This window comes from Bos grunniens, chromosome 13, assembly GCF_055505025.1.
Source record: "Bos grunniens cultivar Pamir isolate PY7600 chromosome 13, Bosgru_T2T1.0, whole genome shotgun sequence".
Taxonomy (NCBI): Eukaryota; Metazoa; Chordata; class Mammalia; order Artiodactyla; family Bovidae; genus Bos; species Bos grunniens.
Window position 1 is genome coordinate 68,356,190 of NC_141177.1, and position 72,089 is coordinate 68,428,278.

Below are 72,089 nucleotides of genomic sequence, written 5' to 3' on the forward strand. Positions count from 1 at the left end.
TTCATGGTTCAGGCTCATGTCCTCCCCAAAATTCTGACTCCATAACTAAAACTGAAATGGCTTATCCTCTTTCTTGAACAATACTCGATGAACCAAAGGAAGCAAGTCAGACTACTCTGTTGGAGGCATCCAAGGTCACAGCACCAATTTCTATCTTTTGATGACTGGAAGACGGCAAACACTAAGAATAAGTCATGTTTCTGAAATATGGGCTGCACCAGAATTCAAAATAGCCTCCAAAGATTTCGAGGATAAAATGAGATTTTATTATGTAAATGCCTATGCAGGTTCTGGCTCCTATTAAAATCAAAACAAACAAAATAATTGAGGATTTTGGAAAAGAGCCATAAAAACAATTTAAGTTTACTGAGTAAGTAAATAGTAGTTTAAGATTCTCTTTGGGGATTGTTGAGAAAGTGACTCCAAGAAATAGAGATAGAAGAGTTTTTTAAAAAAATACAGCTTTCCAGGGGAAGTTCTTTCTTTCTGGATTAAAAGGTCAAATAACAATAGCACTAATGATAAATTCTACACTCCCAGTGCCTTCTCTTAACCTTTTAGTAGCCTTGTGAAGAGTGAAGATTGGTAGCATTCATGTTCAATATGATTCCTATTGGAATTACGACTTCCTCCAAGCCACCTGTATTTACTGTGAGGATCCAAGAATGTAGATTATGACACTTGAACTAGAAGGAGTCTTTGTTGCTGTTGCTGTTAAGTTGCTAAGTCATGTCTGATTCTCTGCGACCCCATGGACTGCAGCATGCCAGGCTTCCCTGTCCTTCACTATCTCTGGTGTTTGCTCAGATTCATGTCCACTGAGTCCATAAGGCTACCTAACCACTTCATCCTGTGCCACCTCCTTCTCCTTTTGCCTTCAATCTTTTCCAGCATCAGGAACATTTGGATAATTCACTTTTTAATCTTTCAATAATAATTATGTTAAGCCATGTACATAGCCACGAGATTCTTATTTTTATTTACGTTACTGCCTGCCTTTCATCTCTCTCCCATTGTACCAGGACAAAATAAAACCAACTTTCTTTTTCACTCTCTTAGTATGGCGGCTTTGTTTCTCTCGGGTGCTTGGACTTCTGTGTACATGCAAGGCTTATTTTTCAACAGAACAGTCAGGGTTTACAGAGTAAAGGAATTTTCATTTCCATTACTGTTAGGTTGCTGCTGAAATGACTGTAAAATGGGTTGAGGGGGGAATGCATTAGTTATAGCAGATGAAGTTGCTTCCTGCCTGTCCAAACAGAAAGATGCTGGCCCCCGGCAATGACTGAGTTCAGGGGACTTGGGCATCTCCACGTCATTTAATTATCTTAAGGCCCAAGTCACTTATCCCACCTCTTTCTGGGCTTCCCCTCATGGGGACTTTCTACGGTTCTTGGCTAACACACAGGAATCTAATGTTTAGAAAGTCACTTTCCTGTCCTTATAAACAATTCCACCATCATAACCTGACTTCTGGCAGCAGAGGTTCATTTAAATTTTGCTCAGCTTGGTTTACAATTAAGATTTAATTAGTAAACTCATTACAAAGACAGGAAATTGCTGACTTTCCCCTAATTCTCTTTCAGGCCCCAGCAAGGACCCAGCCTGTCCCTTTGGCTTCAGACGTTTGCAGAAAGTTTTCTCCAAACATTGTTATTTATGTTAACTTTAATTTCAAGATAAAATATTGTTCTTTGCTTTGGGAAATAGCTGGAAGTAAGCTAGGCATTTAGAATTCAGGGTTTCAAGTTCTCTATTTAGAAAATACGCCCTGTGCGTATTTTTAAACTTTTTGGACTCTGAGAGTCTGTTTAGATTCTCTGAGCTTTTCCCAAACAGTAGAAATAAAGACTACTGTTGGGAAGTGGGAGAGGAAAGGCCCATAGGGATGATGTAAGACCAGAAAATAATCACAGCATGGTGACACCCTCAAAATAATACATAACACTGTGAATCTCACGGCAACTCCAAGAGCACAGAAGGAGGGGTGGCTGAACTCTGTAAGCTAAGGTGAAGCATTCGTATTTTGCTAAAACCAAAAAGCAGTAGGGAAGCGTTTGCCAAAAAGCTATGAAAAATGAGGGATAAATGGGTACTCAGCGGAGACAGAGCTTTCCAATGTTAGAAGCTTGGGAGGAAAACATTTTAGCTGATAATACTTCTATTGGACAAAAGCTATTAATATATAAATTTATCCTGAGAAAATGAGGTCCCTTTGGGAGACCAAGGGAAACTTTTGTATCAGAGCTTAAGTGTTATTGATATACTTAAGGCACTAAGATTCACATGAAGACACTTACTTTGACCACACAATGATGATTCCAGAACATTTAAAAGAAATTTCTCTTCCTTTCAAATTATTCCTATTTTGTTTTGTGTGACCTTAGACCTTTAAGGAGAGTTTTATATATTTAGATGAGTGACTGAGTTTTGGAAATTCAGTCTTTCAAAACTTACTCTTTTAGAAGTAACTATAAGTTGTCTCTGATATTAGATGTATTTTTGAAGTAATGAATTAAAGTTTTTTTTTTAAAAATTGGCTCAGTGATTATGATGGAGCTTTATTCTTTAGTGAGTTCTCTATTCATGCTAATTATTTTTTGTTCTGACAGAAGAAGAAAATATGAACCAGAAAGGTTAAGTGACTTTCCTGAGGTCACACAGCAAACTTGTAGGCAAGGCAGAAATGAGGTCGGTTTGTTTATTTGTTTTAATTATGTGTGGAGTTCTGGGCAAACTCAAAGGTAAAAGTTATTAGAAGCTGTAAAAATCAGGACCCATAATGCTTAATGGGTGTTACTCTCAGGCAGTCTCCAACAGCTTTTATGAGGCTTTGGAATGTGTCAATAGATAGCACAGTGACCCTCTAGGAAGGGGCAAATCAAACCCTTTCCTCTGGGAAGCCTCAGCCAGTTACTCCTGGAGATTTTCATTCAGAGGAGGAAATGCCAACTTTGCTTTCAAAATGGCTCAGAAGAGTTTGGAGAATACACAACTCAATATTTGTAGGACATATATTAACTTTAAAAATGCATGCAAAATACTGTTTGATTTCATTTATACGCTGTACCTAGAATAGTCAAATTCATGGAGTCGGAAAGTACATTGGTAGATACCAGGGCCTGGGGAATAGGAGATGGGGACGCGTGACAGTTTAATAGGGACAGAGTTTCAGTTTAGGAAGGGGAAAAATTTGGGAGATGGATGATGGTGAGAGCTGCATAACAATGTGAAAGAAATGTACTTAGTGCCACTGAACTGTACAGTTACATATGGATAAAATGTTTTATATTATGCGACTTTTGCCACAATTAAAAAAATTAAGAAAAGAATGTATATGTATATGTGTAACTGAGTCATGTTGCTGTACAGAAGAAATGAACACAACATTGTAAACCAACTCTACTTCAATAAAACGGGAAAGAAAAAGGATACAGGCCAAATGACCGAGAAGTAGATCAAGCCATCAGACAGCTTAAAAGAAGGAGGGGTGGCTGAACTCTGCTTTGTCTCCTGTCTCATTGGCTCTGTTGGAAGGTTGGCAGCCAGTGCGGCAGGATCAGGCAGAGGCCAATGTAACAGGAGTTCAGGTCTTACCTGTGAGATGTCAGGTGCCAGACCTAATGGTAAGAAGGGCAGGGAAAATGAAGAGGGGGCAAAGATGTCTAAAAGGACAGTTAAACAAAGAAAGCAGGCTCCCCTCATAGCTCAGCTGGTAAAGTATCTGCCTGCGATGTAGGAGACCCCGGTTCGATTCCTGAGTCGGGAGGATCCCATGGAGAAAGGATAGGCTGCCCACCCCAGTATTCTTGGGCTTCCTTGTGGTCCAGCTGGTAAAAGAATCCGCCTGCAATGCGGAAGCCCTAGGTTCCATCCCTGGGTTGGGAAGATCCCCTGGAGAAGGGAAAGGCTACCCACTCCAGTATTCTGGCCAGGAGAATTCCATGGACTGTGTAGTCCATAGGGTTGCAAAGAGTCGGACACAACTGAGCCACTTTCACTTTCACTTCACTTCACTTTCAAAGAAAGCAGGTATACTGATAACACAAAGGGATATAAAACTCTCAGAAACTTCAGCACAGAGACTGGAGGTGACTGGTCTTCAGAGGTTACTGTTCTCAGTGAAGATTTCACTTAATGGAAATATAAGAACTGTAAACCACAGCAGATGTCTGTCCGAGCTGTGTGAGGAGTGGCTGAAGTCCACAGAAAGGGCTCTGAGAAGGGGTTCCCTAATTGCTCTGGTTAAGGAATTCTGTTTGGAAAGGTATGGGGGCGGGGGCTTTAGGAGTTATCAGAACCAAATGCGATGCTTGGACTTTGACTGAATCTTATTTGGAAAATAACAGCTATCAAAAATATTCTTGGTATAGGGGCTTCCCTGGTGGCTCAGTGATAAAGAATCCGCCTGCCAATGCAGAAGACATGGGTTCGATCCCTGATCCAGGAAGATCCCACATGCTGAGGATCACCTAAGCCCCCATGCACAACTAGTGAGCCTATGCTCTCGAGTCCAGGAATCACAAATACTGAACCCATGTGCCACGACTACTGAAGCCTGTGCACCCTAGGGCCCAAATCCACAGCAAGAGAAAGTGTGAAAGTGTTAGTCGCTCAGTCATGTCCGACTGTTTATGATCCTGTGGATTGTAGTCTGCCAGGCTCCTCTGTCCATGGAATTCTCCAGGCAAGAATACTGGAGTGGGGAGCCATTCCCTTCTCCAAGGGATCTTCCTGACCCAGGGACTGAACCTGGGTCTCCTGCATTGCAGGCAGACTCTTTACCATCTAAGCTACCAGAGAAGCCCTGCAACAAGAGAAGCCACCACAATGAGAAGCACGACAGTTAAAAAGTATCCCTCATTCTCTGCAACTAGAGAAAAGTCCATGCAGCAATGAAGACTCAGCACAGCCAAAAATCAAAAAAATTATTTTTTTAATTATTGGTATAATTGGGAACATTTAGATATGGATTAGATATTTTAATAGATTATATTATGAAATTAAGCTCCCTGCTGGCTCAGATGGAATAATTATGGAATTATTATAGATTTTCCTGGATGCAATTAGATTATTGTGGTTAAGCAATTTACCCATACTTTTAGACGATGTATTCTAAAGCTGTCAGAAACTTGGAAAAAGCTGTGTATGTGCATGCATGCACACACATATGTACATGGATGCGTGTGTGTGTTTGTGTACATACATATATTTATGCAGAAGATGGTTGAAAGAATCATGGAATCACTAGGCTTCTAGATAGTTAACTCCCCGGCAACTTGATATCATTAGTAGATTAAATATGAATGGCAAACTGAACCAGGGCAAGCAAATAAAATATTTTCAGTGTTAAAAAAGGAACAAGGCTAATCAGAAGTATCTTGGTATCTTAATGCTCAACTGAACATGCTTTAGAAAATGCTCTTAACAATTCAATCAACTTTAATGCAAAATGAAAGACATTTTCTACAATGCAACATTTGTCATTGTTGTGGGCTGAACTGTATCACCGTCCACCCACCCTCTGCCAATTCATGTGCTGAAGTCCTCACCCCTAGAACCTCAGAATGTGCCCATATTTGGAGACTGTGCTTACTCTTTGCAACCCCATGGACTGTAGTGCCTCTGTCCGTGGGATTCTCTAGGCAAGAATACTGGAGTGGGTTGCCATTTCCTTCTCCAGGAGGTCTTCCCAACCCAGGGATCAAACTTGAGTCTCCTGGGTCTCCTGCATTGGCAGGTGGATTCTTTACTACTGTGCCATCTGGGAAGGCCTGTATTTAGAGATACTTGGTATTTAAAGAGATTACAAAGTTAAACTGAAGTCTTTAGAGTGGGTCATTGTTATTTTAAAAACATGCAAGTTATCATAAAATACACAGAAAAAAAAGAATAGCAAACAGCAGGCCCTTTTCCAAGTGCTTTCTGTGTCTGACACATGTCCTCACTCCACTGTATCTAAGCCACAGACAGGTTTAACTCCCCAGCTGTCAGGTTGGGGAGAAGGAAGCCACCCAAGGTCACACAATATTCATGCTATCGGAGTTGAGATTCAAATCCAAGGGGTCTAACATCCAGAAATTTGTTTTTCTCTGCTTTATCATACTTCTACAGCTTTATACATACAAGCGACTAAAACGTAAATGTTATCGTGTTTGTTGGATTAAATTCTACAACTTCCCCTAGTCGGAATTTCAAGTTCAGAACCGGGGGGGATGCCTGTATCCATGATCCGTCCATAGAACAGAGTATAGTTTTTGTGGGTGTAAGTTACCATCTCCCTCAGGAGAAAAATTATGGACTAGATCCCCAAAGAGATGGACCAGTATTAATGTGTTTGTCAAAACACACATCCTCAATCAAGTCAGTGGACATAGTTTCACCAGTGCTGTACTCTTTGTGTAAGTTTCTCAAAAAATACCAAGAGAGATAGATAGACCCAGAAAGAGAAGCAATGGCCCAACAGGAAAAATTTATGGAGGTTTATAAGAATAAAATATAGCGTTAAATGCTTTAAAATCTGCCAGAAGCCCTGTATGGCACCCCTTGACTCTTCCCTTAGAACATGCCTGGTAAGTGGGCTGAGTGGGCCAGACAGACTGTCTCTGAGTTCTGTCCAGATGCGTACCTCACTGTAGTGATTTCTTTTGCCTTCTTGTATGTCCAGACACACAAAGCCCTCAACTCTTGACCTTTCTCTGTCTTTTTCTCCTCTTGTTAACATGTCTTGAATGCAGAGGAGACTCAGGAAGCTGTGCTGTCTTGTCTTTTGTTTGAGCCCCAAAGACAGAAGCTACTGAGATGAGGAGACTTGTCCTCAGACTTAAACTCCCAGGCTCAGAGCAAAATTTCCCCAAGGTCCTTCCTCCACCTTCCCAGGGACAGTTTCTAGGCACATGGAGGATTCCGAGGTCTCCACCCGACTCCTGGTGGTTTCTTTAGATGGACACCTGGAGTCCTGGAGGCAGCGCGTCCTGTCCCAGCCCAGGGGCACTCACTTGATTCCTGCTGACACTGGCATGCATGGGATGCTTTAACTTTCGGCTTTTAGACAAATGCTCGTTTCTCCATCCTCTGTGAGTCCATAAGCCTGTGGTAGGTCAATCATTGCTTCCTCCAGCTTTGAGCACACATCAGGTTCCCAGGTACAGTTGGGTGGGAGACGCACTGAGCTGAGGAAGGTGAGCTAGTCTGAGTCCCGCTCCTTCAGAGCATCTTACATGACCCACAATATATTTTCCCACCTTTGCACCACGTGTGTGTAGTGTGTGCAGTGTATGTGTGCAGTGTGTGTGCTTAGTCCCTAAGTTGTGTCAGACTCTGCAACTCCGTGGACTGTAGCTTCCCAGGCTCCTCTGTCCATGGGATTCTCCAGGCAAGAATACTGGAGTGGGTTGCCATGCCCTTCTCCAGGGGATCTTCCCGACCCAGGGACTGAACCCTTATCTCCTGTGTCTCCTGCACTGGCAGGTATGTTCTTTACCACTGAGCCATCTGGGAAGACCCACCGTTGCGTCAGAAGCATTCTTCTTTTTTGAAAAAATACTTTTCCTGTGTGGACCATTTAAAAAAATATTTATTGAATTTGTTACAAATTGCTTCTGTTTCATGTTTTGGTTTTTTGGTCATGAGGCATGTGAGATCTTAGCTCCCCAACCAGCTCCCCAGCCTGCACTCCCTGCATTGGAAGGTGAAATGTTAATCACCGGACCACCAAGGAAGCCCCTAGAAGCACTCTTTAAATGACATCTCACTTACCTCCAACTTTTGAAAGAATTTTGTCTGTCCAGTTAAATAAACATCACATTTTGCCCCATGCAACTCCAGAACTGAGTGATCTGAACTGCCGGCCTGGGTTAAGGGTAGGGCTTGGGGAAACCATCTTCCTCTCTTACGTCATCAACGGTGTTACCTCTAAAGCTTGGTGCTGCAGAACCAATTTCCCAGAGACCAGAAGACCATTCTTGGTTCAAGGATCTTGAAGTGGCTGAAAATTCATTTAAACTTTTAAAATTCATTTTCAGGAAGTTATGATTCATTTCCTCATTTTTATTATTCACAGCAAAAAAAATTGAAGGGGGCATAATGAGAGCAAACAGCAAATGATAAGAATAGCAAAGTGATTTATTTAGTAACATGGTGGTGGCTTGTGTTACATCACGTGTCTACTGCAGAAACAACCCCACTATTTCTAAGAGGTTCTTTGAACTGTTGAAGAGTTATCAAATTTCCATTAAAATTTTTGGGATTCAAAGAACCCAGTTAGGGAATCTCTGTGGTGTAATTAAAATAAATAAGACGCCCACACAAGGGTGTGGGGGGCGGGGGTGGGAACTACAGTTCTTTTGGTCTTTCAGTTTGTCACCAAAATCAATCATTTGTGCTTCCTCGTGGCCCATCATGAATTTGAATAGTTCAAAAGTATGGTTGGGCTTCCCAGGTGTTTCGGTGGTAAAAATCTGCCTGCCAGTGCAGGAGATACAGGAGATGTTGGCTTGATCCTTGGGTAGGGAAGATCCCCTGCAGAAGGGAATGGAAACCTATTCCAGTATGCTTGCTTGGAGAATGCCATGGACAGAGGAGCCTGGTAGGCTGTAGTCCATTGGGGTTGCAGAGTCGGGCATGACTGAGCACGCACACGCACAAACTAGGGTTAGAGTCCTAAAGATGACCCTACCAAGTGTCGGTGCCTTTGGAAAAGTAACAATCCAAGAAAGATTTCCCAACTCGAATTGGGTTGTGGGATATATGTAATGGTGTCATATAGGGATATTCCATTTGGAGATGGTTTGGAAAAGCCTTTATTCTTCACACATGATCTCTTATTTGAAAAGAATAGGACAAATATTGTTTTCATAGTGCAAAGAACACAGAAAACCTTCACAAAATTTGCTGTGAGGATTTGAAGAACTGGTTCCCATCTTGATGACATAATCTCAACAGAGGGGATTATTGGAATTTTAGCAGAAAGGTATGAGATTTTCATCTTTATAGAAAGGGGGAAGGAGTTTACCAAAAAAAAGAAAAAAAGCTAAGCAAAATGGATCTAAGGCATAACAAAGTTTCCCAACAGAATATTTAAGTCTTCTAAAAAAAAAAAAAACAAAGGAGTAGTCTGTCTTGCTTACTGGTAAGAGGAAGTGGCAGCAGGTCAGTTTTCAGTCTCCAGAAAAATAGCAATATCAAAGCCTGAACATTTTCTGAGAGTAGAGTAAATCATTATGACTGGCATACTCGGTCCGTTTGTGAGCAACTTTGAAGACACTGAATTCTTTCAAGAGCATAAGATTTACTTCATGGGCTGGTTGGAAAAAGTGTTTTTCTTCTTTTTAAAAAAAAATTTATTGAAGTGTAGTTGGTGTACACTACTATATGTTACAGGTGTACAATATAGTGATTCATAATTTGTAAAGGTTACACTTCTTTTATAGCCACTATAAAATACTAGCTATATTTCCCATGCTGTTCCATTTATATGAGGCACCTAGAACAGTCAAATTCACAGAGTCATAAAGTGCATTGGTAGATGCCAGGGGCCAGGGCTGGGGAGAGGGATGGGGTCAGTTAAGTCAGTTCTGTCTCATGTCTAACTGCAGTCATGTCTGACTCACTGTAGCCCCACGGACTGCAGCATGCCAAGCTTCCCTGTCCATCACCAATGCCTGGAGCTTGCTCAAACTCATGTACATTGAGTCAGTGATGCCATCCAACCATTTTATCCTCTGTTGTCCCCTTCTCCTCCTGCCTTCAATCTTTCTCAGCATCAGGGTCTTTTCCAACGAGTCAGTTCTTCGTATCAGGTGGCCAAAGTATTGAAGCTTCAACTTCAGCATCTGTCCTTCCGATGAATATTCAGGACTGATTTCCTTTAGGATTGACTGATTTGATGTCCTTGCAGTCCAAGGGACTCTCAAGAGTCTTCTCCAACACCACAGTTCAAAAGCATCAATTCTTCAGTGCTCAGCTTTCTTTAAGGTCCAACTCTCACATCCACACATGACTACTGGAAAAACCATAGCTTTGACTACATGGACCTTTGTCAGTAAAGTAATATCTCTGCTTTTTAATATGCTGTTTAGGGTGCTCATAACTTTTCTTCCAAAGAGCAAGCGTCTTTTAATTTCATGGCTGCAGTCACCATCTGCAGTGACTTTGGAGCCCAAAAATATAAAATCTGTCACTGTTTCTGCTGTTTCCCCATCTATTTGTCATGAAGTGATGGGACCAGATGCCATGATCCTACTTTTTTGAATGTTGAGTTTTAAGCCCACTTTTTCACTCTCCTCATTCACTTTCACCAACAGGCTCTTTAGTTCTTCTTCACTTTCTGCCATAGGGTGGTGTCATCTGTATATCTGAGGTTATTGATATTTCTCCCGGCAATCTTTATTGCAGCTTGTGCTTCCTCCAGCCCAGTGTTTCTCATGATGTACTCTGCATGCAAGTTAAATAAGCAGAGTGACAATATACAGCCTTGACATACTCCTTTCCCAATTTGGAACCAGTCTGTTGTTCCATGTCCGGTTCTAACTGTTGCTTCTTGACCTGCATACAGATTTCTCAGGAGGCATGTAGGGTGGTCTGATATTCCTCTTTAAGAATTTTCCAGTTTGTTGTGATGCACACAGTCAAAGGCTTTGACATAGTCAATAGAGCAGAAGTAGATGTTTTTCTGGAACTCTCTTGTTTTTTCAATGACACAGTGGATGTTGGCAATTTGATCTCTGGTTCCTCTGCCTTTTCTAAATCCAGCTTGAACATCTGAAAGTTCTCTGTCCATGTACTGTTGAAGCCTGGCTTGGACAGTTTTGAGCATTACTTTGTTAGCACGTGAGATCAGTGCAATTGTGCAATAGTTTGAACATTCTTTGGCATTGGAATGAAAACTGACCTTTTCAAGTGCTGTGGCCACTGCTGAATTTTCCAAATTTCCTGGCATTGAGTGCAGCACTTTAACAGCATCATCTTTTAGGACTTGAAATAACTCAACTGGAAGTCCTTCACCTCCACTAGATTTGTTTATAATGATGCTTCCTAAGGCCCACTTGACTTCACATTCCAGGATGCCTGGCTCTAGGTGAGTGATCATACCCTCATGATTATCCGGGTCATGAAGATCTTTTTTGAATAGTTCTTCTGTGTATTCTTGCCACATCTTCTTAATATCTTCTGCTTCTGTTAGGTCCATACCAGTCTGTCCCTTATTGTGCCCATCTTTACATGAAATATTCCCTTGACATCGCTAATTTTCCTGAAGAGATCTCTAGTCTTTCCCATTCTGTTGTTTTCCTCAATAGAAAACAATAGAATGGAATGGGGAGTTAGTGTTTAATTGGGACACTGTTTCAGTTTCAGTTCAGTTCAGTCGCTCAGTCGTGTCCAACTCTTTGTGACCCCATGAATCGCTGCACGCCAGGCCTCCCTGTCCATCACCATCTCCCGGAGTTCACTCAGACTCACGACCATCGAGTCAGTGATGCCATCCAGCCATCTCATCCTCTGTCGTCCCCTTCTCCTCCTGCCCCCAATCCCTCCCAGCATCAGAGTCTTTTCCAATGAGCCAACTCTTCTCATGAGGTGGCCAAAGTACTCGAGTTTCGGTTTAGAAAGATGAAAAATTCAGAAGAGGATGATGGTGAGAGTTGCACAGCAGAAGTGTTTTTCAGATAAAGAATGTTTTGGCCTCTTCTTTGAATTCTGATTTTTTTTTTTTTTTTTTGGTGCAGTGCTTGCCAGTGATTCAAGTGTGTTCAACCTTAGGTGAAACTTCATTTTTCAGGTTGCACATGGTTGTGCCATGGAATGCTCTGGAAAGAACTTTCCCAGATCTCAAGTCCACACACATTGCGACTTGGCCCATGAGAGCTTTCTCTGTTTTATGCTTGGGCCTATAGTCTTCACTTTACATTTGCTTTCAGAAACAGGAAAGGTAGACTTTCAAAATCTGCTTCCTGCCTCAGTAGTTATCAACATTCAAAATATTTCAAGTGGAATGCCTTGGTGGAACAGAACTCTTCCCACACTGATTATTAATAACCCTCTGATCATAAAGTTTTGGTGTTACTCTCAGTTAAGATGGAATAGTATTCTGGCAAGGAGAAAGAAAGGGACTTCCTAGATGGCTCAGTGGTAAAGAATTAGCCTGCCAATGCAGGAGACGCAGGAGATGCAGGTTCTTTGGGAAGATCTCCTTAAGGAGGAACTTGCAACCCAGTATTTTTACCTGGAAAATTCCTTGGACAGAGAGCCTGGTGGTCTACAGTCCACGGGGTCACAAAGAGTCAGACACAACTGAGCACACATGCACAAGGAGAAAGAATGTATCATCTGAAATATTGGAGTGGGAGATGGGGATTGACATGTACGCGCTAGTGATACTGTGTATGAAATAGATAACTAACCACAGCCTATCGTATTACACAGGAAGCTCAGTGCTCCGTGGTGACCTAAATGGGAAGGAAATCCAAAAGAGAGGGCAGATATGCATGTATATAGCTGGTTCACTTTGCCGTACCTCAGAAACTAATACAGCATTGTAAAGCAGCTGTGCGTGCATGCATGGCGTGCCTGGTGTGTGTGCCTGGTGCGCGTGCTAAGTCACTTCAGTCGAACCCGACTCTTATGGACTGTAGCCAGTCAGGCTCCTCTGTCCATGGCATTCTCCAGGCAAGAATATTGGAGTGGGTTGCTATGCCCTCCCCCAGGGGATCTTCCCGATTAAGGAATCGAACCTGCGTCTCTTATGTCTCCTGCATTGGCAGGTGGATTCTTTACCACCTGCCCTATTCCAATAAAAATCAATAATAAAAAATAGTGGAGTAGGGCAAAATCTACATTTTTTAAAAAATGGTGAATGATAGAATGAGTATTTTAGGTCTTTGCCTCCTGCCCCCACCCAGGATGTGGAGGGAACCCTCAAGAAAAACAACTCCATGCTTGATGTTTCACAGCAAACAATACCTGTCCGGCCGTCTCCTGGTGACTTTTGTCTTCCTAAATCTAATCCAGAGATAAATCTTGTTTCCTACACTTGACGGGTCCCTCTTTCACTCATCCTGGATCCATCAGGCACATTGTGGTTGGCTCATTGTGAAGAAACAAAACTGACAGCTTCCTTCCTCCAAGTAAACAGCACTGCTACTTAGACACAGTTCAAGGAGTTTATCACCCCGATGTGGCCCTTCTTCTAGGCAGGCAAAGGAGAGTCAGCTCTAAGTTCCAGCTCCGCTGCTTCATCCCCTGCCAATATTTCCAATTTTCACCAACAGAAAAATGTTGCAATTACTCAATCAGTGGCCTGTTTTCACAGCCCTCACCTCCCTTTTTCTCCTGTTCACTAAGGTAACCATGAACCCCTCATCTTTGCTCCACTTGGTTGCCATTTATGGTCATGACACAAGTACAGGAATGGGGGACCCTATTGATGCCATGTCAGCATTGGATTTCTCTCTGCTTTAACCCTGGACAACTGAGGTGGAGTAGACTCAGCATGGGATCTCTTTGCCTGGCCTTCCCCCCAGTCTCGCAGTTTCCATCCTGTCGGTTCACTGGAGGAGAGGTCAAGAAATTCAGGGGCTTCCCCAGCAGGACACCGGGACAGAGGGGCTGTGATGTCATGCCGGGTACTTGCAGAGACCTGGTCAGGGAAACCACGTCCTGCCATCCAGCAGTATTCCCCGTTCTCATGCTCTCCAGAAGACAAATCATTCCCACTTCCCATTGTTTCTCCAGGCACTAGCTTCCTCTTGTTTGTCCCACTTCATAAACCAATGAGTCATGTCACGTGCTTGAGCGACTTCCCTCCTGAGGGTCATTCCAGGACCAGCCCCATCAGAGATCTGAACAGCAGCTGGGGCAGGAGTTTTGTTTGGGGTTTTGATCTATAGGTTGGGTTTTGTTTGTATCATTTCTTACAGAGGAGTGTCTGAAGGAAAGAGCTTCATGGGTCTTTTTTTTTTTTTTTTGGCTTTTTTGCTGGCAAAGAGCTCAGAAGTGCCGATCTGAATCCCCATGTTGTTCAGGACTCCAAGCAAGATGTCTGGGGATATTTAGTTTACACTGTGGGAGGAGAGGGGGGCAGTCCTCGCAAAACATCCATTGTGAAAAACAGCTTTTCAGCCTCCTTAGGTGAGTGCTGTCATCACCAAGGAAGGCAGTGGCATCCTCAGAGTGTGCTCTGGGGCCCCTGGGTGTCGCAGCTCCCTGCACACCTCCATTCCTGAGAGGCAGCAGGTTTGAACAAAGGCCCTGCTGACAGAATGGTTGAGGAGCTCCCTGAGATGGCATTGCTAGTGTCATACGACGGTGGGTTGGCCCAGGGCAGCTGGCATGGAGGTGACCAGAGCCTGCTGCTTGCCTGGATGCTCTGCAAGGGAGGTGCTTCTATAGGAAGTGGAGGTGGAAGGGAATGAGAAAATGGACATTTTAAAGGCATTGTGATATGTGTAAAGAGGAGACATGTCACTTTCAGAAAGGCATTTCCTTTGTTTGTTCTTAAGGGTGCAAGGGATTTACCAGTTTACATCTCATCCACCCAGGGTAACACAGGATTTCTAATGACCTTGTCTCCTTATGGGACTGGGCTTTGAGTTTGGCAGAGGGTGGAACCTGCTAGTTCTGTCTTGGGTCCTTCCATTTCAGTCCCTCCGCCCTTGTTTTTCCACATTTTATCCTCCCATCCCCATTCTACCAACACCAAGACCTCGTTAGGGCACAGATGTTTTGTCAAGGCCTCTCTGTTCTGTCACCAGGAAGCCTGGGTTTTGGACCTGGCTCAGGCACTAGCTCTGGGAATCCATTTACCCTCTCTCTGTGTGGGGCAACACTTCTGCTCCTGAAGCAGGAGAAAGATCTCTTGGGGGGACCTCAGAGGGTTCTTGGGAGGTGGAGGTGTGCTGTTTCAGCCAGCCCTGAAGGATGGCTGAGCGTTGGCCCTGGGAAATGGGGAGAGAAGGGGAATGGGCAAGGAGTGGGTGTTCCAGGAAGAAGGGCATGTATGCAATGGCTCTGAAGAGAAGAGCTGTAATGGGAAAAAGGAGAGGTCTTCATACCTAGACCTTGGGTGGGAACCTGTGGAGGGGCTGGAGAGCAGTAAGGCTGAAGCAGACAATGGAGACAGAAATCAGATCAAAGGTTGCTTGTATGAGTATTTTCAGGATTTTCATATTAGTGTTAGTCAATTAGTCATGTTAGACTCTTTGTGACCCCATGGACTATAGCTTGCCGGGCTCCTCTGTCCATGGGATTCTCCAGGCAAGAATACTGAAGTTTACAGCCATTCCCTTCTCCAGGGGATCTTCCTGACCTGGGGATGGAACCCAAGTCTCCTACATTGCAAGAGGGTTCTTTACTGATATTAACCCAACAACAATGAGAAGCTGATTCTTCAGCAGAAAATCTGGCTAAACAATAGTGAGGCAAGACCCCCTCCTCAAATTACTGACATCAGAAGGGAGTGGAGGCATAGACTGTGGACTTCAAGGACCTAATCCAAAATAGTGGGGATAAATACAATATTGTCATTTAAAAGATTTTCCCCAAAAAGGACATTAACAAAAACAACAACAAAATAGTCTGTCATCATCACCATTATCACCTCCACCACAGCCACTATCATCCTTTAATTTTAAAAAAGGAGACACTTTAGCAAAAAAGAAGAAAAAAAAAAGAAGGATAACCTTAGAATAAGGGAAATTACTTAGATTTAATCATTTTGTCTTTATGAAGAAAATCTACATTGCTGTGACTATTATTATCACTATTATTATTTTGACCTGGACCCGTGAAAACTTTTTCATAGTCTTGCACTCACCAACGTAGTGGCATTTGGAAATCATTGGTGAAGGCCAGCAGTTCTTGGGATGGTGAAGAAGACACAAGGCTGATGTGAATGAGTTTATGGGAGATGAAATATCAGGCTGGATTGGAGGTCAGTTCGGGATACAGGGGAGGGTGATGGGTATAAAAGCCTCTAAGATCTTTTCTCCAAGGTGGTGGAGTAGAAGGATGTGCGCTCATCTTCTCCCTTGAGAACTCCAAAATTATAACTCGCTGCTGAACAACCGTTGACAGGAGAATGTAGGATCCCACCAAAAAAATATATCTGACGTCCAGGGGCAAAGGAGAAGCCCCAGCAAGATGGTAGAAGGGACAAAATCATGTTTAGAATCAAACCCCATACCCGCCAGAGACACTCAGAGGGCTCCAACAAACCTTGTGTGCACCAGGACCCAGAGACCCACAGAGACTGAGGCAGAACTGTGTTTGAGCATCTCCTGTGGAGGTACAGGTCTGCAGTGGACTGCCGCAGGGCCAGGGGCTCTGGGTGCAGTAGACCTGGGTATGGCATAAGCCCTCTTGGAGGAGGTCACCATTAACCCCACCATAGAGCCAGCAGAACTTACACAGGACTGGAGAAACAGACTCTTGGAGGGCAGGAACAAAACCTTGTGTGCACCAGGACCTGGGAGAAAGCAGCAATGACCCCACAAGAGACTGAGCCAGACTTGCCCATGAGTGTCCAGGAGTCTCCAGTGGAGGCGTGGGATGGAGGTGGCCTGCTGCAGGGTGGGGGGCACTGAGTGCAGCAGGGCCTGTTGAAGGAGGTCTTCATTATCTTCATTACCTCCACTATAGTTTGGTCTTAGGTCAAACAACAGAGAGAGAACACAGCTCCACCCATCAACAGAAAATTGGATTAAAGATTTACTGAGCATGGCCCCGCCCATCAGAACAAGACCCGGTTTCCTCCTCAGTCAATCTCTCCCATCAGGAAGCTTCCAAAAGCCTCTTATCCTTCTCCATCAGAGGGCAGAGAGACTGAAAACCACAACCACAGAAAACTAACCAATCTGATCACATGGACCACAGCCTTGTCTAACTCAATGAAACTATGAGCCATGCCATATAGGGCCACCCAAGATGGACGGGTCATGGTGGAGAGTTCTGACAAAATGTGGTCCACTGGAGAAGGGAATGACAAACCACTTCAGTATTCTTGCCTTGAGAACCCCATAAACAGTATGAAAAGGCAAAAAGATAGGACACTGAAAGATGAACTCCCCAGGTCGGTAGGTGCCCAATATGCTACTGGAGATCAGTGGAGAAATAACTCCAGAAAGAATGAAGAGATGGAGCCAAAGCAAAAACAATACCCAGTTGTGGATGGGACTGATGATGGACATAAAGTCCGATGCTGTAAAGAGCAATATTGCATAGGAACCTGGAATGTTAGGTCCATGAATCAAGGTCAACAGGAGATGACAAGAGTGAACATTGACATTTTAGGAATCAGTGAACTAAGATGGACTGGAATGGATGAATTTAACTCAGATGACCATTATATCTACTATTGTGGGCAGCAAGCCCTTAGAAGAAATGGAGTAGCCATCATAGTCAACAAAAGAGTCCAAAATGCAGTACTCGGATACAATCTCAAAAATGACAGAATGATCTCTGTTCATTTCCAAGGCTAACCATTCAATATCACAGTATTCCAAGTCTATGTCACGATCAGTAATGCTGAAGAAACTGAAGTTGAACAGTTCTACGAAGATCTCCAAGGCCTTCTAGAACTAACACCCCAAAAAGATGTCCTTTTCATTATAGGGGACTGGAATGCAAAAGCAAGAAGTCAAGAGATACCTGGAGTAACAGGCAAATTTGGCCTTGAAGTAAAAAATGAAGCAGGGCAAAGGCTAACAGAGTTTGGCCAAGAGAATGCACTTGTCATAGCAAACACCCTCTTCCAACAACACAAGAGAAGAATCTACACATGGACATCACCAGATGGTCAATACTGAAATCAGATTAATTATATTCTTTGCAGCCAAAGAAGGAGAAGCTCTATACAGTCAGCAAAAACAAGACCAAGGGCTGACTGTGGCTTGGATCATGAACTCCTTATTTGCAAATTCAGACTTAAACTGAAGAAAGTAGGGAAAACCACTAGACCATTCAGGTATGATCTAAATCAAATGCCTTATGATTATACAGTGGAAGTGACAAATAGATTCAAGGGATTAGATCTGATAGACAGAGTGCCTGAGGAACTATGGACAGAGGTTTGTGACATCATACAGGAGGCAGTGATCAAGACCATCTCCAAGAAAAAGAAATGCAAAAAGGCAAAATGGTTGTCTGAGGAGGCTTTAAAAATAGCTGAGAAAAGAAGAGATGTGAAAGGCAAAGGAGAAAAGGAGAGATATACCTATTTGAATGAAGAGTTTCAAAGAATAGCAAGGAAAGATAAGAAAGCCTTCCATAGTGATCAATGCAAAGAAATAGAGGAAAACAATAAAATGGGAAAGAGTAGAGATCTCTTCAAGAAAATTAGATACCAAGGGAATATTTCATGCAAAGATAGGCACAATAAAGGACAGAAATGGTATGGACCTAACAGAAGCAGAATATATTAAGAAGAGGTGGCAAGAATACACAGAAGAACTATACAAAAAAGATCTTCATGACCCAGATAATCATGATGGTGTGATCACCCACCTAGAGCCAGACATCATGGAATGCAAAGTCAAGTGGAAGCATCACTACAAACAAACCTAGTGGAGGTGATGGAATTCCAGTTGAGTTATTTCAAGTCCTAAAAGATGATGCTGTTAAAGTGCTGCACTCAACGCCAGCAAATTTGGAAAACTCAGTAATGGCCACAGGACTTGAAAAGGTCAGTTTTCATTCCAATCCCAAAGAAAGGCAATGCCAAAGAATGTTCAAACTATTGCACAATTGCACTCATCTCACATGCTAGCAAAGCAGTGCTCAGAATTGTCCAAGCCAGGCTTCAACAGTACATGGACAGAGAACTTTTAGATGTTCAAGCTGGATTTAGAAAAGGCAGAGGAACCAGAGATCAAATTGCCAACATCCAGTGGATCATCGAAAAAGCAAGAGAGTTCCAGAAAAACATCTACTTCTGCTCTATTGACTATGCCAAAGCCTTTGACTGTGTGCATCACAACAAACTGTGGAAAATTATTCAATAGATGGGAATACCAGACCACCTTACATGCCTCCTGAGAAATTTGTATGCAAGTCAAGAAGCAACAGTTAGAACCAGACATGGAACAACAGACTGGTTCCAAAATGGGAAAGGAGTATGTCAAGGCTGTATATTGTCACTCTGCTTATTTAACTTGTATGCAGAGTACATCATGAGAAATATTGGGGCTGGATGAAGCACAAGCTGGAATAAGTATTGTCAGGAGAAATATCAATAACCTCAAATACGCAGATGACACCACCCTTATGGCAGAAAGTGAAGAACTAAAGAGCCTGTTGGTGAAAGTGAATGAGGAGAGTGAAAAAGTGGGCTTAAAACTCAACATTCAGAAAACTAAGATCATGGCACCTGGTCCCATCACTTCATGACAAATAGATGGGGAAACAGTGGAAACAGTGACAGACTTTATTTTCTTGGGCTCCAAAATTACTGCAGATGATGACTGCAGCCATGAAATTAAGAGATGCTTGCTCCTTGGAAGAAAAGTTATGAGCACCCTAGATAGCATATTAAAAAGCAGAGACATTACTTTGCCAACAAAGGTCCATGTAGTCAAAGCTATGGTTTTTCCAGTAGTCATGTATGGATGTGAGAGTTGGACTATAAAGAAAGCTGAGCACTGAAGAACAGATGCTTTTGAACTGTAGAGAAGACTCTTGAGAGCCTCTTGGACTGCAAGGAGATCCAACTAGTCCATCCTAAAGGAAATTAGTCCTGTAATTCATTGGAAGGACTGATGCTTATGCTGAAACTCCAATGCTTTGGTCACCTGTTATGAATAAGTGACTCATTTGGAAAGACCCTGATGCTGGGAAAGATTGAAGGCAGAAGCAGAAGGGGATGACAGAGGATGGGTTGAATGGCATCACCGATTCTATGGACATGAGTTTGGGTAAACTCTGGGAGTTGGTGATGGACAGGGAGGCCTGGTGTACTGCAGTCCATGGGGTTGCAAAGAGTCAGATGTGACTGAGTGACTAAACTGAACTGAACTGAAGCTGCTTGCAACACACTAGATACTCAACAAATGTCAGTTGAGACTGAAGTCAAATTGGTAATAATAATAGGTACTGTATATAATGAACAATTTGATTTTGTTGTCTAAGTCGTGTCCAGCTCTTTGTGACCCCATGGACTACAGCACTCCAGGCTCCTCTGCCCTCCACTATATTCCAAAGTTTCCTCAGATTCATGGCCATTGAGTCTGGGAGACTATCTAACCGTCTTATCCTCAGCCACATCCTTCTCCTGTTGCCTTTGATTTTTCCCAGCGTTAGGGGCTTTTCTAATGACAGAGCTAAGAGAGATGTTACTATTCCCAAATTAGAAAATTTTAAATTGCATCTAAGTTTCACATTGTTTTTCCATTGGACAGCAATATTCTATCGGAGCTGGACGTGCTTCTTTCCCGGGATTAGGAGTGGCTTTTAGAATGTGGTTATGTACAAGCCAGGAAAACTATGTAACCACAGATCATATTAGCCACATCTTCAAATACTTTGAATCCATGCGAGATGGTCAATCTGGTTCAACACTCTGTGTCAAGAAAACTGAAAGAAGATGATTGTGCCTTCATTATGTACAGAATCTCTCGTGCCAACATTTGCTGAAACAACTCAGAGGAAAAGAAATAATGAGATCACAATGTCAAAAAGCAAAACGGAAGAATTACAAGCTCACCACTGTTTTAATGATTATGGCTGGAATGGGGGATGCTGGAGAAGGTGACAAATGAGTTCTGTGTCTTTTAATGTGGGAAAGTTGGTTGATTTTTTTTTCTAATTAATTCTGTACGTTCCAGATACTGACTAGAATTGAGTACATTTATTTTGTGACCTTTATATTTGATATATAACAAATTACTTTGTCCATGAAAAAAAAAATGAAGCTGACACATACCTTAGTTCTCATATCTAATTTATCACTATGTTGGCAATAAGTAAACCATCCATTTAATTATTTATTCATCAAGAAATCTCAAGAAATCCCATACACAAGTTTATTCTTTTCACATAATATCTGTGTTCAGAAGTTAATCCCCACTTCAGTTTCCTCTTCCCCTGTGAGCCTCTGAATCAAGTTGGGGCCTCCGGGGAACAGGTGAGACCCTCTGGCTTCTCGGAGTCCATCCCTCGGTAGGGCGACTCCTCGGGGGGGCACGCCCTGCTCCTTCCCTGGGGCGTGGGTCCCCTGGTGGCTGTCCAGCTGGCACATGGCAGTAAGGCTGAACCAAAAGGGGGATGGGTCATGTCTGGGTGACTCTGTCCCCTACTGCCCTGTACTGGCTTCACCGCTCCACAGCCATCTCCTAGTCCTCCGGGTGCTTCAGAGGGTCATGCTGCCGATACCCAGGTAGGTGGCAGCTTGGTGTCCTGAGCCTTCTCAGACCCCCGCTGCTTTGTCTTCATAATGGAGGCTCCCCCGCTCTCCACGATGTAAAGGCAGCTGGTGCACTGGTCCAGGCTGCCACCTGGTGTAGACTGGGCTCCTTCCTCCCCAGCATCAAGGGTTGGGGGACGGGTGCGGGGTGGGGGCTGGGTGGTCCAGCACGTAGCAGATTCCTTGCTGTTGGTACTGACCACGGGGAGCAAGAACCGGAGGCTCCTACAGCTAGATGCAGCGTCTGTCTCTTTCAGAAGTTGTTCCTCTTGGCAGCCTCAAGCAGTTTATCATTTTCAGTAGTGCGGCACCCGCCTCTGGCCAGGTCAGGGGCATAGGAGGGCAAGGTGAGGTGGGGAGAGGGGAAGTATGAGGTCAGGCTGGGCCGTGCCCCCCAGGGCTCTTGGTCCAGGATACAAGCCTCCTCGGGTGCCATCTCAGTCATGCAGCTGAGGGGTTCCTGGTTTAGGTCCATCCTGTAGAAGTGGCTGGCAGTGGTTGCATCCAGGAAGTACCACCTGGGGGCCAGTTCAGGGCCTTAATCAAGGATGTGACTTCCTGACCGTTGAGCTCCTGCTGGAGCTTCTGGATGTGGGCTCAGCAGAGGCTCTAGATCACTGTCTCCCAGGACCAGCACCCCGCCTGGCTGCACAGAGGCCTCTGTAAGCTGCACCTTCTTAAACTGGGCGTCGTGGTTGTGCGTGCTGCCTGCTAACCTGGATCCACCCACAGCTGCTCAGGCACCCACTGCTGTCGCTCTCCAGGGACGGCCCCTGCCTCTGCTAGGTCTTCTGCACCCTGGTGGGCCGCTTGCACAGGAAGGTGCGAGAGCCTGAGATGGCCAGCTGGCTTGGGTCCCCATCCACCTGCACCGGGATGGCCTTGACTGTGGCGAGCACCTCCTTGTGGTCTTTTACATGCTCGCACATGAGGTGCTGCCCGGGACCCCACGGAAGAGCCAGAGACCTCGCAGGGGCCGTCATCCTGCCCCTGGGGCTCGCTCCCCAGGGTGGCCCCAGGCAGGATGCCTGCGTGATACCCACTGGTATTCAAGACACCGATGCACTGGAGTTTCAGGTCTGAAGCACTGAATTCTGAAAGACCCCACGGGGCAAATAAAAAGTGCACAGATCCTCACTTGGGTTTGGAAGATGTGCAAGCAGAGAAAGACAATCAAAATTCAACTATTGGCTGGAACTCTGCAACTCAAAGGCATTGTAACTAAAATGAACGTTTTTATTTCCTTGCTGAACTCTATAGAGCACATGACCACGATCAGAAAGAAGTTTTTCTGAAGGTTCTTTAGCCCACCCAGCATAATGCCTCCACATGTGTCTCCTGGTTACCACCGCTGACCTTCTGAGCAGTTGGTAGTTGACTTTTTATCTCTGCTGAGTCAAGACACTTTGCATTCGGGCCCAAGCTGCTCCTCACCTGCTTTTTACACCAACAGAAAACTTGTAAGTTGAAGTACTGGTGAGTCAAATGTCACAGTGAAATAGAAGGAGAATGCCCTCCGCCCACACCAAGCCTCTGAACTAACTTCCTGGAGGTCATCTGAGTTACTAAGTCCCCTGGGCATTTTCCATTACCTCCTTGACGTTTCCTCCTGCATTCAGCACTATTTACCTTTCTCATCTCTGGCTGCTCCTCCTGGGTCTCCTCTCTAGACTCTCCTTCCACTAATCATCCTTAAAGTATATTCATATTTTTTATTTGTATTTCAAGACTTTGAGCATTTCTGTTTGAAAGTGAGAAGCAAAATAATATTCAGAAACCGATTCCTGAAATAATACAAGCTTTTAATGTATCCTGATAACTTTCTGACATAGTGGAAAGATTTTCTTTTTCTATACTGAATTGTGTGGGTGTCTCTAAGTGTTACCCTGGACAATAGGAATGGGCCCCTGTGTGCACACACATCCACACCCACACACACATCTATCTGTACATACTGGCTTAAGTCAAACTCTTGTCTTGCAGATGCAGAAATTGTTGCTTTGTTTCTCTGATAAAACTGGTTTTAGACAAAAAATAGGGATGACGCCTCTTTTGGACCATGCTCATATTAATAGAAAAGAAGCATTCTTTTCTTTCTTCTATGTGAAACTTGAAATGAGGAAAAGCAATTCTAGCGTAAGTCATGCAAGCATTATAATTACTATAACTAAGAAAATTCAAGAAGATTCAATCACTGTATAGAACGGTAAAGTATGGACAGAGGAACCTGGTAGGCTATAATCCATGCGGTCTGACATGACTCAGCAACTAAACCACTACCACCTCGTTTCTTGTATCATATTGTTAAATAAACCTTGCAACAGATGAAAAATATAAGATGAATATAATGATGATGGTGCCCAGATTCTAATCGTGGTCTTCTTGTCACTGCACACATTTCCCAGGTGAGTCTTTCCCGGGAGTAGATGCATTTCGACTCTGTTTCTAGCTCAGATTCCTCTCCTGAGCTCCAAATGAAAGATACATAATTGCCCACTGGATGGGCATCTGTGCCTCTGGCTGCTTTGGGAACCCAAATCTGGAAGGTCAAGCTGAAGTCATCACCCTTCCATTCCTTCCCAGTCTTCCTCTCCTCTCTTCCTTCCTTGGTGAATGGCATCATGTTCTATCCATTTCCCAAGCAGGAATCTGTAGTCTCTCTTAACATCTTCGTTATTTCAGTTAGCAATTTTGCTAATCGTCATCTGCTTAAAAATCCTCCAATTAGAAAGCAGATAAAGTGCAGCTGAGAAACCCCTAAAGGCGTTGACCTGTATTATTCTCATTCAGGGAATGAAATCGTGGTGCACATGATTGGGTTTTTGAGTAAACGGTCATGACTGCATTTCAATTTTATGTTACCCTTCACCCCCCACTTCCCACCTTTAATCTCTTCACACTGTGATCAGAGTGTGTGATTCTGTCCTCAGAATCAGCTGGTGCTTGATTCTGTCGCTCCATTGCTTAAAGGTATCTAGTTTTCAGGAAATAATCCAGACTCCTTAAGGGTCCTTCATGAGTTGCCCTGGGCTTGCCTACCTCTTTGGTCTCATCTTTGAAATTCAGATTCTCCTGCCCTGCCCTGGGAAGCATCTTGCGCTCTCATTCTGATCCTTCTCTTGACTTTGTGCTTTCAATACATCTCCCACTTGCAGCCCCAGCTTTGGCATAAAAAGCTCTTCTCGCTCCTGCTCAGTCGTGTCTGACTCTTTGTGACCCCATGGACTGTAGCCCACCAGGCCCCTCTGGCCATGGGATTCTCCAGGCAAGAATACTGGAGTGGGTTGCCATGCCCTTCTCCAGGGGATCTTTCCGAACCAGGGATCAAAATGTCCCTTCTGTGTCTTCTGTGTTGGCAGGTGCATTCTTTACCACTGTGCCATCTGGGAAGCCACTTGGGTTTATTAAATGCCAGGCATTCTATTCTGTCCTTTATACTGTACTATCTAATCATATTGCTCACACATGTCTGGCCCTCACATTTTTCAGGTTTAGAATGCTGAAATAGTCTGCGTGGTCACCCAGCTAGTGAGATGCAGAGCTGGGTTGAAATTCAGGTCCTTCTGAAGCTCTGAACAAGCCTTCCTAATATGTCTGAGCTTTTACATGAAGCTGTTTGTAAAAATCCCTCTTGAAAATAATTACATCACAGATGCTATTTTCTTCTCCTTCTTCTTTTCCCCCTTTTACCTGGAAATAAGTAATGAAACCCATGACCAGCAGCATGTGTTGTCACAAAATAAGTCATGGGTTTCATACCAGAAAGCTGAATCCAGCTGAGACCAACTCACTCCTGTCAATAAACTCTAGGAGAACAGAGACCATGCATTTAGAATGTGGCTCTAAATCAAACCTGATGAACAAATATTGAGGCTGCATAGAATTTTATGCTATCAATTCATAGTGAAAATAATCTTTGGATGGGAGGGGAGTTTGGGGGATAAATGGATGCATGTATATGTATGGCTGAGTCCCTTTGCTGTCCACCTGAAATGATGACAACAGAAGATGTTGGGATAACTGCCTAAAACAAAAAGTTAAAAAAAATAAATAAAATGAAACGATCCTACCCATCTCCTCTCTTCCCTTTTCTCCAACCCCTCTTATTTTCTGATTCTTTTTATCTTGACGAGACGGTCCAATGGAAATTTGCTTTGGAGGGAAAGGACAAGGGTCAGAATACAAGGCCTCGGGTCTCCGTGCTTTGCTGCCCTGAGCTTGAGGCGGGGCAGGTACAGGAAGGGCTGGGAGGGGCCGCAACGAGAGGGTGGGGCGGGGCTTGCGTGCAGAGGAGGCAGGGTGGGGTCACTTGGCTGCGGCAGCCACTCCTTGGTCTGGGGCTGTCCTGAAGATGAATTCCAGTGCCCCAGAAGGAATGACAGGGCAGCGGAGTCCTGCCATCTCCCCCGAAAAATGTATGCCTTTTGCTCCACACTCTTGGGGGCAGTGGTCCACGTACTCCCTTTTGTGCTTTTTGGTTAGAAGTAAATAATTGTGCTTAGCTAATGTCGCCTGCGGGGGCGAGGGGAGGGGGGCGGAGGGACCTTCTAAAGACCTTCTGAACGACTGAGCTGTTTGCTGGAGGTAAGAGGCAGGTTAAGAACTGCCCCTGATCCTTGCAAATTTGTTTGGGTTTCTTTTTAATTTCAAGGGACTGGAATGTCTTACTAGAAACATATTTTGTTATGCAAATGCATCACCACCTCACCCCCACCCCACCCTTCCCCGACCCCCACCCTGCCACTGTCCTTTCCAGACCCCTCCAGAATTCCTAAATTAGAGAGCTGGTAAATGGTAGTTAGAAAATGCTTAAAGGAATGGAGCAGTATAGCTCTTGTTCAGAGGGCTAAATTTTGGTGTGTGTTAGAAATTTTGAGTTAAAAAGGAAGCATTTTCAAGCATCAGTCTTTGGGAGAGTCTTCTTTGGTTGCATATCTGAATCAACCCTTATTCACTGAGTGCTTCTTACCTGAGTCAGGAAGCTGCTGAAAAGAAAATAGAAAAAATCACAAAGACCTCTGCCTTAGGACTGTACAGACTCTGAGAAGCCAAGCTGTCTACCACAACAGACTGGGGACCGCTCAAGCCAGGGTATGTGCTTACTGAGCTTTGTGTTCCCGCACCTGCTAAGCAATTCAATATAGAGTGATTGGCAAACACAGTAGGAGAACCATCTGTGCTCGGTGCCAGGGAGAGATGCCTTCTAAAGATGCTCCAGAAAAAGGAAGTAATCCCTGTGTGGTGATTGGACAGACAAGGCTTCCCAGAATATCTGACCTAGTTCTGGCAGAAGAAAAAGGTTAAAAGGCATGTTCTCTGGGGCTGGGAAATGATGGGCAAACTGAGAACGGACCAGTGTGAGCTTGAGAGAGTTTGTGCTGGAGGGATAGGGATTACAAAATAAATAAATAAACACCCTGAATAGTAAGTACCATTTGGCTCAAGAAAATTGTAATTATTTTTTCTTTCTGTTGAAGGTCTACCGTGGGATGAGATCAACTACCATAGCCATCTTGTTTACTATTTGGAGCTGGCATGATTCTAGGTTTGGTTGGAAGGCTGTTGGAGATCATGGCTATTGCTAGAGAGACTAGAAGTTGCTGCTCCACTGAGGGTGAGAATGGCAATGTCTTTGCCTTGAAGGTTGTTGCGTTCATTTAAGTGTTTTACTAAAATTGTTGCTGTTCATTTGCTCAGTCATGTCTGACTCTTTGAGGCCCCATGGACTGCAGCACATCAGGCTTCCCTATCTTCCACTATCTCCCGAAGTTTGCTCAAATTCATGTCTATTGAGTCTGTGATGCTTTTTTACAAAAATCTTTAAGCATATTTCCTTTCGTTTGACTTCTTGCTATTTTTTTTTTTTTTTGCTGCTGTTGTTATTGAATGGCTGCCTCAGTTGAAGAGTTCATTTGGTCAGTGTTTGCAGTAGGATGTGGGTATTTTCCACATTCTTAACTTGTGAAACTGTCTTGGAGCAGTCTTCACCTCCCATGTCGAATGTGTGAATTTGCGACATGGACAGAGGTAATGCAAAGGGCAAACCCACCTCCCCCAGGTGCCCAAAGTCATCCCATCAGGAGCATCTCCAAAAGGTCTCGGTATTCTCCTCCATCTCCCCAGACAGAGAGACTGGTCAAAGAATATAGCAAAACAGACAAATACAGGTAACAAACCAAAAATCAGGATCAAGGGAAAGGATCAAGGAGCTTGAAATTAATGAGGATCCAGTATACCTTGTCTGCAAAGGGGGAAAAAAGTTTACATTTCTAATGGATTAGTATACAAATATATACAAATCAATGAGATGCAAATGAAGTCCATTATTTCTGAAGGGAGGCCAAGTAGAGGAGATAAAAATGTGTGCTTAGGGGAAAAACATCCCAAACATAAAATGACTCAAATGGATGCATTTTTGTCAGTATGTTTGGAGACCAAAAGGTTCTGACTCAGAGTGGAAAGTGAATAATTTTTTTCTGAGTGTGGATAAGTTACAGCCACATAGCCAGAGGGAGCCCTGAGCTATTGGGGGGACAGGAAGTAGGCTGTATTCTTTGCTCCGCTTGACCTCCTGTGCAGAAACACAGGATTTGCATTCAGCTTTTCTTTTCCGTTTTGTTGGTTGCTCTCAGTCATGTTCCGTGAATCAGTCATGCCAACCTTTAAACGTTAGGGAGAGAAAGCTGTGAAGAAAGAATGGAGATATTTCTAAACTCCACTGAAGCTCACTGGATTAAAAGAGCTGCAATGATAACTGTATTTCTTATTTTGCTTCCATGACATCTCTCAGTGAACTCAAAGCATCTTATAGATGCCATCTCATTAATTCTTTCAACATCCTAGAGAGGAGGGTGGTGCCAAGGATAATTTATTATCACTTTATGGATTCAGAAATGGGACCAAGAGACTTCTCAGAAACTGATCATGATTATGATTTGAAAAGGTCACCAAAGGTTTTTGAGTCCATTTCTAGAGTCTTTATACTGAACCCTCTCTCATCTCTTCATGTCTCTTTGATCAGATGTCTGAAACACCAAATAGAGAGAGAATAGATACATTTTTGACAGATATAATCTTCTTAGGGTTTCAGCATTGGGCTTACTTTATACTTGAATGTTTGCACGGAAAATTCTCTAACCTTCAGAAAATGGTTTGTAACACCCAGTATTTCTGAGCAAGACCTTTTGTGATTTCTCTGCATCCAGGTTCTATGTTTCTACTGAAGGCCTTTTCTTTTCAACACTACCATCCTCTACCTCCTTGACTGTATCATGAGCTCCCGTTGCAGGAGGGTGAAAGAAATTGTGGGGTTTTTAGTTTTCTATCTCCTAGGACCTAGCACAGCATCTTTTCCAAGATAGGCCTTCAGTGACAGTTGGAGAAGGAAATGGCTACCCACTCCAATATTCTTGCCTGGAAAATTCCATGGACTGAGGAGCCTGGCAGACTATGGTCCATGGGGTTGCAAAAGAGTCAGACACGACTGAGCAGCTAAGCACCCACACACTAGGGGCATGTGGGATCTTACTTCCCCAACCAGGGATTGAACCCACACCCTTTGCCGTGGAAGTGCAAATTCTTAACTGCTGGACCACGGGGAAGTTCCTTAGGGTGAGCTTTTCTTGGTTTTCCTGACTGTTGTTGTGCTAGTCACTCAGCTGTGTCTGACTCTTTGTGATCCCATGGACTGTAGCCCGCCCGGCTCCTCTGTCTGTGGAATTCTCTAGGCAGGAATAACTGGAGTGGGTTGCCATTCTCTTCCCAATCCAGGAATCGAAGCCGGGTCTCCTGCACTGTAGGCAGATTCTTTACCATTTGAGCCACCAGGGAAGCCTGACTGTTAATGGCTAAGAAATCTGGCCTTTCTCTGGTCTTGGTAAAGCAGGACTTGCAGGGATGAGAATCAAATGGACTTCTGACCACAAAATCAGCAGGCAGAAGATCCCTTTGAGAAACTGCTCGCATCACAAATGACCCTCTGCCTGGTTAGACCCTTCAGAGCCTGGAGTGGTTGGGCCTTTCCTGGCTGCTCGGGGAGGGGGGGCAGCTGGGCCATAAACCGTGGGTGGTTGATGCGATGGAGAAAGTGGGGGTGGGGGAAGAGGTTCTGGTCTCAGGGGATCCTTGGGGCTTTTGCCTTGGGTGGTTTCTCCTTTCCTTGTCCATCCCTGACTTTTAAAGGACATTGTAACTCTATTTTCTGGGCCAGGGATTCTGAACTTCGGGTGAGCCATAGAATGAATTTAAATCAGGTGGAAAAAAAAAATGTGACCAGGGAAGCACTCCCTATTTTTAAGTTTCTGAATGCTCCTGGCCTCCCCAAGAAACTTCCAAAGCTTTTGAGAAACCCCAGGGATCTTAAAATGCGGATGAAGACTTGCTCCCACTGGGCATGTGAGATTCAAATTCCTTCCCAGAGTCTGGAAAAGTTGGTTGGTTTCAGCTTGTCTCTCCAGGAAACTCAATTAAATTGCACGGGCAGTTCTCCCCCACCTCCCTGTTTTTTAAATTTGTGGGCTTACTGTGGAAGAACTGGCCCTATAAGAACATGGGTACTAGCAAAAACCTTGTGCTTCATTTGCAGTTAAACACTTTTTAAAGAAAATGACAGTCTTTTTAAATCTGTGATGCAGGCTCCCCCCCCCCCCGCCCTGTTTAATTTTCAAATTTTTAGTTTCGTTTTGGAATCTACCTTTAGAGCTGCGTTGGTTTCCCTTGGCTGCCTGTGGTTTGTACTAGTTTTGTGGCTGGGATGTTACTCCGGTCACCTTGGCAATGTGAAATATTTGTGAAAAATAAAACAAGCCTCTTGCTTTCCTTTGCACCTTGTTGAAAAAAAGATGAATTTAATATATACCTGTCAAAACCAGAAACCTGTTCTCTTGCCCATCCTGTCAATAAGGAATGGTCTTTCCTGTCCGGGTCTCCACTCCCTCAAAACCCTCAAAATAATAGCAATGACTTATCTGATCACTTTATTTTAATCTAAACCAAATCATGCCCCCCTCCCCCAACTTCTTTCCTTTTCTCTCTTCCCCTCTTCCCCCAAAGCAGTTATGCTCATCCAAGTTCAGCAGGAAACAGCAAGGGAGGGAGTTATCTCCCTCATTTGATGTAGGAGGACAGATTCACAATAAGGGGATCTGCATCAAGGGGATACATTCTGGGGTCAGAATGACATGAGTTCTGGTTCTGCAGCTTGCCAGCTGTGTGAGTTTAGACTTGCTGCTTGACTTCTCTGAACTCATGTCTTCTGTAAAATGAGGATTTAATGTGACCTATGATTGAGAGTCCCTGCAAAGTTACATGAGATGGGATATGATGAGCTTAGCACAATGCCTGATACAGAGTGAGCATGCAAATGTGGTCAGCAGTGTTTATTATTATTATTAATCTGAAGAGCATTAGTCCCGTGAGATAGATAGTCACTGAAAAAGAAAGTCGTGGGCAGCTAAGATGGGAAGACAGTGGGTGTTGGTCTACCTCTTGGTGAATATTATAACAATATTCACATAATAAAGCCCTGAGAAGAATACTTAAGAAATCTATTTATTTTCTTTGATCTATTACTTACCCGAATTATTTGTCCAGGGAAACCATCTTTCCACTTCATTAATGTTCCTTGTAGCACACTTGGGAAAATGATGAACCAATGTGATTTTTAACCCTTGTCCTCCAGTAATTACAGAAGTTTGTACTAACCTTCAGTAGAGTTAATTACATAGCCTCTTGTTCTTTAGTCTCTCAGTCATGGCCAACTCTTTGCGACCCCATAGACTGTAGCCTGCCAGGTTCCTCTGTCCATAGGATTTCCCAGGCAAGAATACTGGAGGGGGTTGTTACTTCCTTCTCTAGGGGATCTTCCCAACCCAGGGACTGAACGTGACTCTCCTGCATTAGCAAGTGGATTCTTTACTGCTGAGCCACCAAGGAAGTCTGATTATATAGCTATGTAATATATAAATCCCACAATTTATACCAAAATTTTGTCAGCTTGAGAAACACAAGGGACCATGCTATAAGACCATCTGATAATGTGATGTGTTTTCACATTTTCCCCTTCCTTCTTGTAGAATTATTGGTTTATTAGTGAAAAAGTTGGCTTAAAGCTCAACATTCAGAAAACGAAGATCATGGCATCCGGTCCCATCACTTCATGGGAAATAGATGGGGAAACAGTGGAAACAGTGTCAGACTTTATTTTTCTGGGCTCCAAAATCACTACAGATGGTGACTGCAGCCATGAAATTAAAAGACGCTTACTCCTTGGAAGGAAAGTTATGACCAACCTAGATAGCATATTCAAAAGCAGAGACATTACTTTGCCAACAAAGGTTCGTTTAGTCAAGGCTATGGTTTTTCCTGTGGTCATGTATGGATGTGAGAGTTGGACTGTGAAGAAGGCTGAGCACCGAAGAATTGATGCTTTTGAACTGTGGTGTCGGAGAAGACTCTTGAGAGTCCCTTGGACTGCAAGGAGATCCAACCAGTCCATTCTGAAGGAGATCAGCCCTGGGATTTCTTTGGAAGGAATGATGCTAAAGCTGAAACAGCAGTACTTTGGCCACCTCATGCAAAGAGTTGACTCATTGGAAAAGACTCTGATGCTGGGAGGGATTGGGGGCAAGAGGAGAAGGGGACGACAGAGGATGAAATGGCTGGATGGCATCACTGACTTGATGGACGTGAGTCTCAGTGAACTCTGGGAGTTGGTGATGGACGGGGAGGCCTGGTGTGCTGCGATTCATGGGGTCACAAAGAGTAGGACACGACTGAGCGACTGATCTGATCTGAACATACCTAAAGTAAGTATCTAATTCTTACCCAATTTTTGCACATCAGTCTAACTTATTTACCCAGCCTAGAGAAATAAAAATTAAACTATAGAAATGAGGTGCCCTTCATGGAAGAGGCAGAGGTCTTTAGATGGCCAGTGAAGCTAACTAAATACATAGACCTCTTTCAGGGGAAAATGTTACCAAGCATCATAGCTATTGTAATAAAGGAATCATTGTTTCTTATGGGTCAAGGGTTCTGATGGTGACAAATGTGTTCACATGCAGAAGCACAGCGGTGACTTCCTGCTGGTTATTTTAGGCAATGGGCTCAAGAACAAAACCAGCACAAAAATAAGCAAAGAACTTTTGTCATTCCAACCTAGGAGACTTCTTCATTTAGAAGGGTTAAGACAAGGGTTTTGTGGCAAAAGCAAGCTCTGAACCAAAATTAGATTTGGGAAAAGTATGAAGCTGAGGGGCTAGACTAGGATCAGGGGGTGCTTCCAAAAGAGGGACTGGGTGTGGAACACAACTCTGTGTGTCCCAGAGGAAAAGCTTCTGGAAGGGCACTGTGTCCCGGGCTTGGTTCCAAGTTTTTACAGCAAAGTATAAGGTCGAGTTTTGGTGATGCAGGATTACTGGGACCATCCCAGTCCTAAATATTGTGTTCCATCAGCTCTATGCAGAACTCTTGACTATGTCAGAATCACATCTTGATCTTAAATTAAGGCCACGGTCACTTACAGCCCCCAAGGAACAGTCAGAAAAATCTATCCTATCATTTCCAAGCTATGTTTTATTTCTGTGGCATTTTACTTCTCTGGGTTATATTTTGCTTCTTTATAACATGAAGCTTACATCGTTTTGAGGTTCTAGAACAAAGCTTTTGGTGCTGAATGACTTGAGACAAAGCGTTTGATTGCTACTCTATCGTTAGAAACTGTTGCTATTACTCTCTGAGAAGTGCTCACTATTTTCTCGGCTGTGATTTTTAATTTCCAGAATGGCATGTGTTCCTCTGGATTTCAAAGCCCCACCCCTAACTCTGAGAACTGCCACCAAGCTGGGTGATTTTTTGACAATGTATGCTCCAAGTAGCTGGAGTAATTACTTCTTGTTTAGTCAATAGCACAGTTAGTATTGAAAATGTCAACAACTTAACAACCCACCAGGTCCCTTTTCTAAGCTGCCCTGGAGGCAGACAAGCCAAATGCTATCAGTTTTGATCTTTCATCTAAACCCAAGATCTCAGCCCAGTCCTGGTGTTAGAACAAAGCTTGTAGAAACAAGGACACCATCCTTTGTCAAAATGGGGCCAAATCTTGGGAGATACTATTAGGAACTTTATTTACTTTTTTTTCCCCCTCTTTTGCCGTGTGATGTTTTGTTTGTCCTGCAGTAGCATAAATAAGGGCTTCCCAGGCCCAGGCTCCTGTAAATGAAGACTGTGTTCCTTCAAGGGAGGCTGCATTTACAAACAGAAGCCTTCAGATTGAGTGAGCCATTATGGGTGGCTGTGGGTAAATTCCATCTGAAGATCACTTTGGCCCCAGAGGTGAGAGCTGACAGGTATTCATCTCCTAATGCCAGAAGGGAGATTTCTCATCTTATTATTGCTTTCACAACAATAATTGAGTTAAATATTCTACTTCCCTGGGTGGAGAACCTGGGTCCAACGGGTTCTAAACGGGATGAGAATCTAAGCTGAGCCAGAGGCGAATGAACATTTGCTTGAGGATTTACCCAACTGTAAGAGAAAAATGGAGAGGAAACCTTTCTGCTCTTACCCATCTGGAGAGCTCCAAGCGATCCTTCCGAGCTAGCTCATTACAACCTCTGTGATATCTTCTCTAATTACAGAATATTTAGACTTCTTGCTGCACCCCTTCCAACTCCGCCTGTCATTTTTAAAATTTTGAAAATTCACTTTCTTAATTTTTTTTAAATTGGTGTTGCTTTTGTCACCTGAATTATATTTACCGTTTAGAGAGCCTTGGTTAGAAATTGTTACAGTGAAAAACCACTGCTCATTTTTTTTCCTATAAATTAATCTTTATCTCTATAAACATTTGTAATATTGGTAAATTTTGTTCATAGGTGCATTCTTATATGCCTGATTATTCTGAGGGGAAATTGTGCTGTGCACATTATTGTTTTAAACATTATTATAAAGGTCTTACACATTGTTTCAAAGGTCTACTATACATATGTGTGTGTGTGTTACATTACATATGTGTGCATTAAGTTGTTTCCAACTGTTTGCACCCCCCTGGACTATAGCCCTCTAGGCTCTACTGTCCATGAAATTTTCCAAGCAAGAATATTGGAGTGGGTTGCCATTTCCTCCTCCAGGGGATCTTCCAAACCCGGGGATCAAACCCGAGTTTCCAATGTCTCCTGCATTGGCAGGCAGATTCTTTACCACTGTGCCTGCTAATGTGTATATATATATATATATATATTTTTTTTTTTTTTTTGTAGGGTAGGGGGGAACAGTGCTCCCTTATTCTTTCTCCAGAATTTGTTTGAAAAAATTTCATGGACTAAGGTAAGAAATAGGATCTTGGGTAGCAGCAAAGAAGGGACCTAGGAAATTACCATTTATAATTATAGGTCTTTCTAGACTTTCTGCTGTTACCGTAAATATCTTTCAATGCTTGTCTCAAGTTCCATATTCTTTACAAAGTCTTCTAGTTCGATGGCTGATATTCCACCAAAATCTGTTAAGTCATGGAACTAAGTTCTGGCCGGTGGAATATAACTCCTAGTGATGTCTACCACCTCCGGCTTAAGCCAGAAAACATGCTTTTCATGCTGTTTTCCTTTGAGCTGGAGCACTGATAAGCTGATCACCAGCTTTGATCCTAGAGATGACGCCAATCTCCTCTAAGATTACAAAGACATCTTCTAGAAGAAAGTTGAGTCCATGAATGACCAGGTACAGTAGACCTGTTCTCCCTGCTGCTCTGGGTTATAACATGAGAGAGACATCAACCTCTCTGTTACTTAAACCCCTGCATTATTGATTTTTTTTTCTCCCACTGTAACTAAGGCTTTTATTTTAGTTATGTAAAATTGGTTCTTGAATACAAATGTCATTGAATTTGATGGAGATATAGCAGATACTATAGTCTGCTTTGTTATGCCACAATAGATCTTTACACAAATGAATCCATGTTCTCCCCTCAATTTTGATCCATGTTGGTCTCTGCTGAAATTCTATAGCACTTCTTGTTTGAACCTTACTTAGTTCTTTATGTAATTAGCCAGCACGTTGAAGGAGTTCTTCATATTCTGTAATACTAATCCATTACATTTGAGGAACTTCGCTGATGGCCCAGTGGTTTAGACTTAGACTTCCAATGCAGGGGATGTGGGCTCAGTCCCTGGTCAGGGAGCTAAGATGCCACATGCCTCTGGGCCAAAAAATCAAAACATAGAACAGAAGCAATATTGTAACAAATTCAATAAAGACTTTAAAAAAAATGGTGACATCAAAAAAACTTAAAAAAAAATAATCCATTACATTTGCATACTGCTTTATAATTTTTCAAAGTGCTTTTACATTTCTTAGTGTGTTGAACCTTCACGAAAGTAATGAGAGATGGTGGGTTTCACTGTGAATAATTAACATTCACAGGCCATGAAATGGGCTGGGTTTGCTGTCGACTTATCAGATTGATGCTTATATCTTGGAAGTGGTTTCACTTAAGACCAAATTAGAAAGATAGGTAGGTAGGAGTCTCAGGTGAAAATATTGTTATCCTGAGTTTTTTGTTTCTTTTTTTTTGCATATACTACCTAAGACCCAGGGCTTCCCTGGTGGCTCAGTGGTAAAGAATCTGCCTGCCAATGTAGGAGACGCAGAAGACTCAGGTTCTATCCCTGGGTGGGGAAAATCCCTTGAAGGAAGAAATGGCAACCCATTCCAGTATTCTTGCCTAGAAAATCCCGGGGACAGGGGATCCTGGCAGGCTACAGTCCATGAGGTCACAAAGAGTCGAACATGATTGAGTGACTGAGCACAAACCTAAGACCCAGGACATTAAACAATGAGCCCAAAGTTGCAGAGCTAGTTAATGCTTTATCATGGAACCAGTACTACTTAACTCTTAACAGTAAAGTACCTAAAATTTCTACAGTGTATTTAAGCTTTATAAAGTGTGTTTATGAAATAATTAATAATAATTTTGGTTACATGTTCTCATCCATTTATTATAACAGTGAAATGAAGAACAAATTGTATTGTTCACTCTGAGGCTGTAATTCAGTCTGCCAACATTAAGCTTATTAAATTCTTAGAGTATAGGGCATGAGTGCTTTTGGTGGTAGAGTGTTGTAAACCAGTAAAAACTTGTGACAGACTGGAAATAGCCCCTGAGCAATGGTTGGATTATATTGTTTCTCAGAGTAGCTCATACAGCACCTTTTATCATGTTATGACTCAAAGACTGATGGATGATTTGATTTCTTCACGGGTCACCTTGCGGAGGTAGAGAAGCTTGAGCCTGACAGCAACTGGTGGGGGTGATAACAAAATAAAATATATGACAGAGCAGGAGGAATAGCCAGCGAAAAAGGCGGTGGGTGTGCAGGAGGAAGAAAAGAGCAAGTTGCGGGCTTGATCTGGGGGAAAAGGATCCTTAAAAAGACTCAGGGCTTGTGAAAAAACAGAAAACAGAAAGGGATAACTAGTAAGATTAGGATTAACCAAAATTAAATGGATGGAAAGTAAATGAGAATAGAGCGAGAGATTCTTTTGGATCTAGAGGCATCCTGAACTGTAACTTGAAAATACAGGGACTTCCCTGGTGATCCAGAAGCTAAGACTTCACCTTCCAATGCAGTGAGTGTGGGTTTGATCCCCGGTCAGGGAGCTTAAGATCCTACGTGCCTCATGGTCAAAAATCCAAAACGTAAAACAGAAACAGCATTCTAACAAATTCAATAAAGACTTTAAAAATGGTCCACATCAAAAGAAAATCTGTTAAAAAAAAAAAAAAAAGAGGTGGAGAAGAAAATACAAAGACTTTAGATCCTGAGATTTAAAAGACAGGGAATTTGATCCCCAAGGAGCTACTGAGTTCCTACTCTGTGCAAAGCCCTGAAAGTTTGAATGTTGAAGAAAAGAAAGGTAAGGTAATTGCTATCTTGGAGCTCAGAGGTGAGGTGATCAATGCAGAGTAACATCCTGTGTTCTCGCGTTCTCCTCTTGGCTTGAGTCGATGGCAGCTCTGAGGAAGTGGGCTTTCTCCCACCTTAGGGGTTGGCATAGACTGAGCACTAAAGGATTACAGGCTGTACAGCATAGGGTTTTCTAGGTTTTGTTTGCAGTCTCTGTCACTTTGAATTGCCTGCTAAAACAGTCACCAGGGTGACCCCCATCACTGGGTCTGAGCTGGAGAAAATGAAGGGACATGTCTGCCTCCCTGTATCAGCTCAGGACAGAAGAGCCCTTGAGCCTGAAGGTTTTGGCTTTACTTCTGTCTAGAAAGTGGCCCCCAGAGCCTCACTATGGTTTCAATTGGTTTTGAAGTGTCGCTGAAAGAATTCTTTTGTTTGTACTTCGGGCTGGCGGGTTTGCACTGTAACGATATCTGCTTTTCTACATCTCTGTTTGACACTGAGGTGACCTCTGCTTACCTCATACTTGCTAAAAAGAAACATATCTAATACCATCCACCTCTGTGATAAGGGCGAGAGAAAACAAACAGTGGAAAGACCCTTTAGGAGCAGATGACCTGCCGTTGGCTGGAGGAGCCACGCCCCGGGAGAGGGGTCTGTGGATGACCCCGAGGGCTTCCGACCATTCAGGAGGAAACAGCGTGTGGCTCAGGGGTTAGAACTTTGGAGCAGAATTCTAGGCTTCCTCTGGGCACATGTAGGTTGTGTGAGATATAGTTGATGGATAAATAAAGTGAGTTAACAAGTCCACCTTCCCCCTTGGAATCACTCACCTTCACCTCCTCTTCCATCTTCTTTTGTTTTCCTTTTTAAAAAATTTTTTTATTGAAATATAATTGATTTACAATGTGATGTTCTGCTATACAGCAAAGTGATTCAGTTATACATATATACATTCTTTTTCATATTCTTTTCAGTTACAGGCTGTTGAGTTTAGTTCCCTGCGCCATATGGTAAGACCTTGTTGTTTATCCATCCTATGTATTGATACAGTAGTCTGCATCTGCTAATCTCAAACTCCCAATCCATCCCTCCCCCTCCTCGCCTCCCCCTGGGTAACCACAGTTGTGTTCTCTGTCTGTGAGTCTATTTCTGTTTTGTAGAAACAAACTATCAGAGGTCACCAAAACACTGCTTGGCTGTTCTAGGAATAGGATTCGGGGCCACTTCTGTGATGTGAGGTTAAAATGCAAAGATAAATATCATATAATATCACTTATTTGTGAAAGCTCAAAAAACGATACAAATGAACTTATTTGCAAAATAATCTTATGGTTACCAAAGGTGAAGGGAGAGGAGGGCTAAATTAGGAGTTTGGGATTAACAGTACACACTATTATATATAAAATAGATTAACAGCAAAGTCCTACTCTAGAGCATGGGGAACTCTATTCAATACCATGTAATAATCTATACTAAAGAATCTGAAAAAAGAATATATATAATTGAATCACTTAGCTGTACACTTGAAATTTACAACATTGTAAATCAACTATACTTCAATTAAAAAAGATAGCCTGCGTGTGCCAGTGAGTCATCAAGCACCCAGGATAATTTTAAAAGAGTAAACTGCTGGTGGTTTTCCTTGTCTCTCACTGGCACAAGCACCATTGTCTTCAGTCAGAAAGAAAAGGAGATAAAACATAATTTTGAGTTTAGCCAATAAATCCTCTTTCAATTTACATAATTATTTTCATGTATATGTCACAATGAAGTTACGGACAAATTGTCTGAGTTTAAAGACTTTTGAGAATGGTTTTAGGTCTAGAAAGCCAAGGCTGCGGATTAGTGGAGGTACTGGAGGAAATAATCGTCAAGGGAGGGAATGAAAAATGACTGCAAATATATAGAAAGAGGCCAGAGAGATGTAGATTTTTGGAAGTAGGTGGAACCCAAAGGTGTCAGAGAGTGGGAAGCCTTCTCTGTGAGGGGGTCTCCCAGACTGGTGTTTATGTTTTCCACCTTCGCTGCTGGGTATCGGCATTTCTCTTCGCCACATGTAGTTTTCTCCAGTGAACTCACCTGGGCTCACGGCTTCTTTATGCTGAGGACTCATGACTTTTTGCCTCCAGTTTGGTCTCTTTCCTGTACTCCATGCTTCTTGAACTATTCTCTTATATTTCCACTTGGATATCTAATAAACATCTTGTTATTGTTTCAATCACTCAGTCGTGTCCAACTCTTTGCGACCCCATGGACCGCAGTGTGTCAGACCTCCTATCCCTCACCATCTCCCGAAGTTTGCCCAAGTTCATGTTCTCTGCCTCACGGATGCCGTCCAGCCATCTCATCCTCTGACGCCCTCTTCTCCTTCTGCCCTTGATCGTTCCCAGCATCAGGGACTTTTCCAATGAGTTGCCTGTGCGTATCCGATGATCAAAATACTGGGGCTTCAGTTTCACTCATTCCAGTGAATGTTCAAATAAACATGTTAACATTTACAAAAATAGATCTTTTTGTTCCATCTTCATTGAAAACTTGTTTAACCCAGTCTCCCACAAACCTTCTACCATTTCCTACCACATCAGCCTTCCTCCCTTTGAGGCAATTTCTACCTATAATTCACCAGCAACTCTGTTGGCTCAACTTTTTAAATATCCATCTTTTAAAAAATCCAAGCATGGCTTCCCAGGTGGCACTAGTGGTAAAGAACCGGCTTGCCAGTGCAGGAAATGTAAGAGATGCAGGTTTGATCCCTGACTCAGGAAGATTCCCTGGAAGGGGGCCTGGCAACCCACTCCAATATTCTTGCCGGGAGAATCCCTTGGACACAGGAGCTTGGCAAGCTACTGTCCATAGAGCAGAGTTGGACACGACTGAAGCAAGTTGGCACGCAATCCAAGTATATCACATATTACCTGGACTAAGATACTAATCTACTCAGAATCTGCTTTTCTCTCTTACTCAGTCCATTAACAGACGAATGACCCTGAGACTAAGTACTTCCTTAAATTTTGTACCCTACATGCAGAACTGGCCGTATCCTCCTCCCAGTCCTTTGTAATAATCTGGGTTACAGGTAAAGCAGTTGTTTCCACTGGGTAGCAGCCCTGGAGGTGGTGAGAACAGATCTGGACTGATCACAGGAGGTGAGTGGGAGAAAGAGGCATCAAAGATGACTTTCAGGGCTTTGACCTGAGAAAGCATGGAGTTGCTGAGATCTGGGAGAGAGATGACTGCAGAGGAGAAGATGTCAGGGTCCGGTGTGGAGGGGAGGAGTTCAGGTTTTGACACATAACATTTGAAATACCTTAGGGACTTCCCTGGTGGTCCAGTGGTTAAGACTGTGCCTTGGAGTTCAGGGGATGTGGGTTTGATCCCTATTTGGGGAATTAAAATCCCGCATGCCGTGGAGTTAACTAAACCCGTTTGCTGCAACTAGAGAGTCTATGTGCCACAAGGAAAGATTCCTTAGGCTGCAACAAGTATCCTGTGTGCTGTAACTAAGATCTCACACATCCAAATAAATAACCAGATAAAATGAATTTAAAAAAATCTAGGGTCCTAAGATGGCAGACGAATAGGACGGGGAGACCACTTTCTCCCCCACAAATTCATCAACGCTGAGTAAAATCCACAGAACAACTTCTGAATGCTGGCAGAGGACATCAGGCACCCAGAAAAAAAAATCTAATGAGTTAAAAAAATATATCTTATACATCTAGTGGAGAGGCCGAGGAGCAACTGGATAGAGCAGGTTGGATTAGTGACGTCAATGCTCATCCTAGAAGATGGGCATCTTATTGATGCTTTGGACCTTTTGCCCTTCTTGTTCCCTCTGAGCCAAATATTTTCTCCCATATCTTCAAAGTCACCTGTTTCATGAATGTAATAGTTCAAACGTCAGCTTTTGAAGTAAGAGGTCTTTCACAATCACCTTATCTAAGGTTGGTCCTTCTTTCTCCTGTTTTCTTTTTCCTTTCTTTCTTTTCTTCTTTTCTTCCTTCTTTCTCTCTCTCTTTTTTTTTTAATTGAAGTATAGTTGACTTACAATGTTGTTTCTCCTATTTTGTTTTCTTAATCGAAACCATTTTTTATTTACCTACTTACTTGTTTGCTGTCCACTTACCTTAGAATCATATAAGGTTCACAAGAGCATGGATCTATATGTCTTGACCCTTGGCATCTCCTTGAGTTGCCTTTTTAATTTTTTTGGTTAGTGAAAAGTGTATCAACTGTGGGCAATGCGTTTTTAGCTTTTGTCAGTAAAAGTTGAACCCAAATTGTTACAGGATCCTGAAGTTCATCAAAGATAAAAACAAAAACAAAACAAAACAAAAAGCACTTCACGTTAAGTAGAGTATTTCAACCAAGGTTCTGATATGACTTCACAGTCAGTCAACGGTAACCTAAAGTTGGTTAAGATCATTGTCCAGAGTCAGTCTAAGAACATGAGAATCCAGTCAACGTAGCAGAAAATGTCGTGGAAAGTGATCTGGGCTTTGACTCTGAAAATCTGACTCTGAATTCCGGCTCTAACACTTCCAAATTGTGTGATCTTTGGCAAATTATTTGGCCTCTCTGTTTCTTCTTATCTGTACAAAGAAATGATACTTATATGACATTGAATTATAAGAATTAAAAAATACAATATCTGTTAATATGCTTGGTAGATTAATACCTACCTTACAGCATGTATATGTTGCCTGTGGATATTCAAATTGTTTTAAAAGATTCCAGGTGCTTTCAGTTGTGTGATAGTGTCTCCTAAAATTATGAATCCCTGTAGTATTTAATTTACTTCAATTATATTAAAAAAAATGATGCCTTTTGAGTTGGTTAAACTGTTTAGCTGCAAGTGGGAGGATGCTCAATTAAATGGATTTAAACAAGTCCTTAGGTCACAAAGAGTCAGACATGACTGAAGCAATTTAGCATACACACACACACACAAAGAGGAAAGATTATCTTATATAAGAAAAAATGCAGTGTAGGGTGGTTGCCACTTTGGTTTCATGAATTCCTCAGGGACGAGTGTCTTTCCATCTTTCCACTCCACTGTGCTATCTTGGTCTTTCGGTTCTGCATCTTGTGGTCCCACAATAGTTGCTCTGGTTGTAAAGATCACATCTACACAGAGTTTGAGGCACGCAGGGAGGACAACCTCTCTTGGGATGCTCCAATCAGGCTTTCTGTTGTGTCCTTTGACCAGAGCTTCATGGGCATAGTTGGTACCAAGCTTGCTGCTGGCAAAGAGGTCATTGAACTCTTAGAGCCCACATTTTCTCCCTGGACTTGGGGAGGGGACCACTTTCCATATGACCCCCTGATACTTGGACAAAAATAGTGTTCTTTTGGCAAGGAAGAAAGTGGGGAGAGGGAGGAAACGATTGTGGTGTAGGTCACCAGCAGTGTTTTCACACCATCCTCATCTTTTTTGAAGGGAGGAGGGAGTTAGTGGTTATTGCAAAACTCAGAATGAAAGCGTGTCATGATGGCTAAAATGTTGGAAATTAGTCATGTGGGCTTTGCTCTCAGTCACTGACCATGTTTCATTTTTAAATGGCGTTGGTCATCTGCCCAAAATACGTGACGGACACCCAAAAAAGGCCAATATTTTTAAAAAATGGCCAAATCACTCTAATATTTTTGTTTTTATTTATTTACTTAAAAAATAAACCCATTAGTTACGTAAATTTGATTGAATGGATGTAGAAACTAGATGTTGACCTAAGGAAAGAGACATTTTAATATAAAGAACAGGAACTAAGAGGAAGGTGGTACTTAAGAAACAAACATATTAGAAGACATGGTGAAGAAAATTAAAAGATATTTTTTCCCTGAGTAAGTAGAGTGGAAAAACATAAAGATCATTCTGTGATATTTCCCATGACCTGGTGTCATTTTTCTGTACTTCTAGGATTACCCTCTTATTCTCTTAACATTACTTCATTTTGTATCTGAAGAAGAGCTTGTGTTTTATTCACTTGTGTTTTTAATAGCGTTTTAATCATTGTAAATGATCATGCAATGCCTGAAGCACGTTGGCTGGAAAATGGTTTATAAATAAAATTATTGTTATTATTGTTATCTTGATCTCTTGTAACAATACTCATTATATTCAGATTATATCTAGGCTAGAAAGAGTTCAACATATGTGATTATATGTAATCAGTCTCTCTTTTTTTTTTTCTTGCTCTTTTAAAAATGCTGTGGCTCATCACTCAACTTTGTTCTTATCGCTAAACAAACTATGGCTTATAAGTTGTTAGGGACTCTGGGTTTGCTTTGAAGAGTCATTCTTTGCAGGTCTCAACAAGAGTTTGCTCCAGGTAGGATTGAGCGACTAACACTTTCACTTTTTTCAGGACTGGGATCCAAAGATATTCCTTGTTCCCAGTGGCCACTTCTTGATAACAGGCGTGGCATCCTGCGGAGATGGAATTGCGAGAACTTTCACTGGAGCCCAGCACCTCTGAGGATATCCAGAGGCTAAAACTATGACTAATAGGAAGAACTATTAGGAAAACCTATTTTAGCTTAGCTTGATGGTAGAAATAACTGAGTAAATACTAGCCATGTCCACGTACAGATTAGGTGCCAGTTTAAGTCTTTGAAGTCCTCATCACCTGCAGGTACTCCAGCAGATTCTCAGGTCAATACTTTGGGGTGTTGTCATGAGAATTCACGTATTCCACGGAGGGTGACATTCACCAGCCTTGTAAAGGGCTTCCTTTCTAAGGTTCAGTGCTTCTAAGCAGAAGGAAGTATGTTAGTTTGTCTATATGGTCATCACAGAATTGACGGTAGGACCATTAGGCATCCTTCAAAGGCAAAAGTGCAGTGTGCTGTCTAGTCAACACATTTCCACGTGCTCCAAGGAATATGAGGGTATGCATATTCCTTAACGAAGGGGTCTTAACGAAGGGGTAATAGTTGTCTGAAGTTTCTAGCTGGTTGGTTTTGAGGGTGAGAGGTTCAAGTTTAGGAGATCAAGGCTTGTATATCTGATTCTCTATGTGGGTCAGAGCATTTTTTTTTTTTTTCTCAATGCTGATGAACTGATCTGAAAGATGTAAAATTTTGGTAAGTGGAACATTAAGTAGTTAAAAGTATTTTTATTAAGGCCCTGACTTGTGCCCCTTGCAACCGATGAAAGATTTTGTGGAAGCAGGCAGCAGTGGGTATCAAAATTGACCAGTAAACTGCAATAAACAGTGCAGCTACTCACAGCATTGGTTGTCATGCCAGGTCATGACATTCTAGATTTCAAGCAAAGTGTAAATGTGCAAACAAGAAGGAACATTGCTCCAGACAGCAGTGAGATGCTGACATCCGCCTGTGAGATGCTGATTTGGTGGAGATGCAGTATAAGGACCCCTCTCGACTTGAACCAACAGTAGACAATTTAAGAAGCAAAAGAAGGGGTGCTAACTTCAGCCTCAGGACTTACTCTTCCCAGAGTCGTCAAGTTTTTAATCCTCTTCTGCCTGATGGATGGGGACCCATGGATGATGGACCCCCAAATCTGCCTGATGGATGGGGACCCATGGATGATGGACCCCAAATCCCTTTCGTTGTTCCAACATGGTTGTATAGCTCCTAGAATTTGGGTGTGATGTATCTCTTTCACTCAACTGCTGAGTGCTGGGACAAATGGGGAGTCACAAACCGACTCCCCGATCCTGTCCTTCAGCGTCACATCTGAAGTGGAGCCTCTGTGGGGCAGCCGGGCTTGTCTTTGCTGGCTCAGAGGTTTTCCCAAGGGAGGGAGCAGCTCCATGCCACCTGACTGCAGGCTCTATCTGCTGTGAAGTTCTTACTTCTGATCGCATAGTCCTTATGTGCTTGTGTGTGCTCAGTCATTTCAGTTGTGTCCGACTTTTTGTGTCCCTCTGGATTGTAGTCCTTGGGATTCTCCAGGCAAGAATACTGGAGTGGGTTGCCATGCCCTTCTCCAGAGGGTCTTCCCAGCCCAGGGATCAAACCCAGATCTCCCGTGTGGCAGGCTGATTCTTTACCTGCTGCGCCACCTTGGAAGCACAGAGTCACTGTAGGTCTGGATTTAATAACCCAGAAGGAAAAGAGTCAGTTGTAAATTGCTAAGTGCTGTTCTAGCTGAGTGTTTAGTGTGTTCAGTGCGTTTCTTAGGCCGTGGGAAATTCCTTTTCACTCAAATGGATGTTCTCCTCTTATTTTTATTTTTGACTTCTCTCACTATTTTAAATTCAGGTGATCCAAAGTTTCCTTTTTCATTTCTTGAGCAAAATGAAGCTAAAAAGAGGGTTTTGTGTGTTTACTTTGAAAGACTTCCCTTTTTGTCGCCTCGCTCTATACTTCTTTCTTGTGAAATTACCAATCTTTGATTTCATGAAGAATGATGTATGCCAATTTAGCCTGAGCTCGGTCAGTTCTTTTTCCCAGTCTTGCCCTGGAATAAGCACTTTGTTTTTAAGCAATGTTGGGCCAATTCAATCTCCTAGTGGCTTTCTAGTGGTGTTGAAAAAAGAATCTCATTTATAGAATTTGAAAGTTAAAAATAATACTGATAGGCATTCACTGGCTTAATAATCCTCCCCCAAAGCAAATTAGTCAGCAGGTATTAAACTTGTTATATGTCATTAAAGTTTTAATTTCCTTAACATAGTTACATAGAACATCAATATTAACTTCTAATTTTAATACTTAGCTAGATGTATGCTTTATTAGGTTTTCTTATTAATGCTTTCTATATTGTAGTTTAATCTTCTACAAGTATGTTCCTCTCTCTGTTTTTATTCTAATTGCTTCTGACACCTCTTTACCTGTCATACCTATTGAAAGAGCTTCCCAGGTGGCTCAGTGGTAAAGAATCTGTCTGCCGATTAGGGAGACGTGGGTTCAGTCCCTGAGTCAGGAAGATCCCCTGGAGAAAGAAATGGCAACCCATTCCAGTATTCTTGCCTGGGAAATCCCATGAACAGAGGAGCCTGGCAGGCTACAGTCCATGGGGTTACAGAGTCGGACATGACTGAGTGTATATGCGTGCCTATTGTAACCAGCAGTGGCTTGAATGTGATAGGCATCCAATATGTTTTCTGGGTCCACTGATAAACATATGCAGAGAAACAAGTTGTGCTGTATATTCAGAATATCTTTTTCTTGCCACCAGAGATTGTTTCCTAGTCGTTTTGTTTGAGCAGCTTGTGAAAATCTTGGTGTATATGGTAGGAGAACAGAAATAGGAAAAGTGTAAACCCTGGGACGCTCTCTTGTGGAGTTTTAAAAACTTACCAAAAACATTCTTTTATGGGGAAAAAAAAAAAAGGTAGAAACTAATTTTCATTCCATCCTCTAGGGCAGAGTTTCTCAACGTCGGAAAAATTGCCCTTCCGTCCAGATCATTCCTGGTTGAGAAGGGTGGTCTGTGCGCCATAGGAATTTATCCGTGAGATGCCAGTGGCAGATGTGACAACCAGAAATGTTTGTTGACACTGGCACATGTCCTGTGGGGTGGGGGGTGTGGGGGAGTCACCCCACTGGAGAATCACTGTTCAAGAGTGATGTCCACACTGGGATTGTCTTTGATACAAAGAGTCAGTTGAAAGCACAGAGATTGTTGGTGCCACGCCGTGTTGCTGATATTTGAGGAAAGCGCTCCCAGTCTTCATGAATCCCAGTCGAGGGGCAGAATGAACCCCCAAAGTGTAGCTGTGTCTACGCTGCCCTCCTTCTTCCTTTCATCTCAAGGGGGCGCTATCGAGGGCTCCAGATCAGACCCACATGTTCGGGGTGTTGTCGAAGCTGCTTTCCCAGGCTCCCCTGACTGCAGAACCTCTGGCTTGTTCCAGAACAGGCTGCTTTTTCCATACCTATGTTGGGTGTCTGGACTGGGGCTCATCTCTAGGAAAATATCCTGAAATTTTATTTTCTTTTGTCACGGAGGCATGGAAGAAGAGCCATCAAACATAGCAACAAAGCTATTAAGAGTGACATTCTGGAGTTCCTTTCTCTCTGCTTGTCAAATGTGACTTTTTTTTCTCTCTGGTCCCCAAGTTCTATACTGGCGAGATGAAGGTTTAACCATTGGGCAGGGTTGACACCCTCATCCACAGGACACTTGAACAGACCACTTCTCAGTGATCAAGTCTGCCGAGCCTCTGGACTGGGGGTGGAGGAGGAAGTGTCAAGTGTGCAGCTCAAAGTCTGAAGAGCTGCCAATCAAGAGAACATTTGCAGAGGTTCCCCACTGACCCAGATACTCTGCTATCTTGAAAGCTTTATCTTCTAAGAGAATGTTGGCTAACAGCTTTCCTTTTATTCTTGTTTCTGTTTTGAAAGAATAACAAATACGCTTAATTCTTCACCAAATCTTCAGCAAATGCCTGTTAATCCAACACAATGGTAGTTATTTTAAGAAAGCTGGCAAAGAAGGACGGAGGCAGTTTTCTATTTTTCAGTCTGGGCTTTTCCCCTTGTACAGAAGCACTTGATCACATTTAATCTTGGCGTGCACTAACCACATTAACTTTGTTTGCATAGAACTGATATCACTGCCTTTCCCACTTTTAGTCTTTTTTTTTTTTTTCATCTCCCCAGAAAGCCTTACAATTTAAATAGCAGGTTAAAATACATGCACATATACTCAGGAGATTAATAAATATTGTGTATCTTTGCTCACTGGAACTTCTGGGACTTGATTCCACACCCAAGCTGTGTTTGTTGAAGGAAGAAATGGTTTGTCAAAGCACCGTGTACACATGAAAAAGCTCAGGAAAATATCTGAATAAAATGATACCTTGCAGATGCTGGAGACTGGCTGCTAGGTGCAAAATGACTGTGGTGTTCTCTGCCCAGAGAAGGTGTTGAGGATTCTGTTCTCTGGAGATCAGAACAATCTAGAGATGGGTGATCTATGTTACCAAAAGGATGGGTCCTCTGCACATCTCAGGTGGGGCTTGCTCTGGTTTTTATCAGCCATTTAAGACCAGAATTTGTGAACAAGCTCCTTGATGCATCTGCAGCTCTGAGTTTAGTCTTCTTGTCTCCCCAGTTCACCCCATTCCTTTTCAATACATTATTATTGTGAAAACAGTTTAGGTTTAGGGAAAAGGTGAGTGGATAATGCAGGGTTCTGGTCTAACCTTCACCGAGTTTCCTCTGGTATCAGCATATTACATGACTTTGGAACTTTTACCCCGTTTTCAGAGTTCATTTCCCTTTCTACTCCAAAGGGAACCACAGATTTGCTTTCTGATCACAGTAATGTTGAGAATAAATAAGATACTTAGTATTTCATCAATTGCTTAATCATTTCCAACTAGAGTTTTCTCTGCATCATTTTAAGAAGTAAAATTCTGTATTCAAGTTTATTTTCATATGGCCAAACTGGTGTATAACAAGGAGATGATTTTCTTAAAGAAGAGCAAGTAGGAATTAGACCAAACCTTATCTGCCTCTCTGCTTTTATTGTTGTGGGAGCTTGCCAGGCTCCTCTGTCCATGGGGTTTCCCAGGCAAGAATACTGAAGTGGGTTGCCATTTCCTTCTCCAGAGGATCTTCCTGACCCAGGGACTGAACCCATATCTCTTGGGTCTCCTGCATTGGCAGGCAGATACTTTACCACTGAGCCACTGGGAAGGCCTCTCCTGCTTTTAGATCTAGGGTAACACTGATGGATTAAGTCATCTCTACTTTCTGAAAAATCTTCAGTGATTTTCTTCAGTGTGTGTGTGTGTTAGTCAGTTGTGTCCGACTCTTTGTGACCCCATAGACTACAGACTGCCAGGCTCCTCTGTCCATGGGATTCTCCAGGCAAGAATACTAGAGGGGGTTGCCATGCCCTCCTCCAGGGGATCTTCTCAACCCAGGGATCGAACCCACTTCTCTTAACATTTCCTGCATTGGCAGGCGGGTTCTTTACCACTAATGCTACCCGAGAAGTCTAGTACACAATGCTTATAAATAATATTGGTTTATCATGATCTATTTCTTGATGAGGAAGTATCAGTCATGAAGCCTTTAGAAAACCCTGGGTGGCAGATTTATTCGGCTAATAAAGTGATTACAAGGAATTGGAAAGGACTGAACTGGGAAGGTCCTCTCTGCTGTGATTAGATAAGAAAGTCATGCATGTCTCGGTTGTTGTCTTCTTTTTGGCCCTGAGACATGTGGGATCTTAGTTCCAACCTTGGATTGGACCTGGGGACACTGCAATGGAAGTGTGGAGTCTTATACCCTTGACCACCAGGGAAGTCCCTCTTGGTCATCTTGAAGCTGCTGAAATAAAGGCACAGGCGAGAGATGGCCGTTGTCAAAGAATTGTCTCTTTCACCACGTGATACTGCTTTTTAGGACCAGAAGAGAAAAGTTTTCAGGAAGCGCTTGGGTCATGAGCATGCTCCATTTCACCATGAGGTCCTTCTCTGTTTCAGACCCAGGTCCTGTGTGTCAGAGACCTGGGGGTGGGATTTGCCAGCTTGTTCACACTTTGTGCAGATGCATTGTCCCTCCCCTTTCTCTCCTCTTCTTCTGCCTTTCCACTCCTCAGCGCTTCCCTCTGAAAGATCTTTTTTGTATGTCTAAGTGAAAAACTCTAGGTGCAATAAGAGAACGCCACTAGGGAGGAAAGATGGAATCATGGATGTCCAGTGGGCTCAGATTTTCTCCATAACTGCTTGAAAATAGTGAAAGGGAAGTTGCTCAGTTGTGTCCGACTCTTTGTGACCCTGTGGACTGTAGCCTACCAGGCTCCTCTGTCCATGGAATTTTCCAGGCAAGAGTACTGGAGTGGGTTGCCATTTCCTTCTCTGGGGGATCTTTTCCTGACCCAAGGATCAAACCTGGGTCTCCTGCATTGCAGACAGATGCTTTACCATCTGAACCACCAGGAAAGTCCCCATAACTGCTTGGCTGTAGTTAATAAAATGATTGTCTCTTCTAATCCTGGGGAGGAGGCTTAAATCAATAGGAATAGAGTATGGAAATCAACCTTGTGGTCCCTCATCACAAACTGTGTCTCATCCAGGAGAAGAGCGGAACCAGTGTACTGTAGACTTGCATGTTTTTCAAAGGAAAACAAAACAGAAATCTCAACTTACCATTCCTTTCAAGGAGCTTTCATTGAATACATTTTGACAGAGCATTCTCATTTCACACTGTGTCATGTAATTATCACACCCGTCTCATATCCTATAGAAATCCATACAAAAACAGAAGTTGGTACGGTAGCAAACTTTTGCTCAACTCAAAATGAGATAGCATCACTGACTCGATGGACATGAGTTTGAGCAAACTCTGAGACATAGTGAAAGATGGGGAAGCCTGGCATGCTGCAGTCTAGGGGGTTGTAAAGAGTCGGACATGGCTTGATGACTGAACAACAACACAATGAGATGAGGATTGGGTATGAACTTGTGAATTAAGGCTGTTAACTGAGAAGGACAGTTTGATTTCTAAAGTGGGCTTTTACCCTAATAGAGATCCTGTCCATAAAAATCAGTAAAGTTTTGGCTACTATGTGGTATACAGTAGTCATGAATAAATTACCCTAAAGGATCCAATTGATCTTGACCTGGGTGACAAGTACTGTTTCGCTGCCAGCTCTCTAGTTTAGTGTCTGCTATATAAGTTCAGGGCCACAAGCAAAATGTTAATTCTCTAGTTTAGGTTTTCATGGGGTTTCCCCAGTGCCTCTCCTCTTCAAAACCTCTGTGATTTCCAGTGTCTAGCCCAACCCTGGCCACCACGGTCATCTCATTCAGTTCACGGTGATTGTCATCACACCGCAGTTTGAATACTGGTGTGACTGGCTGGCCTGGGATAACACGCAAGTGTCGTAACACTCATCGAGGCTCAGGTCTCGGCTTGCTCGGTGGTGGGTAGTGGGGTTGCTTCACTTCAGTTCAAAGCAAAGGCAGGAGGGAGTGGAGATTGTAGATCATAGATCACAGAGCAGATGCTCACCCAGAAATGCCAGCGCTCCTCCGTCGAAGAGCAGACTTGCAGGCACACGAATTACCCATGCAACTCACCAACATGTGTGCGGGGAAAGTGAAGCCAGCAGAACGACTGCAGGAACCCATCCAACTAATAAGAAGCTTATAACTCTTTGGCAATTTGTTTGGCTCGGGAGTTACTGCAAAGTCAGAAAGGTATTGGGCCCCAGGATATTGGCAAGGTGACTGGGAGTCTCCCACTGTGAAAAGAAAGTTTGCCAATGGGCTTTTTTTTTTTTTTTCTTCAGGTGTTCAGCTTTGAGTTTTTCAGGCCAAAGACTTCTGGAAAAAGTCACATTAATCACATCGGCAGCTAAGGTTAATGGGACTGGTGGCTGCACAAACTCCCGCATTCAAAAATGTGCTACGAAGATCTCTCAGTTTAGATGATCTGATTCATTCCTTCCTCTACTCATTCAACAAAGGCTTATGGAAGTCTTACCATGAGTCAGGAGCCGCTGCAAGTATCAGAAGACAGAACCCTCTTCTTAGATCACTGACCTCACATCCTGCATTACTCCCTTCCTATGTCCTCAGGTCCCTTATTGCTTTTCTTTCTGTGTGTGTTTTTTTTTTTTTTTAAACGTGAACCATTTTTAAAGTCTTTATTGAATTTGTTATAATATTGATTCTGTTTCACATTTTTCTCTTTTTTTGTCCTAAACGCATGTGGAAGCTTAGCTTGCCGACCAGAGATTGAACCTGCACCATCCCCGGCATAGGAAAGAGAAAGTGAAAGTCGCTCAGTCGTGTCTGACTCTTTGCGACCCCATGGATTATACAGTTCATGGAATTCTCCAGGCCAGAATATTGGAACAGGTAGCCCTTCCCTTCTCCAGTGGATCCTCCCGACCCAGGAGTTGAACTGGGGTCTCCTGCATTGCAGGCCGATTCTTTACAAACTGAGCTATCAGGGAAGCCTCCTATATAGGAAGGTGAAGTCTTAGACCCCTGGACTATGAGGGGTCCTTTTATTGCTTTTCTTAACTGTTGATTCTGGAGTTCTGATGTAAAAGAAGAGTATAGGGAAAATCCTCACAAGGAGAAAGAAGTTGAAACTCCTTCTGGTTTATTTACTTATTTATTTAAAATATGGGCTTCCCTGGTGGCGCAGATGGTAAAGAGTCTGCCTGCCATGTGGGAGACCCAGGTTTGATCCCTGGGTCGGGAAGAACCCCTGGAGAAAGGAATGGCTACCCACTATTCCTGCCTGGAGAATTCCATGAACAGAGGAGCCTGGTGGGCTACAGTCCTTGGGGTTGCAAAAAGTCAGACACAACTGAACAACTAACACTTTTACTTTTTAAAACATAAGCATCTGTTATATGCAATGTTCTCCAGAAATAGGTGATCGGGACAGACTTTCTATAAAGGAAAATTTTGCCTATCCACATTTCAGATAATAAACCTTCTTTCGCAAAATGTTTGGGACTTTACAAAAATAGTAATTGACTGTTGCCTGTATACCAAGAAAACTCACCTTCCCTTTCTTGTGGATCTGGGAAGCTGGATGAACTCTGACCTAGGAGTGGTCCCCAGGGATCAAACACTCTCCAAGCTCCTTATTCTGCCTTCTCTTTATCATCTCTTTCTAACTACTAGCTGGGTCCTGGCGATTCTATCTTCATCATGTGTTTCTTATGTATCTTTCTCTTCTTTCTTTTTCAACCTGCTATTGCGTCACTCCAGGACACTTTGTGACTCTTGCATAAATGTCATTCCAATGGCATTCAGGTCAAAGATCTCCTTTTTTTCCAGTCTCTCCCTGCTCTTGATCACTTTCCACATGGCAGTCACACTTACCTGCTGTTTTCTATTTGTCCTTTCCTTAAAAGTGACACCATTTCTCTTGCCTCTTAGACGAAGCATCTGTTTCCAAACAAGGTGTCAAATGTCACATCCCAAACAAGCAGAGTTGTTAAGGATGTGGACTGAGGAATCTGAAATGACCAGTGTTAAAAATCCCAGCTTGGCCAGTTAAGCCTCAGTTTTCTCATCTGTAAAATGGGGATGATTCTCATACCTCTGCTGGCAGTAAAGGGTAGATTAGGACAGGGGTCCCCAAACTCTGGGATCTAATGCCTAATGATCTGAGGTAGAGCTGGTGTGATAATAGAAATAAAATGCACAATAAATGTGCTGGATCATCCCCAAAACATCACCCCTACCCTAGGTCCACAGAAAAATTGTCTTCCACAAAACTGGTCCCTGGTGCCAAAAGGGTTGGGGACTGCTGTACCAGGACATTTGAATTCTTGGCACACTAGGCACTCAGCAAGTAATATTTATAATAATATAATAACAAGTATTATTAAATTCATTGCTCCAGTCTGATTCAGCTTATCATTTTCTGAAATGCCTTTTCCCCACATTTTCTCATGTAGTATGTTCTGTGTAGAATGCCCTTTCTCTCTCTGCCCTTTGATAGTCTTTTATGTTGGAAGTTTGTATGTCATGAAGTCTTTTTCTGATTCTTCTGAAAACAAACATTTTCCTCCCTTTCATTAATGCCTTGTCTGCCCCTCTCGCTGCCCCCTATTTTGTGTCTGGGATTGTGGTCAGAGCTTCTCCGTCTTTCTCTTGGCCCTTTCTCCTCCGTCAGGCTATGGGCTCCTCGGTTGCAGAGAGAATTTGCCCTGCTTTCTCCTCCTGCACATAGTCTGCAGGGAGGTCTCTGTACCCTGGTCAGAGGTGGATGTGGACTCCTGTCTTTGGGGAGAGCCAGGGTTTGAGAGGGACAGCTCCCCATCTTGGGGCTCTGCTATGCAGCTCGGCTCTCAGCGAGCATTGGCTTGTGAGCTCCCCAGTCCCACGAACTCCCAGTCCCCTCACAAGCCTCCTGCTCATGGATGTTCCAGGCTTTCAGGATTTCTTGGATTTATCCATGAAATTACTGAATTTCAGAACTGCAAGAAGTCTGGGAGAGACGTGGAAAGCTTCTTCATTCCTGGCCTGAGGTTCTGCTGAGGTGTCCTGTTCCTTGAGAAATGATCCCTAAACTCACCCTGGAAGGATGAGTCATTCCATCTAGTATTTGCTAATACACCATCCGTCCCTCTGCTGAGGTATGGCTCACCCTGGATTGCAATGTACATAACCATCTCCTGCCTAGAACTTAGGTCTCTGGAGGCAAGGCAGTAGCTTATTTGTCCTTCCATCTCTAGTGCTCAACTTAGTGCCCAGTGCATGGAAAAGAGTCGATCTGCATCAACCAAACTCCTAAATATTGACCAAGCTGAATGGAACTTAAAGAGGCGAAGCAATTGACTTCTTATGCTGCATCTCCTGCTTTCCAGGCCCATCCCCCATCTTTTCAGGGTACCAGGCTTGTTTACCTCATCAAATTTTTGCACTTCTCATCCTTTGGAGGTCTGAAAAAAAAAAAGGCTGGTTGGTAACTTGATGGGTAAAAGATTGAATATAGACTCTTGAAATTTTAAGAAATAGCTCTGAGCAGAGAGAAATCACTTACTTCTGGCAGAAAAAAAAAAATCAAGAGAAAAAGTGATTACTTTGATTACACTGGTAGGTAGCAAAAGCCACACGAGACACCTACAGGTGTCCTAACAGTTTTTCCTCCCTAAATATCAGCCCTGTGGTACTTGAGAGGCGAGGGAAACCGGGTCCCTTGCTGTATCCTGAGGGTGGTGGTTAGACTCACTTGTGGGGTTAATAAAGGCTGAACTCCAGCTTCCGTTGGTGGTTAACCTCCTGCCCTTCTCCTGGTTCCTGTGAGACACCTGGCTGATACCTTGGGTTGCAAATGTGCTCAAGTTCACTAATACTGTGCTTGGTGCACAGCCTCTGGGATAAGCCAGTAAGTTGAGAAAAGAACAAAACCCCCGGTGGGATGGTTTTGCATCCGCATATAAATCTAGAATTCATCTCCGCATACGAATTGGCTTGCCCCTGAGTATGAGATGCTGAGGATGGACCAAATGAAAGAATTCATACCAGTTGGAGCAGGAAACGAGGAGGAGAAAATGGACTTTTAGCTACAGCATGGCCTGAGTGTGGGTAAGCCATCATTAGAAAGGCAGTTTTTTTCTAGGTCTTGGCATTTGTGATTAAGATCCTGCATGCCAAGGCTTCTTTCTGAACCCCACAGGCCAAGCCACCTTAGAAACAGGGCCACATAATCACCAGTGTCATGGAATTGTAGAAAGGAATTCTGTCGGCCCCTCTGGTCAGATGTTGCCAAATGACATTCCTACAAAACTTCAGATGCTTCAGAGGAGATGAAATGGCTTCTAAAAGCCTCAGCCAGGCTTAGGACTCAGTGGATCTGGAGGTAAAGATGACCTAGATTTGATTAAGTGTCCATTCCTTTCTAGATGAAAGTCCTTGGGGGAAGTTATAGAGGTAAGTAGTCCCCGGGGCGTCCCTGGGGATGCCAAAGTTGCTGAAGCTTTCTTATCTGTCAGATGGGAGTCCAATATGCCTTTCTTAATGGTCAGTTGTGAACAGTACTTTGGGTACTGGATTAGTCAGGATTCTCCAGAGACACAGAGCTGATAGGTGGTACATGTGAATTGAAATGTGAAAGTGTCAGTTGCTCAGTGGTGCTGTTTGCTCTGTGCGACCCCATAGACTACAGACTGCCAGGCTCCTCTGTCCGTGGGATTCTCCAGGCAAGAATACTGGGGTGGGTATCCATTCCCTTCTCCAGGGAATCTTCCTTACTCAGGGATCAAACTGGGGTCTCCTGCATTGCAGGCAGATTCTTTACCATCTGAGCCACAGGGAGTCCCACATGTAGAGACATTTATTTTAAGGCATTAGCTCATGTGAAGATGGAGGCTGGCAAGTCTGAAGCTGGTAGGACTGGAAGCTGGAATGGAACCTTGGACAGGGTTTCCAGGTTGCCAGCAGGAGGCAGGATTTCTTCTCCCCAGGGCCACCTCCATCTTTGCTGTTAAGACTTTTTACTAACTGGCTCACCTACATTTGGGAGGATAATCTACTTTACTCAAACTCTATGATTTATTAATGTGTTAATTACATCTAAAAGGAAAGAGAGAGAGAAGATGAAGAGCCAGAGGGAGTGAGAGCTCTGTGCAGTCCCTGCTCTGTTTAAGGCATCTTCACACACAGCACATTTAATGGTTAATTTTATGTATCAACTTGAATAGACTCTGGGCTTCCCTGGTGCCTCAGATGGCAAAGAATCTGCCTGTAATGCAGGAGACCTGGGTTTGATCCCTGGGTTGGGAAGATCCCTTGAAGAAGGGAATGGCTACCCACTCCAGTATTCCTGCCTGGAGAGTTTCATGGACAGAGGAGCCTGGCAGACTACAGTCTGTGGGGTGGCAAAGCGTTGGACCCAACTGAGTGACTAACACTTTCACTGTCTGACTGTTGTTTGGCCAAACACCAGCCTGGACTGTATCTCTTTGTCTCTAACTTTTTGTTTTAAGCAATGCTTTCTTTCTTTCTTTCTTTCTACCTTTTTTAAGGCCGCAATATGTGGCATGTGGGATCTTAGTTCCCCAACCAGGGATCGAACTGGTAGCTCTCTGCAGTGGGAGTGCAGAGTCTTAACCACTGGACCCCCAGGGAAGTCCCTCTTTGTCTGTCTCCCTTTCCCTCCTCTCTTCCTCTCTGTCTCTCTCTTTCTCCATCATGTTCATCCTTCTTTTTACGATAGACTGTATCTGTTTCTTTCTCTTGTTTTTCTTTCCCTGTCCACTTCCTCTCCTCTCTCTCCCCATCAGCTCCACTTTTCCTTTTCTATTTTAGTTTCACTTTCCCGATCAGGGTCAAGTCTTTAATCTCTTAATTTTCTGCCTCATTATCACTTTCTGATTTTGCCTTTTCTGATAGCCTCCTTCCCATGCACTCCTCACCACACTCAAATCTTCTTTGCCTCCTTCTAAAAATACTCTCGTAATCTTTCCTTTCCTCACTGCAAAGCCCCTGACTCTCTCTCTCCAGCCTCCAGCGCTCCTCCTCCTGGAGCTTGGTGGTGTGACAACTCCAGAGCTTGGGTGCAGCCTCATGCTGGGGAAAGTCACCCCTTCCTGGGCTGGTTAACTCCCCAGCCCCAGAGGGAATCCCAGTCTCAAGTCAGACTCCCGCCTACTGTTCTGCTCGGCTGGCTGCGGTATGGACGGACTTAGGTGTACGCGGGGCAGCCGACTTGGTCATGGCTGCAGCACCTTTCAAGGTCATGGGCAGTGCAGGGAGCCACCCAGGGTGCTCATGGATCACATGTGGAGAAGGACCCGGAGTGCTAAAGGGGAAAAGTTCTCAGAAATGCAGCAGCCAGCAGACACTCTTTAGATTTAAAAGGGATATTCCTTGGAGCGATCTGGGGGCTCCCAAGTAAATTTTAGGTTTCCTAGGTGACTCAGTGGTAAAGAATCTGCCTGCCAACGCAGGAGACGTGGGTTTGATCCCTGGGTCAGGAAGATCCCCTGGAGAAGGGAATGACAACCCACTCCAGTATTCTTGCCTGGAGAATCCCATGGACAGAGGAGCCTGGCAGGCTGTAGTCCATGGGGTCACCAAAGAGTCAGACACAACTCAGCCACTAAACGACAACAATCAAGTACATTTTACATTTGAGGAAAACTAAAGCTAAAAGAAAAGGAAAAGACATCTTGAATTCATGTCACGGAAGGCTTCAGATACAATTGGAGAGTCTTTGAGCCCAGTGAGGACATTTTCAGATGAAGAATTCAGAAAGACTAGCCCAGAGTCACATAGCTGATTTTGTTCGGTCACAAACAAGATCTAGGTCTCCTGACTTTTTTTTTTTCTCATAACCTCAGTCTGTTTCTCAATGAGAAACAGAAGACTGGTATGTCTGGCAGCCAGAGAATAAGTTCTCCGGTAAGTCCCTGTGGCTCGTGTCCCTTCCCAGAAATATAAATACTGCAAGTCATGTTTCAATAGAGGGACCACAAGGCGTGGTGTCTCAAGACCAGGGTTGCTTATGAAGGACTGTCTTTTCTAGTCCTGGACACACCTCTGTTCACCAGAATATTATCTTCTTAGTGCCAGATTTAGGGGGCAAGGAGGTCTAGTCATCTTATTAAAGAGAAATTATCTCCCACAATTTTTTGGTGTAGAATTATTGGCAATCAGTTAAAAATGAGCTTTTAATAAGCTCCATCATCAGGCTCCTGTTTTCCCAGAATTACTTTTTACCCTTTCTCCCCAGACATTTATCCACTGAGGATGGTTAGGACCACAATCATTTGCTCTGAAGACTGGCTTCTCCTTTTCTACCCTTTTCCTCTGCTCTCAGACAACTGTGTGCAGCTATCATGACCCACATGGGCTGCTAAGAATATTCCATCAGCAATCAATACTGTCTCTCAATTTCCCCACTAACCAGCATTTCCAGGAAATCTTTAAAAATGAAAAGAACAAAAACTCCTTATTTTTGCTCAAGCTCCTTCTGATTTTTTGCTTGATTTTACCTGAAAAAAGTGAAAGTTAAAGTGTTAGTCCTTCAGCCATGTCTTTGTGACCCCATGGCCTTTAGTCTGCCAGGCTCTTCTGTCCATGGGATTCTCCAGGCCAGAATACTGGAGTGGGTAGCCATTCCCTTCTCCAGGGGATCTTCCTGAACCAGGAATCAAACCTGGGTCTCTCGCATTGCAGGCAGATTCTTTACTGTCTGAGCCACCAGGGAAGTACTGATTTTAGCTAGGTTTCAATCAGTAATAGGGTGACAAGATTATTTTATCAAATCTGTAAAATTTCTCTAGTAAGTTTTCCCAGAAACCCCAGAAAGCTAATTTCATTTTGAAGGACTACCTATTATTATCTAGGACAGTTTCTTCAGAGCATCACTTTTTTTGCATAAGCACTTAATGATTACTCTGCCTGCCCTTCCTACTGAAATTATGAGTTCAATGTGTGGGGATTATGTTCGATTTCATTTTTCATAACACTCATTATTGGGAATGAATTAATGTATCAGAATTACACAAACTGGTTACAGTGAAAACATTGACAAGGATGCTTGTTGGAGCTCTAGGTGGTGGCAGGTTTTTACATCTATTATTCACACTCATTTTTACACACACTGAGAGGGAAGCATGATTCCCATCTATAGGTGAAAAGACAGACTGAAAGATTTACACAGTCGCCCAAGGCCATCCATCTGGAAAGAGAGCCCTCTGTGGAGTCCAGGTTCATTGGCCCCTGTTTCTCTCTGCTGAGCTCAAGAGCTCACTGTTTGTGGTACAATCCTCAGCTTTGCCCAGTTGTGCCTGGTGACATGTACCACCTCTTCCTAAGGTCTGCTGAAACAGGACTCCACGTACAAGTGGTCGGGAAAGGGGGAAGCCACAGGTGGTGAAGGACCTGGATTAGGGATTTGATCTCATCACTTTCCAAAGCGAATTTCTCCTTTGGAGTCTCTGCCTGATTGAGCTCTATTATCATCACACATCGAGGTAACTCTAGGGAAAGGAAATGGGCTACCCAGATGGAAGACAGGGTCTCCCTGCCCTCTTGAAGGACACAGTGTCCCAGTTACCTGTCTCTGGGTAACAGACTGGCTCCAAACCTAATGGCATAAAATAACTACGTTAGGATTATGTCTGATGATTCTGGGCTCCGCTAGGTGGCTCTCCCCTGGGAGAATCTCATGGGAAAGCTCTGTCACTTCTGTGTTTGACTCTGAGCTGGGGCAACACAGACAACCGCTGGACAGTGGAGATTCTCAGATGTCTTTCTTTGGTCTCTCCAGCGTGTTGGCTTTGGGAAAACCAAAATTATTATGTGGTAGTTCAGGCCTCCAAAGGTGTTTGGAGAGATGGAGATAGAGATAGATAGATCAGTTCAGTTCAGTCGCTCAGTCGTGTCCGACTCTTTGCAACCCCATAGATTGCAGCACACCAGGCTTCCCTGTCCATCACCAGCTCCCAGAGCTTGCTCAAACTCATGTCCATTGAGTTGGTGATGCCATTCAACCATCTCATCCTCTGTTGTCCCCTTCTTCTCCTGCTAGATAGATAGATAGATGTAGTGGATAGACAAATAGATGTTAGATAGATTGATAGATGTGATGGCTGGATAAATAGACATATTAGACAGACAATAGGTAGATAAGATAGATATGTGAGGGTAGATGGATAGATAGATGGATAGAGACACACACACACACACACACACACAGAGAAATGTACAGAAGCATTTGAGCATTCTCCACCTCAAAGCCATCACTAGGAGACAGGAAATAGGTCCTATTCCTTAAGGGAGATGTGACTAGGTCCTGAATGACCAGCTGGGGTCAGAAGTGCTCTGCTGACATTTTTGAAAAACGCAGTCTGCCGCACCCAGTAGCTCCTCATCACTTCCCTCCTCACCTAGACTCGGTTTCCTACTCCCTGAAAAGACCAAGCTCTAAGAGGCTCCGAAGATCATACCCTCGGTGGCCTTGTAGCTGAGCCAGTCTCCAGGTCAGAGTCCATGACCCAAGACCTCGGTCCTTGACAGATCTCCTGGAAAGCACATCCTTTGCCATGGTTGCCACACAATCCTGGCCCCTTTTCTACATGTTTGATCTGATGGCTGTTCTTTCTGTGGCTATTCCCTGGAGGCCCCCTAGATGAACAGAGCTATGGGCGAGGAAGTTCAAGTCAGCTCCTTTAATGGTGGGAGGACACAATCGTATTAACCTAGCCCGGCTCTGCCATTTTGCAGATAAGAAGACGAAATTTCGTAATCGAGTGTATGTGCCGAGATGCTTAACAAGGGAGAGTATTTAGAAAGAAGCAATTAAGATGGGGAATAATTTAAAAAATCTTGTCCTGTGGGGAGTGGTTAAAAAAATTTTTAGCCTGAAGAAATAAGACATACTCATTTTATCTTTAAATATTTGAATGTGTCTCATATGGAAAAAAGGAAAAGAGATTACATTTGTTTGGAGATTTAAAGGATGATTTAAAAGCATGTCTGAAATTTGATCTGCAGATAGAATCCAGCTTTTATTTCCAACGATCCTGTATATGTTAGTTTTGCCTATAGTATATACTTCAGTTTTCAGGAAGTGAGTTATGTATTCTTTGACTATAGAATGTGTAGGGATATGTCTACATTCATCTTTCACCCCTTTCCGGCACCAAATAATATTCTGGGCACAGAATAGACGCTTAATAAGTATCGATCAGTTGATACTAATTGATTCTTGGAGTATTTTTTTTTAAATATTTATTTATTTGGCTGCTCCAGCTCTTAGTTGCAGCATGCATGCATGCTAAGTTGCTTTAGTCATGTCTGATTCTTTGCTACCCTTTGGACTGTTGCCCACCAGGCTTCTCTGTCCATGGGATTCTCTAGGCCAGAACACTGAAGTGGTTTCCCATGCCTCCTCCAAGGGATCTTCCCGATCCAGGGATCAAACCTGCGTCTCTTACGTCTCCTGCATTGGCAGGCAAGTTCTTTACCACTTGTGTCACCTAGGAAGCCATTTGCAGCATGTGGGATCTTAGCTGTGGCATGCAGGTTCCAGTTTCCTGATTCAGGGATTGAACCCCAGCCCTTAGCATCAGGAGCACCGAGTATTAGCCACTGGATCACCAGGGAAGTCCATATCTGAGTACTAATGGATACTTAGTGTTCACATCCTACTGTTGGTTAGACTGTGGTATTAGCACAGCCTGACGAGTTTTCTAGCCTTCCACAGCTCCCATTTGAATGAGTGCATTTTTGCAGATTAAGAGAATTCTTACCCTTGTTGCCTTTAGCACCAGGAAGCTCCTTCTAGAGTCATGCTCTGCTTTCAGGCATGTTGGGTGATAAAGGGCATTGTCAGTGCTGATCTCAGGAGAGATGCTCACCCCTCTCTAGGAGTGAATGTACTCAAGGAGAACTTGGTTTCTTCCCAATCAAGCCTTGTTTATTCCACTCCACACACCACGAGGGGCTTGAGAAACAGGGGGAGGCGATGCTAGGGGTGTGGGGCTGCAAATATGTGGGGCCTTAGTCCCAGACACAGGGCTTTGAGAGCAACCTCCTCGTGCAACCAGCTTCTTGGTGTGGTCACACCTGCATTTTCATAGCAGAGAAAACGCAGCAGGCCTGCAGGTGGTTAATTTGATGCAATCAGGACATTTTCTGGTTCAAAACCAAGAGTGACCCCAGAAACACGATTTTATTTGACCTGTTCATCAGCCTCGATCTTCCTGGGGCTGCAGGCCTTTCCAATACTGGGAGCCCGTCCTCTGCGCGGCAGTCCTTGTGCTGAATGGCAGTGATCTTTCATTCTTTGTCAGCACACAGTTCAGCTTGGTCGGCAGAGGCAGGCAGCTGTTTCTCACTATGCTTGTGGGTGGTGCAGCTGCTACCCCCTGCCCCCAAGACACAGAGAAGGAGGTGACACTGCCAGGTCCCAGAGCTACCCTTCTGATGCTGCGTAGAGAGATTGTGGATCACAGTGCCCAGTTAAGACCTTCCTCTCTCTTTAGATCTGGGCTTTATGAAAATACACTTGCCAGTCATGAAAAAACTAAAAAGCCCAGCTATCAATCAGTTATCAGTGAAGTCAGAAGATGAAGGACTGGTAGTATTTACAATGCTTGTCATAATCATCTTTAGCATCCGTAAGTGGTAACATAATGATGACAGTGTTAAGAAGGGAATGACGAGCATAGAAGCCGCATTTAAGCAGCTCTGCTTTGTTATAATTAGTCAGACTCTCTAAAGGGACAATTTAGGAACCATGTGGCCCCAGGAGATCCTGTCTATCCTCTGAACCCAAACCGTCATTCTAGTACGTTAATTTACAAAACGGTCATTTGACAAAATTGTAAACAAAGTTGTTAAGATATAAAAGCATGTCTGGGAATTCCTGGCGGTCCAGTCATTAAGACTGTATACTTCCAATGCAGGGGGCACAGGTTTGATCCCTGTTGGGGAATTAGATCCCATATGCTGAAATCTGTTCTATGAGTAGAGTCTAGTTTTTATTTCCAATGATTCTACATTAGTTTTGCCTACTGTATAGACTTGAAAGTTTTTGTTCAGTGACTTAGGCACTAAATGTTGAATAAATGTTGGACTTGGCTCCTTGGATGGTTGATGTGAGGTTGATGTCGTGCAAAGCACAAGCTGGGTCTTCTTCACGTGGTGAAAATTGCAGTGATTTAGCTATTATGTTACTTCCAATTTGCCAGCTGTGTTTTACAGGGATACAGTGAAATATGCTCTGTTGGTTGTATGTTACAACCATATTTTACTAATTAGAGGACTATCATAAATAAATCACTCATTTTTATGGCATATGAGTCCACCTGATTCAGAAAGTTTGGCATCTGGTTCTGATTATGTCTCAAGGTATTTCCATGGAAATTCCCCCCACCCTCTCTTTCTTCACCTGTTTGAGGAGAACAAGGATGGAAACTTTACTTCTGCAGAAAAAAGCTAAGGGGGATTTCCATCATTGCAAACAGGGTCATTTGGGATGAATAGGGCAAGCTGGATAAATATCCATGGCATCAGGACCCTAGGGAGGATTTCTGGGGCTGGTAAGATTTTACTATTTGTTTGTTTTTTTGTTCTATCTGTGGAAACTGTCAAACGATAAACTTTGTCAAAATGTTTGTGTAATGAGGCAGAGTAAATAAGTGAATATAGTCTGTGTATAGCAAAGTTGGGGGAAAGTATTATTCCTCTCTAGAGAGGTCTAATTATAGCAATGAATTATATTTTATATACAGACCTTCCTAAATTAAAAAAAATTATTTTTTAATTGGAGTATAATTGCTTTATAATGTTGTATTAGTTTCTGCTGTACAATGAAGTGAATCAGTTATGTGTGTGTATATATATCCCATCCTTTTGAGCCTCCCTCTTCCCTCACCTCTCCATTCCACCCCTCTAGGTCTTCACAGGTCACTGAACTGAGCTCCCTGTGCTGTATATGCTGATCTTCTTTGTTCTTGGTTCAAATGTAAATTGATGGTCAGCATATCATTGATTATATCTGAAGAGCTTCAAAGAGGATCTCAGATTGGTGACCTCTGGGTTTGTATGACCTCTATGAGCCTCAGGTTGTCTTTCTGCAAATTGGGCTGGAAGATGATCAGAGGCTGTGGGAAGTGGTTCTTTGTTTGAAGCTGGTTTTGATGCTCTTCCTGATCTCAAAATGCAAAAAGAAAAAACAAAATTGTTATTATGAGAAATAAGAACTGGCTATTTTCCCGATGAGGCTGAGGAACTTGTCTCCTAGTAGATGAGAATCCATAAGAGATACTAAAAAGCTTCCTTCACTCACATGTTTATGAACAAAGTATCTGTTTAGCATGATTAAGTACGAGTCTCTGGGCTCAGTATGCCAAGAAGTACGATGCTGTGCAACGTGGCTGCTGTAAGGTGGAGATGCTCCTCAGCCTGATTTATGGAGCCTCCAGATGGGAGCATGGACCGCTGAGCTAGTTACGGGGTTTGGAAGGAGAGTGCGTCCCCTCCACCCGACATGTTTCAGGAGGTGGGATAATGCTGTTCCTGGCTTCAGTGAATCCTTGGGCTGATTCAATATGGTACTTTGTATATTCTTGTGAGGTTTCTGTTTATCGTCCTGCTCTATATTTCTAAATTATAACTGATCCAGTAAATTAATTATTCAGGCTATATCCTGTCAATATATTTAACTTCCATAGCAGGTTCCCGCAGAACCAGTGCAGTCACTTGTCTTGATGCTGATTGCCTTTGTAGAACCGATCTGTGGTGATCTATACAGATATCTGAAATGGCTCAAAGTGCTGGTCCAGCTGAGACATGGTCCTGGTCCTTTAAAAAATTCAGGTATCGTTGCAAACCTCTGGATTTATATACATATGTATGCAATAAAATATATAATGTTCTGTGTCAGTCGTGTCCGACTCTTTGTGACTCCATGGACTGTACTGGAATAGGTTGTCCTGTCTTCCTCCAGGGGATCTTCCTGACCCAGAGAACGAACTCGCGTCTCTTACATTTTCCTGCTGTGGTAGGCAGGTTTGTTACCACTAGCGCCACCTGGGAACCCCCAGATTAAACATACACGCAGCCAGTTCAGCATCATTATATTGTTTCAGTTTTCTTTGGAGTCATGCATCAGTGTCTTACTTGAACCTGGCCTTACTTCACCTTCCCCAACCCTAGTTTTGTTTTTTTTTTTTAAATCAGAAATTGTTTTGCTTTGTTTTTCCTCTTTTTCTCTCACTTTCGAGTTTGGCCTTTTTCTCTACTGGCAAAAGGAAAGTTTCTTCAGAGGTTAAACTCTTTGTTACTTTGGAGGATGGCTCTGTTTTTAGGACTATTGCCTACTTCTCTCCTTGGATTAACTTGGCTTTTTTATTTTCATTTTAGCTTTACTTAGCAAAACTGGCATTTCCATACCACATTGGGTTGTTTCTGTTCTCTTTCAGTTTTTTTCCTTTTATTCAGTCAAAATATCTTATTCATAGAGGAAATATTGAAAGCAAGATGATGTTTCTTCCCATTTCTTCCTTTCCTTGTGCTCTTCTATCTTTCTTCTATATGCTTGAAATAGTGGAAACAAAATGCAATTCTGAAACTGCGATGTGCCTTTCAATGCAGCTTAGAAAGGGAAAACCTACCTGATTGTTTCCTGCTGAGCCGGGAGCAGGGTTGCAGGAGAGGCATCAGCTCTCAGGAAAAATATTTCTCTTGAAAATATTCCATAAATAGGCAGGCAGTACTCAAGCCCCAGCCAGCTAATGCAGCGAAGTGGCCAAGAACAGGACTCAGAAGCCAAGATGCTGGGGTTTTGAAGCCTGGCCCTGGTGCCGCTGCTGCTGCTGCTGCTAAGTCTCTTCAGTTGTGTCTGACTCTGTGTGACCCCATAGACGGCAGCCCACCAGGCTCCGCCATCCCTGGGATTCATCAGGCAAGAACACTGGAGTGGGTTGCCATTTCCTTCTCCAATGCATGAAAGTGAAAAGTGAAAGTGAAGTCTCTCAGTCGTGTCCGACTCTTTGTGACCCCATGGACTGCAGCCTACCAGGCTCCTCCGTCCATGGGATTTTCCAGGCAAGAGTACTGGAGTGTGGTGCCGTTGCCTTCTCCCAGCCCTGGTGCTAACCTAGGGCATATCACCTAGTAATCCCTCTGAACCTCAGGTTTTCCAACCTGCAAAATGGTAATAATAGTAGCTACTCAATAACTTATTGCAAAGGGTCTGTGAGCTAATGCACAGGATTCACTTATGCCTGATACATGTTGCAAGAAAATTGTGCTTTTATTGTAACTCTTTAAATAGTACATGTAGCTGTGAAGCTAATGGCTTTTGCTGCTTGCTCCCAACTCCAATTAATGCCCAAATTGGCACCTCCAAGTATGTCTTTTCCTTGCTGATGTTCTCCATCTGCATGTCCTTTCCTCCACTTCCTGTTATTCTTTTCTCCCTGCCCTCCCTCTGAATATGCCACCACTCTCCCTACTTCTAGATCCCCAAGAATGACAGTATGAATTCCCATCTGTGGTTAATTCTAGCTCTCGCCATACATCATGTTGTGCGTGTTGGATCAGACTTTCTTCCAGCACCTGATTTTGGCCCTGCTTCCCCAGTGGCTGCTCCACCTCAGGTGGTGTGTCTAATTCTTGGTCCTGGCTGCTTCTGGTGCTAGAAAAATTGCCACCCTTCTTGGAGAGAACCTGTTAGTTCAAATACCAAAGTTCCCGTTTGATTACTCTTTAGAGCCACTGCTGCTGCTTCTGCTGCTAAGTCACTTCAGTTGTGTCTGACTCTGTGCGACCCCATAGACTGAAGCCCACCAGGCTCCCCCGTCCCTGGGATTCTCCAGGCAAGAGTACTGGAGTGGGTTGCCATTGAGCCACACCATCACAGAAAAATGAACTCTTTCAGTTGGGTTTCTTTGTATGTCAGCAGTCCTCATGTGTTTTCCTTTTGTGCCCATAGTTCATCTTGGACTCACAAACATGCATTTGTACTTTTCACTGGGGTGTGTGTGTGTGGGGTGGAGTGGTGGTGGGGGGAATGCTCCTCGAATAAATAGAATAAATGCTGTTAAGTTAGAAATTAAATATGCCTAAATTTTTATTGTGTAAAAGTATGTTATTGATGCACATCAGAACAATGATAGAGACACATTTTACAAATGTGAATCATGTGAAACAGAAAACTAAGGACTACTGGAGGACTGGCAAGGACATCTAAGAGAGCTGTGACTTGTATGGATCAAATTACTTGGGTAACAGAACTATGAAAGTGGTCTTTACTATCCAGAGCATGGGAACCTAAGATGATTCTACCAACAAGTATTCCTTACCTGATATAGAACTTTATAAAAAGACTTAATAGGTTTTTACCAGGTCTTTAAAAGTTCTCAATGACATTTTTGAGTCTCAAATATGCAATCTGAATTTCTCTCTTTTTAATTGACTATCTCAGATAGGTTTCTTCCTGCAAAGTACCAGCCAGATATAAATGTGATCATGTCCAGATACCACAAAGAATATCACAACCTGCTCCAAGGCTGTATAGAGAAACTCAATGATTTTTCCAAGTGGATAAGTGAACACTTTAGGGGTGTATTCTAAGTAGATCTTCCTTATGAAGTTGGCAATTTGATTGTTGGTGAATTTTGATGTCTAACACATAAAGTATGAGGATTTGTTCTTATAAAAATAACAGCTGTAAAATCTAGTAAGTAATGGGGGGAAAAAGGATAATCAATGAAGAAGAATAATCAAACTTCTATTAGATAAGCTAGATAGTTTGAAGTTAGTTCATTTTCTTATCAAGATCACATTTTGACAAAAATGGCAAATATTTAAAAAGCATAAAGAATAAAGAAAAAGTCACATATTGTTTCTCTCTCCAGAGATGACATTAGTTAATTTGGTTTATTACATTTTAATTCTTTACTTTCCTTTATTGTTCTGAAATTTTACATTTTGCATAAAAATAATATGAGTACTTAAGGAAACCAGTTCGTTATCAGATGAATCAGATTTATGCTCCATCAGACCTCTTACTTTCAAACATCCAAGACATCTTTGGGAAGACCTGAGACTTGTATGCATGTCAGTCTTAAAGGGCCACAGATGACAAGATTTTCTTCTTCATCAATAGTCTCGTCATGGATCTATCAAATAGTATCTCATGGTCTTCTGTAGAATATAAATTGCAACAGCATTAAATAGGAAGAGTGTTACAATGAGAACCAATATCGGGACTTGCCAGGTAGTCCAGTGGTTGAGACTTCACCTTCCAATGCAGGGCGTGCAGGTTCAATCCCTGTTAGGGGCGCTGAGATCCCAGATGCTTCACAGCCAACATAAACAACAGAGGCAATGTTGTAATACAATTTAATGAAGACTTTAAAATGGTCCCCAAAAAATCTTAAAAAAAGAACCAATATCTATTGACTGCTTGCTATGTGTCATCTTATGGAATCCTTACCCAAATCTCGTAAATGAGATAAAACTACACATATCATTTGAATTAACTGGGTACAGAAATGTTAAGAAAGTCACAAAGTCCCACAGCTAGTAAGACACAGATCTGGCCCAGAATGTAAGTTGTCTGACTCCAGAGTTTGTAACCCTCAAAAATGATGCAAAGCTAATCCTAGATACTTCCAAACCAGTATTCTGAAGGGGGCATTCTAAGGTGGCTCTTGCAAGGAACATCTCTCCATTTGAGTGTGTCCAGCCATACCTATTTTCAAATGCCACCACAGTATTCATTTCTGGTGCCAAAAAGTTCATTAGATTTAGTCTATTTTATTTCATCTCAGTTAAACCCCAAATTTGCCCATAGACAAACTTCAACATGCACATTATATTCCAATAAGAATCATAATCCTTCCACTTTTCTTTTTCAATTGTTTTCACTAGTTCACTCCTTATAATAATTGCCTCCCATGATTGGAGACACTCAGGTCTTTTTTCACAGTTGTCCCCAAAGTGCCTCCAGAGAAAGGTCACTAAGCATGCATCAAAATCCATCAGCCTCAGGTCTGAGCCTGTCCCACAGGCTGTCAGTTTTTCTTTTCTTTTTTTATATAGACTACTTTGAAACTTTTTACTTATTTTTGGCTGTGCTGGGTCTTTGTGGCCATGCGTGTGCTTTCTCTAGCTGCAGTAGGCTGGGGCTACGCTCTAGTTGCCGAGCTTGGACTCCTCATGGCGGTGGCTTCTCTCGTTGTGAGCACAGGCTCTAGGGTGCATGCGCTTCAGCAATTCTGGTGCATGGGCTTCGCTGCTGAGGCATGTGGGATCTTCCCTGACCACGGATCAAATCCATGTCCCCTGTATTGGCAGGTGGATGCTTAACCACTAGACCACCAGAGAAGTCCTCGTATCAGTTTTTCTTGCATGGATCCTTCTGAGCCATTAAAAAAATTCTCTAAATTTCCTATAACTATTTCCAGGCTCTTCTTTCCATTTTACCATAGTTCTATATTGTCTTTAGTCCTTATGTAAACATGTCTTCCAATTTCTTTATGTGTTAAAAGCACATGATTCCATCTCTGGTTCATTCCACATATTTATGGAGCACTGTCCTAGGCAATGAAGACACAGAGACGAGCAACACAGTGCGTATCTTAAAGGAGACACACATCTGATGGGAGAGAGACCAACCTGGATGGACATGGCAACACGGCATAAAAGAAGCTACGACTGGGCTGGGGAAGGTGGCAAAGCATCCGAGAGGGTGGGCTCTAAAATGTGGCAGGTGACAGGAAAAGCTGCTTTCTGGAGGTAAAAAAAAAAAAATCACTGTATATATTTGTTCATAGCATGACTCTCACTTCTGTTCTTGAAATTAGCTTTTTTTCTCCCCAGCTCTGTAACCTCAATGACAATAGTGTGCACACGAGAAAAACACAGGGGGGATGGAAAACCGTGCTCCAGAAAAGCAATTCAATATTCCTTTTGAAAATAATGAAAAGAAATATATCCCCAAACTCAGCAGAAGACATTTTATTAATAGAAACAGCCGCATACAACCCTGGATGATTTGATATCAAAAGGGAACAAACATTCTACAAAGATCTGACATGACAAGGAGTTCATCGTTTGCCTGCGCTGCACACCCTGACAGGCCCCAGACTGAAAATGAAAATACAGTCAGTCAACCCTGGGGAGCGATCCGTGCCCTTTTCCTAAGGCGCTGGGCTGAGGTGTAATTTCATGTTGCTAGGCGTCACATACCATGCGGTGTACCATCCCTACTGGAGGAGTTTTCTTTCTGCAGAAACTCAGTGAGAACTGCCATTCTGGAAACTTCTTCCTCCTAGGAGGAGCAGTCCAGAGGCAATCGGTGGGATAGTAGTGATCTGTAAAATGAATTCCCAACAGCTCATCACTTCTGTTTTCCTGAGAAATGTTCAGATCACAAAGTGCTCAAGTGGTGAGCTTCATGATATTATTAGTACACATTTCATGGATCTTGGCTGTCTTTCCCTGAGATGAGGGGCCACTCAGGCAAGGGAGGTGCACTTTGGTTAATTTTTTTTTTTGGTCAATAAAAATCAGAAAAATTTTCGTCATTTGTTAAAAAATCATGTTTTCAGTATTCATCACCTTCCCTGGGCTCAGTTCTCCCAGAGCATCATTCTCCCCTGTTTCCTGTTCCTTGTATGTCCTTGGCATGAGCAGCCTTTGAAGTTAACAAGAATCACCACAGCTGGGTCAGCAAAATCGGGTATGCAAAGGTGGTTCCAGGGAACATGGGTGTTAACTTTCCTTCACCTCCATGGGTATTCTTCATTCTGTCTCAAGCGTAAAAACACAGCATATAATTTCCTTGGCAGGATGAGTCATCTAAACATTAACTTCAGCCTGTTTTAAATCCCATACTGAACTTTAAGACAAGGGCGCTTGGTGACAGTGCCTTTATATCTACTTTATTGGGCATTTAAGGGGAAGAAGAGGGGTGCAGTGGAGCAATTTAAGACATCAATGAAGAAATAAAAGGAGAAACGCTGATGGGAGTAGTTGGGAATTTAAGATTTGGAAAGGAGTGTGAAACCAATGAACGCTGTGTCTTGAAAAGAAGAAGGTTTAGTTTAGGAGTGGGAGAAAATAGAGAGTCATGGGAGGTTTATGAATAAGAAAGTAACAAGATAAAAGATACTCAAGCAAGCTCCTGTGTTGGTGACATAAAAGAGGGGAAGTGAGGGGGGAAGGATGAACATATTCAGTAATTTGTGTTTGGAAGAGAATGAGGCTCTAGTGTAGATGGGGAAGAAAGGATGACTGTAGACTTGTGAGGGGGAGAGGAGAATCCACGTTGTGTGATTTCTCACTTGATCCAGGAAAGGAGAGCGACCTACAGGGACCTCGAGCTTTGAGTTTGGGCAGAGAAAAAACTGCTGAGTCTTGCCTGTAGATGGTGATGTTAGAAGGTTGAAGGGATTTAGTGTGGGCAGAGGACAATCCAAACCACCATCAATGATGTCAAAAATTTAAAAAGACATGGCTTGCACATGCGCAATGAGATGCTTTTTTAATGGGCTTCCCTTGTAGCTCAGTTGGTAAAGAATCTGCCTGCAATGCAGGAGACCTGGGTTTGATCCCTGGGTTGGGAAAATACCCTGGAGAAGGAAATGGCAGTTCCCTCCAGGATTCTTGCCTGGAGAATCCCATGGACAGAGGAGCCTGGCAGGACATAATCCATGGAGTTGCAAGAGTCAGACACAATTTAGCAATTAATCACCACCACCAGAGGACAATTCAGCTTTGGACAGGCTGAAGGTGAGCAATTGATAGACCCTCAGAATGTCAGCATCACCAGGTTATTCAATTATCTGAAGTCATCCACAGAGAGAAGAGGAAGTGATGCATATAAGAAGGATCAAAATTCCTGTTCTCTCTCTAGCCTGA

At 43.1% G+C, this 72,089-nt stretch overlaps 1 long non-coding RNA gene across 2 annotated transcripts; it reads left to right on the plus strand.

Moving 5' to 3' along the window:
• The first annotated feature begins 26,358 nt into the window (after positions 1–26,358).
• On the plus strand, positions 26,359–52,691 carry LOC147361182 (uncharacterized). Of its 2 annotated transcripts, none has more exons than XR_015138783.1 (3): positions 26,359–26,482; positions 26,869–27,005; positions 51,518–52,691. It is a non-coding gene; the product is annotated as an uncharacterized LOC147361182 (long non-coding RNA). The 2 variants fall into 2 exon arrangements; XR_015138784.1 differs by lacking the exon at positions 26,359–26,482 and adding an exon at positions 31,465–32,196.
• The last annotated feature ends 19,398 nt before the right edge of the window (positions 52,692–72,089 follow it).